Genomic DNA, 72,089 nt, shown 5'->3' on the forward strand with positions numbered 1-72,089 from the left:
ACAGAGACTATAAATATGTGGTGGCAGAACATGTAAAGGGTGGGTTATTTGCCACCTTTCAGGACATGGTGAATTTCACTGTACGCAATGCTGTTCGGTATAGTGTGGTGTCTCAGCTTGTTGATGTCTGCGCAACATTTCAAGCATCTAGTGCAGATTGTGAATGAGGACTCAGCACCATGAATACTATCAAGAGTAAATTGAGGAATAGACTAGAGCAGAAGCATTTGGATATGCTGATGAGGACAAAGGCCTACCTCCTGAATGGGAAAGTTGACCTAGATAGAGTTTATCAGCACTGGAGAAATGGAAAGGATCGCCGTGAGAAGCAACCCTGTAACCCATCTAGTGATGCCACTTGACATGTCTGAATGGCCCTCTCCCTTATTGTGAACATGTGATATTGTATAGGCTCTCAACATTTCCCCACCCAATGAACAGTGCTCCAATTAAGAATATTTATTAAAACCTTATGATGGTACCACCGTTGAAGTCTTGTGCTTTTCTAAACCTGAAGTGTACTTGCCTGTGTAACCAATTAATGTCATGGCGTGTTTATCCAATTTGCAAACTGGCCTTAAGACCCTTAACGTGGCGCTGTATGTGTGAAAATGCACCATCTTTTCACTTTTTTAAGTTAACTTTCGGAGTGACCTTTGGCACTGCACACACGCGCGGTCTGGTTCCTGGCGCACATAGCCATGGTTGCAGCACACAGAAACCCTCCACTGCCGCACACAGAGGAAAAACATTAGAGGGATCATTGCTAGTGAGTGCAGACCATTACGCAACCACATACATTTTCGTAGAGTTTTTCCTTGGAATTTTTTACCTCTTGAGAACTGCCAATTTTTCCATGAGCAAACAAGGATCCCTTGCATCTGTTGATATTGAATTTGAAGAAGAGAGGGTTGATACCTACACTGTGTCACAGCTTAAAACCATCTGCAAAAAATTTAAAGTCTCCATGAGAGGCCTCACCAAGAAGGAGGAGTTCCAAAAGGCGCTGAGGGCCTGGTTGGAAAAAAGGAATGCCAGTGGGCAGACCGAGGATCCTATGGTGGAGGGGGAGAATTTAGAAGGGCAGCAGGATGGGTTAGTTGTGATGTACCAATAAAAATAAACTATAGGACTATACCTACCAATAGTCCCAATACCATTACCAAATAATCAGTCAGTTGGCAGTGAAGAAGGTTCAATCGTTTATTAAACAGAATACTCTATAGAGGAGCCTCTCCAAACCTCACCCATCAGGTGCGCCGACTGTTGGCTCGTATTCAAATATAAGGTTATATACTTTTTGGTTCAACACATACAATCACGGTAAAAGGAAAAATACCAGTTGGCCCTCAAGCTCCAAGGAAGGACCATATATGGCACACATCAGATCAGTACAAAGGCTTGACTATCTATTACAGAGGAGGTCAGGAAGGGTGACTCCCTTTCGTCTTGGTGCCTGGGAGTGTAGGTACGGCGCCTCCAGGAATGCGCTTATCGCCCCCAAAGCCAGATGCGACCTTGAGTCTTAGAACAGTCGAATAAAACAGCCTACCTTCAACTGCTACCAGTAACTCAGATGAGCTGGGGCCTGACAGCTGCACGTGATCAACACGTGATCTCAGCCCGAGCTCGAGCATATGATCAGAAGATGGCGTCTGTATGGTTCTCAGCCTACTCTTTTAGCAATAGATATACGGGGAGGAAAAAACGAATTTCCTCCAAGCAAAAGCATATATATATCAAACAGGGAGTATACGTATAGATGCATCATGCTAACATAATATAGGTCCGATACCCCTTTTATACGGGAGATCTACTTTTTTATCCCTCAGAACGGCCCTTTTAGCATGATGTAGCTAATAAAAACAGTTCAATCTTCAAATATTCCCTCATCAATCTGTATTAAGTCTTTGAGCTCCTGCTGAACTAGTTGAGGCTTTACCGCTGTTGGGGATGGACAAGACACAGAAAAAGTGAGTTTTGTCGCGCAATAAGATCAACATGCAAGTCCACATTGTACACAAACACAACATGTGAATATGATACCGGCTATGCATGCCAGCACCATCGAAATTTTCCATCCCCAAGTAGACAGCAAACCCCAGAACCAACCAGAGAGAGACCACGTACCAGTTTCTACATGTATATCGGAAGCTAAACGATGTAGCTTCTGTATAGCCAAATGAACGGAAGGGGCGGAGTCAGGAACATAAACACAGCAAGAGCTGCCGATCACACGGCATGCTCCTCCTCGATCTGCCAAGATAACGTCCAAAACCATACGGTTTTGAAGCGAAACGAGTCTGGTCGCTTGTAGCTCTACTGTTATATTGGTCAGTATTCCTGCAGTAGGGTTAATTACCCCTTCAACTACTCTAGACAAGCGTCGTACTTCTCGGCTAGTAAGCATAGGCCCCCAAAAGGGTAACACTCCCTTGAAAATGTCAGCAAAATGCTGCAGTGGAGTATCGGTCTGATCTATATCGGTGGTATCTATCTCCCTTTTATGTCTCCTACTAAGCACACTACGTTTATCTAGTCGGTGATCCTTGTGATAATTAGAAGGGGCAATATAGACTGGAGGGTACAGGAAGGACAGGTAGCAATGTCCAGTCGAACCTCGCGGAAGCCAAGTATAGGCACTTTCTACACTCACAAAATATACATTAGGAGGGGTTAGCAACGGAGGACTGCTAAAGGTACGCAACCGATAAGTGTAATTACATCGGCTTTCTCCTACTGATATATACCCTGCTCCTTGAACGCAAAACGTAGAGGTACTATTTAATACAGGCACTGGAATAGCCCTATCTTCAGTAACATTACGGTCCTGAAAGTTTCGATAATATTGAGTGAAATTGAATTCAACAATGTCCATAATTTCATTTTTCAACCAAGTGGTATTTTCATACGTTATATACATATTCATACAAGCATTCGGATCTAAAGTTCCCTCTCCGTTCTTCCCTTCGGGGTTAAATCCTTGATGAACCTCAATATATGCTAAAATCATTTCATAATCCCTCTCTGAAAACCTTTGAGAGTCCAGAGTGTAATGCATGTACATCATAGAAAGCAATTTGAACCAAGCCTCCCAACTTCCCAGATGAGACAAAGGTAGGGATATAAATAAGTCGTGCTTGTGCATAACAGATGGTAAAAGACCACAAACCCAGCAATTTTTAGTATTGGTAGCACTGTGTGCTTCATGAAGCATTTCAATGAATGCATTTTTCACATAGGTCTGACAATGCCATTCCTTATGAGGGGCTAAAGTATGAAACACATGTTCCGGTGGTGGGGTAGTTGTTCCTAAAACAGTATGCATAGGGTGGCGAAATTCCAAATATATGAACACTCCCAGTAATATAATTAGCAATATTGCTAAAGTAGCTACAAATGCAATTTTAACACGATTGGTCCAACTAGAAAAAACAGGCATATATGCAGGAAAATAGTGTGGTACAAAAGGACGTTCCTCTTCAGGAACGAAATGAGCAAAGGGATACATGCTAACTAAAAGTCCAACAATAAACTGAGGCAATGCAGTCCAACCTGCCAGAGGGTGCTACTTTCCTGTGTCCGTTTAGAGCCTCACAGGCAGGCTCCTATCATTCATCTCAGATAATACCAATACAAACTTCTCACGTTGGAGTTATGTTCTCACACAACCCTTGAAGAAAACATAACCTGGGTCCCTTTGAACATAAAATTCAGTCTTTCTTTCTGAACAGAGCAAACAAATGTTCAAGGCTCTCAGCGCGTTCAGTCCAGTGTCTCGCTCAGTACACCAGAAGCGTATCTAACAGACATTCATAGTACAGGTCTGTACCCTATCACTCAAGTCTCTCCCTATCTCCTACCGTGTTCACCTGGTGTACCGTATTGTTTTCTGGGCCGCAGGTTGTACCGAGTATGGCCAGGCACTTCTTGATCAGAGAACAAAACAGGGGATGACGAATCCGGTGAAACAGGGGTACTGCGAGCCTCTGGGTTAGCTGCAGGAACAACAGAATCTGGGGCGATCAATTGTGCTGATGACAGAGCCCTTCCGAGCCCGGTGCACCTTCTCCTTGCCCTTCTCCAATTACCCGGGCGTCAGAAAAAAGGATGAATCAAGGAACTCGCTCACCTTCCTGAGTCAGAACCCCGTCCTGGATTCGCTGATCATATGGAAGCGGGAGGGTTAGTTTTTTTAGATGTGACACATGAATCCAGTGTCGCTTGCCATTCACCTTTACCGCCATCCGCGTAGCCAACAGGACTTGAAACGGTTCAGACCAACAAGGATCCAAGCTGGATTTTCGCTGATAGTTATGGACCAGAACCCACTGTCCTGGTTTCAAACGATGTCCAGGACCCTCCGGCAGGGGCTGCAAAACTGCTGAGACCTGTTGATGAATGGAACGAAGATCTTTAGTCAAAGCATACAAATAGTCTATCAGCATAGGGTACTCTATATCATGGAATGTTCTGGGTCTCGGGACGCCCCAAACATTAGTAGGGGGCCCAAAAATTACCTCATACGGAGACAAACCAGAACGAAAATGTGGGGTAACTCATATTGACATTAATGCCAGCGGCAGAGCATCTGGCCACCTCAATCCAGTACTTTCTTTAATTTTAACCAATTTGAGCTTTAATATCCCATTATACTTCTCGACCAACCCAGCGGACTGGGGGTGTCGAGCCGCATGGAATTTCTGTTTAATCTGTAGTCCATTACATATATGTGTAATGAGTTCTGCAATAAAATGTCTTCTGTTATCACTCCAGATCACACGAGGCAATCCGTAGTGAGGGAATTACTCCTTTACCAACACTTTTGCCGTTGCCAAAGCAGTACTTTCTTTTGTCGGGTAGGCTTCCACCCACTTACTGAAAGCGCATACCACGACCAAGACATACTTCAGATTGTTGACGCGCTCCAGCTGGATATAATCCATTTGAAGCACCTCAAAAGGCAAAGATGGGGGTGCAAAGTTTCCACTCAGAACAGGCTCCCTGCCCCCCGGATTATGTCGTAAGCAAACCATGCAATATTGTTCCAAATGAGCAGCGGTCCTAGAAATATTGGGATTGTACCATACAGGATCTAATAATGCACAAATACCTTTCACCCCAATATGAGCTGAACCATGTGCCATTGTCACCACCGCATTCACTAATGCATTAGGCAATAGCCACAGCTGCTTTTCGGTCAGATCAATCCAACAACCATCTGCATCTAATCTCCCAATTCGCTCCTTCCAGTGAGCCAGTTCAATAGGGGTACCTTCTTTCTGTATTTCTCGGACACTCTCCATGGTATTATCAAACATCTCTGTTTCAGCCACCCACCTAGCAGAACTAGTCACAAACATTGTGTTCAATTTGGATTTCGCAGTTTCCTTAGTGACTTGATCGGCAAAGGCATTACCCTCCCCCACTGCATCAACCACTGCCTTGTGTGCACTACATTTGACTACAGCCACTATTTCTGGTAACGTCAATGCTGTCAGTAATCGCAAAATCAAAGGGCCATGCTGTATTCGCTGACCATGAGAAGTAAGAAAACCTCTTTCTGCCCAAAGTCTACCAAAACTATGAGCCACGCCAAAGGTGTACTGGCTGTCAGTGTAAATATTGACTCGCAGTCCTTCGCCTAACTCACAAGCCCGAAACAATGCCACTAATTCAGCCGCCTGTGCTGATAGATAGGGTACTCGAGAAGCCTCAACTATAGTGGGAAGAGTAGTTATCGCATATGCAGCAGTTGTCGTGCCATCTGGTAACTTAAAACAAGAGCCATCGACGTACAACTCCCCTTGGGGGTCAGATAGAGGAGTGTCAGTCAAGTCTACTCGTCCCTTAGTTTCTTTCTCAGTCCGAAAAATACAATCATGAACATCATTGTTCTTTTCGTTCGAAGGGAGGGGTAGTAACGTAGCAGGGTTCAGAGTGGCACATCGTTTAATCGTAATATGTGGAGCAAACAAAGTCAATTTGTATCCAGTAAGACGCGCACTCGTAAGGTGCTGGGTCTTTGTTTTGTTCAATATTGTATCCACAGCGTGCGGTACCATCACTGTGAGGTCAGTGTTCAGAACGAGCCCTTCCGACTGTCGAATAGCCCCCGCAACCTCAGCAGTAGCTCTTAAGCAGCTTGGAAGTGCTCTGGCAATGTTATTCAACACCGCCGAGAAATAGGCACAAGGACTCTGCTTACCACCAAATCCTTGTGTTAACACAGAAAGCGAGCAACGTCCACCTCGTGTACGTAAAGCACAAAAGGTTTTCGGTAGTCAGGAGTTCCAAGAACAGGTGCAGAACAAAGCACAGATTTCAAAGAGTCAAAAGCATCTTGACAAGCATCAGTCCAGGGTAAAGGGTCATGCACATCTTTAGTGGTTAAATACAGAAGAGGTTTAGTAAGAAGGGAAAAATTAGGGATCCATTGGTGACAGTAAGAGGTTATGCCAAGAAATGCACGAACATCACGCTGAGTACGAGGTACAGTCATATTAAAAATAGTAGTTACACGCTCAGGGGTTAGTCTCCTCCCCTACTTCGACAGTAGATGACTGAGGTAGGTCACCTTCTGTCGATAATATTGAAATTTAGAAAGGGAGACTTTATTGCCGTTAGCAGGCAAATGAGACAATAATAATACGGTGGCCTTCTTACAATCTTACTCGATATCAGAAGCCACTAACAAATCATCTACGTATTGCAAAAGCACATTACCAGGGGGCAAGACCAAATCATCCAAAAATGTTTTCAAAGCTTGACTATAAATACTAGGACTCTCTGTGTACCCCTGGGGAGCGCGGCAGAACCGGAAGCTGCGACCAGACAATGAGAAGTCGAAAATATGATGGCTATCAGGATGAATCGGAATGCTAAAGAAAGCATTCTTTAAATCAATCACAGAGAAATATTTAGCAGTAGGAGGAATCATAGTGAGAATAGAAGTGATGTCTGAAACCACAGGGTATTGGGGCACCACTATTTTATTAATTTCTTACAAATCAATTACAAAACGATAGGTATCAGCATAATCATGATCGCTTCCAACAGGGGCTCTCTTTAAGATAGGTAAAATGGGGCTGTTACACACATTAGCAGCTGTCTCTTCCACCACACCCTTTTTTACCAAATCTTGTATGATGGAGAGCAAAGCCTTCTCGCCTGCCGGAGCAATTTTGTACTGAGGTATACGAGGAAGCCGACCATTTTGCTTCAAAGTAATAGAGACGGGCGGAATCTTTAATAATCCTACATCTGTGTCACCAATGGCCCACAATGTTGCTGGAATAGCAGCAAACTCAGGAGGCAGGGGTTCATTTTTAGAGAAACACTGCAAAGTATGCTTCCCAAGGGAATTAATAGTCAAGTAAACACCATCAGGTGAACAATGAATCCTAGCATGCAATTTATTCAACAAATCCAAGCCCAACAAATTTTCGCCACAAGGGGAAGTCAACAGAAACGGGGAGTCTATCGTAACAGGACCAATAGTGAAAGGAATAGGTTTGGAGATGGGGCTCACCACCGGAATTCCCGAGAATCCCCCCCGAAACATTATTGTGCCTGGTCAGAGCAGCCCCTGGGACCAGGGAATGAGAAATAGAACTATTCATTGCACCCTTATCAACTAAAAACTTTTCAGATGTCCCCATTAAATGCGCCTCTACATAAGGTCCTTGCTGATCAATGGGTACTGACACCTGGCCCTCACTCTGTCCATGGCTATCATATGTATAAGCATACCCTTTGGTCGCGTCCAGTTCACACTTCTCATTATAATACTGCCTACCTCTTGGATTATCAAAATAATTCTTGTCTTGTCCAACTTGCGTCGTCTCTTCTCGTCGCATATCATTGCGATCCACACTTCCCCGACCTCTTCCTCTACTTCTTATAGCCCCGTTCTGGGCCAGCAACAACGGACACTGAAATCGCCAATGCCCTTCCTCCTTACAATAAGCACACTGATTTACTCCCGAAACAACAGCCGACCCTCTGCCTCGTCCAGTTCCTGCCCCCCTCGGGACGAACCCTCTACCGCCTCTCTCTCTGCCTCGTCCTTGAGCAACTTGTTGCAACAACTCCCATGTTTTAAGATCCTTTGCTTTCTTTTCCGTCTTATCCTTACTCTCATTTTCTCTATGTTCGTAATATTGGGCCATACTCAATATTACCGAGGGCGTGGAAGTGGTCCAGGTACTTTCAGCGGCTTGTAGCCGAGCAGAGACTTCTGGTAACAAATTGGTACCAAAACGATTAACAAATAATCGTATACCGCCTTCCAACGATAAATCCTGTCCAATAAAATCGATAAATACGCCCTCAAATCTAGTGAAAAAATCAGAAACACTTTCATCTTTCTTCTGTTTACATGCGGTCAATTTGTCCCAATCCACCTTACGAGGCGGAATTAAGGAATGCATTAAAGTGATAATACGGCCAGGTAATGCCAATAATTCAGGTCTCGGCTTATCCCCAGGCTTACGATCCTTGTCCCAATCTTTTATCTGATCCCATGTTCCGCCAAATTCTTGAGCATGGTCCTGATCGTGCACCTGACGCCATACGTCAACGGGAACTAACAACGCAAAAAATAGCTCTATGTCAGCTAAGGTCATGACGGCCGAGGAGGCTGCCTCTGTGAGTTCTTTATAATAAGCCGTGGGATTCTTACGGGGGTTGGGTAATTGTGATTTTAGCGAGAGGACTTCACTCCTCTTCCAGGGGGTATAAACCCATTGTTCCTGCACTCGGGCCTCTACACAAGGTCTAGTCACCACACCATGGTCATCCTTTAGTTACGGTATTTCAGGATGAAAGATAGTGTGAACTTCTCGCATAGGATGCTGAGAGTTCTACGAGGGACACTTTTGATGCATCCGTTCGCGATAATTTAATAAAATCTCCACATTTCTATACACTTCTTCCGGGCTAAATTCAGACTTATGAGCCCTGTCCCGGATGTCATACATCACTTGGGGGGCCATCCCTCCGGGAAAACACTGTTCCCTGAGAGTAATGATACATGCAGCCATCTGTTTCAAGGCATGTTGCTGCATAACAGGATCATAGTCTCGAAGCGTGTTCTATATGTCAGTTATAGTATAAATAGGGTGTCGCATCCACTGGGATGACTGATCCGCAATCATCTGTTTCTCAATCGGTCCTACAACTTCCGTGCGTCAAGATCTCCCAGGGCACGAAATGGAGTCGAAACAGCTGGAGATGGGGTCGCGCTCGCAGAAAGGGAAGTCCACACAGGGGTGGGGGGAGACAAAACAGCTGTGGCCGTAACAGAAGACGGCAGTGTAACAGGCCATAAAGTAGCCGTCTCAGATACTAAAGGAGACAAAACAGAGGACGTTCCCGGAGAGACAAGGGAAGAGGAATCAACAAGGGCGGAAGCTGAAGAGTCCTGTACTAGAGTTGGGGAAACAACAGGATATACACGCTGCGGAGCATAAGGCGAAGGTGGACGAGTATCCAATAAATCCTTTATCTCGTCTTCCGCTTCAGTCCTAGCCACATAGGTCTTATCCACTTGCAATCTAAATTGTCTGTCTGCACAATCAATCCCTTGTTCAGTTTGTGCTTTATCATAAGCTATAGCTTTCTGCGTTATCGTCTGATTTCCTTTCATCCTACATACTTTGTCCTCCCGCATACGTCTACGCTTTGCTTCCTTCTGCCACATGCTTAGGGAGTCAAACATTGACTGTCGACTACGTTTAGAAAATAATCGATCCTGCAGAAAATGTATCTTTTTCTCATCAAAAGACCCGGTTAAGGGCCATTGTAATTCCACATTATCTTTAGTATATTTGTGCCATAGTGTATTAAACAAGAGAGGTGTAATACCATGCTTTACATACATATCATAACTCGGGCTGCCCTCAGGCGGGGCAGGTTGACTGTCAGCCAAACGCGTATCATTAGGGTGACAGCAACATCCAAAACAACTCAATCTGCTAAAACACGGCATGGCTATTGTCGTCACGCGTTCCTCATTTAATCGTAAAAATAAACTTCCAAACATGGCCATGTTCAAACATTCGCAAAACATACAACATTACGCTCATTCAAACATACACAAGACAATAATATACATGTACATATAAAGATATTCAAAATGACGTCTTTTCGAAGAAAGAACAGAGCCCGTCGACTCCTGTTCGTGGAGAATCAATCAAATTCAGATTCCAAGACCGACAGATACCAAAATCACGCAGTCCAAAGACTACCAAGAGACCGTCAGACAGGTTTAACCACAGACTGACCTACAGACCATCCTGCAGCCTTCCTGGTTCACTCTTGGGACTATTCTGACTAAGCCCGCTTCATTAGCACCGCTTCAGATGTGTTCCCAAGGCTACCCAGAAACAGCTACAGGCTTTTCTGAGAGCAGTCCGGCTGGGCGCGCACCACACGTGCCACACCAGGCATCCGATCGGCGTCTCTATTATTCACAAAAGGTCCGTGGAGCATCTACACGTGCAGCCACCACAATGCTTCCCCGTCAGACCCCCAAGAATCTCCGTGGTACACTGACCACCAAATACTTACACAGTTAACTGCTTCAAAAGCACTGCTCAACAGTGCATGCCAAAATCATCAAATCAATTCCACTCACCTGGTGCACACAGGTACAATCGTGTGTTCTCCACTGCCAACTCCTGAAGATCAACACGGTCAGCTCCTGGGTTACGCCCGTAGGACTCCGGTGAAGGGTCACTAGCAGCATGGTATACTCTGATCGTGAGAGCGGAGTAAGTTCATACCAAAGAGGGCTACATTTTAAAGGATCCTTTTTCCGTCCACCCGCTCGACCAGAATTACCCATTGTCCTTACCACCCGTTTACGGGTAGGACGACCCAGTCACGGAGTCCCGGCGGAGTCGCCAAACTGATGTACCAATAAAAATAAACTATAGGACTATACCTACCAATAGTCCCAATACCATTACCAAATAATTAGTCAGTTTGCAGTGAAGAAGGTCCAATCGTTTATTAAACAGAATACTCTATAGAGGAGCCTCTCTGAACCTCACCCATCAGGTGCGCCGAGGAGACTGTTGGCTCGTATTCAAACATAAGGTTATATACTTTTCGGTTCAACACATACAATCACGGTAAAAGGAAAAATACCAGTTGGCCCTTGAGCTCCAAGGAAGGACCATATATGGCACACATCAGATCAGTACAAAGGCTTGACTATCTATTACACAGGAGGTCAGGAAGGGTGACTCCCTTTTGTCTTGGTGCCTGGGAGTGTAGGCACGGCGCCTCCAGGAATGGGCTTATCGCCCCCAAAGCCAGATGCGACCTTGAGTCTTAGAACAGCCGAGTAAAATAGCCTACCTTCAACTGCTACCAGTAACTCAGATGAGCTGGGGCCTGACAGCTGCACATGATCAACACGTGATCTCGGCCCGTGCTCGAGCATATGATCAGAAGATGGCGTCTGTATGGTTCTCGGCCTACTCTTTTAGCAATAGATATACGGGGAGGAAAAAGCGAATTTCCTCCAAGCAAAAGCATATATATATCAAACAGGGAGTATACGTATAGATGCATCATGCTAACATAATATAGGTCCGATACCCATTTTATACGGGAGATATACTTTTTTATCCCTCAGTTGACCTAACTAGTGGGGGAGTGCCTCCCAGGGAGGGCAGCAGTGTGTCTTCAAAGGGTCTGTCTCCAGAAGAGTTGGAGAACAGGGAGAAAAGCAGAGTGCATGAGATGGAGCTTGCTAAGCTCAAACTGGGGAGCCAGGGTGACATAGAGAAGAAGAAATTAGAGTTGGACAGCAAGAGATTGGCCATGGAGGAAAAGAAGATGCATTTAGAGCATGAGAGAGTGTTGAGGGAGCTGGAGCTGGAGGCGAAGAGCTTAGAGATCACTCCCTCTGGTGGCAGCACACCGTCAGTGCCTGTAGAGGGAAAAGTATATATTCCCAAGGATGTGATTAAGGATTTCAAGAAGCATGAGGACATTGGGCAGTGGTTTAAGGCTTATGAGGTAGCCATGATGTCCCATAGAATCCCTGACAAAGATTGGGGAGCGGGGTTGTGGGGCTGCTTCATGGGTGAAGGAAGGGAAACCTTGCTAGCATTGCCCACTGAGGATTAGATGTCCTATGCCCCCATTAGGGAAGCCTTAGTAGCAAGGTATGGGTTGACCCCAGAGCTTTATAGGCAGAAATTTAGAAACTGCAAGAAGCTGGAGTTTAGCACCTGGGTGAAATATGTCTTTTTGTCTTTGCAGAGCATTGGATGGTTGGGTTAAGGGTAGCAAGGCAAATGATTTTCAGGCGCTCTATGATTTGATTGCATGGAAGCACTTGTCCAGTAGTTGTTTTCCAGAGCTATGCCAGCACCTGATTGATAGTAAGCTGACTGATCCCAGGAAGCTTGCTGTGGAGGCGGACCGCTGGGCCAGTACCAGGGTCCACAAGGGTCTTGTGGGAGACTCTGCCAAAGGTGGGCAGGGTCCCCAGCAGAAGAGTGGGGGGGACAAGGGTAAACAAAAGGAATTCCAAAAAGGGCCCCAAAGTAATCCCCAAGGGAACCAAGGTAAGGGTTCTCAGCCTCCCACTGACAAAAGACCATGTGTCCCGCCAGGTAAGACTGAGCACAAGGGTCCCAAGACCTGTTTTAGCTGTGGACAGGTGGGTCACTTCAGAGGAAGTCCCAAGTGTTCCAACACAGTGACCCCTGCACCCACTGGTGCACCGCCCCGGGAAATGGCTAGTGTTGCCTTGGTGAGGAGATGGGTGCCAAAGGTGGGTGGGACCCACAGAGATATCCCTGGTCTCTTTAGGAGACAGTGAGATGGTCCCAAGGACTCATCTGCCTGATAACACTAAAAAATACAGGCAGCGGGTGACCATCAATGGCCATAGTGTGGAGGCTCTGAGAGACACCGAAGCCAGTGGGACAGCTGTCAGTTGTCGGCTGGTGTCTGAAGAGCTGGTGGTCCCCAACACATTCTACCCTGCAGTTGCCACTGACAACTCAGAGTGCCTCTGCAAAGTGGCACAGGTTCCCTTTGAGTAGGGGGGTGGGGTCTCAGGTACCTTGAAAGTAGCTGTGAGGCAAGCCATGCCTGTTGACTGTCTGCTAGGCAATGATCTGGAGAGCTCCCCTTGGGGTAAGGTGGAGAGAAGGTCTCATTTGGAGATGTTGGGTCTGCCTGAGTGGGCATGTGTGACCACTCGGACAATGGCAGTCGGTAAGGGCATTCGAGAGGACCTGGAGCCTGAAATCGTGGCCCAGGTGCCTGCCTTAAAGAAAAGAGGCACAGAGCGTGGGAAACCGGCCCCCGAAGTTCCCACGGTCCAGGAGGAGGCAAACCGTGAGGGGGGTGCCCTGGAGCCTACTGGAGCACAAATGGCTGAACTGGGGGACCTGCCTGAACTGACCCACAGGGAAGAGTTCTGCGAGGAGCTGAAAAAGTGCCCTTCTCTTGTGGGTTTGCAGCAACAGGCTGCAAACTAGGCAGGGTCTGGCTCATGATGTGCCTTTAGCAGGTCATTTGAGGCAAGACAAGACCTTTGAAAGGCTTGTCACCCACTTTTACTGGCCCCAAATGTGCAAGAGCTCAGATAATCGTTGTAGGACCTGTCAGACTTGGCAGGCAAGTGGTTCAAGTGGGAGGAAGCACAAGGCTCCTCTCCAACCTTTTCCTGTGTTCAACACCCCCTTTGAAAGGGTGGGCATTGACATTGTTGGGCCTCCTGATTCCAAGACAGCCATGGGCAACAGATTCATCCTGGTCTTGGTGGACCATGCCACCCAGTACCCGGAAGCCATCCTCTCCAGACTGTGACGGCCCCCGGTGTGGGTCGTGCGTTGATGGGGTTTTCCCCCCATTTTGGGCTCCCCAGAGAGGTGGTGTCAGACCGTGAGCCAGCTTCATATCTAAGTATATGAAGTCCCTGTGGCAGGAGTGTGGTGTAACCAATAGTTTCACCACTCCTTACCACCCGCAAGGTAATGGGCTGGTTGAGGGATTCAACCGGACCCTGAAGGGCATGATTATGGGTCTTGAGGAACCCATGAGGGATAAGTGGGATGTCCTCTTGCCATGCCTTCTGTTTGCTTACAGAGAGGTGCCACAGAAGTCCTTAGGGTTCCGTCCCTTTGAACTGCTGTACGGCCATCCTGTGAAAGGACCTCTGAGTTTGGTGGAAGAAGGCTAGGAGAAAGCTCCCAGCAAACCTCATGCTGGCCTTCAGAAACCAGACTAGGCGTCTCAGACAACTCACTCAGGCGAATCTGGAAGCCAGCCAGGAGGAGATGAAACGTGGGTATGATCAGAATTCCACTATGATCGAGTTTCAGCCTGGACAAAAAGTTTGGGTCATGGCCCCAGTAGCACCTTGTGTGCTCCAGGATAAGTGGTCCGGACCATTTGAGGTGGTGGAGTGCAAGAGTAATGTCACCTACTTGGTGAACTCGCAGTCTTCTAGGAACCCTTTGCGGGTCCTGCATGTGAACCGCCTGAAGCCCCACTTGGAGAAGTCCGAAGTGGGCATGCTCTTAGCAACTGATGCTGGGATGGAAGAGGAGACTGCGCCTCTTCCGGTCCTCCTGTCTGCAAAGGAGCAAGATGGGTCAGTGGACACTGTGAACCTGTCTACCGCCCTGACCCCTGAGCAGCAGGATGACTGTCACCAACTGTTGGGACAGTTTTCTGACCTGTTCTCCCTGACCCCCAGTGTCACTCAGTGGTGCGTCCATGATGTGGACAGTCCTCCAGTAAAACACAAGATTTACAGAGTGACTGACAGGGTCAGAGCTTGCATCAAGGAGGAGGTCTTCAATATGTTAGTGCTAGGGGTGATGGAGTCCTCCAACAGCCCTTGGGCAAGCCCAGTGGTTTTGGTCCGAAAGGCTGCCGCACCCTGTGCCACCCCAGAACTCCGGTTCTGTGTGGACTACCGAGGGCTCAATTCAGTCACTAGGACTGACGTGCACCCCATCCCCAGAGCTGATGAGCTCATCGATCGGTTGGGGGCTGCCCGGTACCTCAGTACGTTTGACTTAACGTCTGGGTACTGACAGATCGCCTTAACTGATGGGGCAAGAGAGAGGTGAGCATTCTGCACACCAGATGGGCACGACCAATTCCGGGTGATGCCCTTTGGGATGAAGAATGCCCCTGCCACCTTTCAGAGGTTGGTCAACCAGGTGTTGGCTGGACTGGAGGATTTCAGTGCCACCTACCTGGATGACATTGCATTGTTCAGTGCCACTTGGGAGGAACATCTGCACCACCTCTGGGATGTGCTGAAGGTGCTGCGTAGAGCAGGCCTCATGATCAAGGCCAGTAAGTGCCAGATCGGGCAGGATTCTGTGGTGTACTTGGGACACCAGGGTTGAGAGCGGACAGGTGGTGCCCATACAGCCCAAGATTTATACCTACCTGGCTTGGGAACCCCCCCCCCCAAGACCCACATAGAGGTGAGGGCCTTTTTAGGACTCACAGCGTATTACAGGAGGTTTGTCAAGGGGTATGGCAGCATTGTTGCACCCTTGACAGAGCTAACAGGGGCTCTGCTCTCACAGTTGAATGAAGAGGGCCTAGACCAACCTGTAGTCTTCATTGGTAGGAGGTTACTTCCCCGGGAACAGTGGTGGAGTGCGATTGAGCGTGAGGCATTTGCTGTGGTCTGGGTACTTAAGAAGTTGAGACCATACTTGTTTGGGACTCACTTCCGGGTTCAGACAGACCGCAATCCCCTCAGATGGTTGATGCAGATGAGGGGTGAGAATCCAAAGCTGTTGAGGTGCTCCATTTTCCTACAGGGGATGGACTTCACAGTGGAACACCGCCCTGGTGCAGAACATGCCAATGCTGATGGTCTGTCCAGATTTTTCCGCCTTAGTGAAGAGAACTCCCAAGTGGGTGGTTAGTTCTCCCCACATTTCAGCTGGAGGGGACACGTGTTAGACCTGGCACCATTGGCATGGGTCTCCCTTCCATTTTTTGCTGTTGCCTCCTGTGTTTTTACTATGTTTTTGCTGGTCTAGATGCTTTGGGCACTTTGCCACTGCTGTTCAGTGCCAAAGTGCAAGTGCTCCCTTTGTAAATTGATGTAATGGATTAGTGATTTCATGATTAGCTGATTTGATTTACTTGTCAGAATCTAGTACAGTGCACCATGTGTGCCCAGGGACTGTAGATCAAATGCTGCTGGTGGGCTTGCGGCACTGATTGTGCCACCCACAGAAGCAGCTGTAAAATGTGGCTCAGGCCTGCCATTACAGAGCCTGTGTGCACTCTGGGACTGCCATGTCGACTTGGCAAGTGCACGCTCTTGCCAGTCCCTAAACCTTCCATTTACTGCATGTTAGTCACTCCTTAGGTAGGCCCAAGGTACCCCTGTGGGCAGGGTGCATTGTATGTGAAAGGCAGGACAAGCCCTGATGTGTGTGGCATGTCCTGATAGTGAAATACTACCAATTTTGTTTTTCACTATTGCAAGCCTATCTGTTCCCATGGGCCAGAATGGGCAGTTAATTTATAACATCTTATAAACATAACTGGCCCTAGGAACAAGATAGGCAAATAAAGTTTAGTATGCCTGAACTCAGAATGTTAAAGTGCATCTTTCAGTGAGGGTGATTTTTACATTCTGTGTTTGAAAATACCACTTTTAGAAAGTGGGTATTTTCTTGCCTAACCATCTAGTATGCCTCTGCTAGGTCTGTGTATTGCATGACTGGCTTGTGAGTGACAGGAGCTGGGGAGAGGGCTGCGGCCTCGGCAGTCTGATGAGTCAGGCCTGGGCTGAATGGGACCTGGGTTGAATTTAGAGTAGGGAGAGGAGGTTTTCTTTCACCTGCCTGGACCTGGTCTGCCTTCAACAATGCTGTTTCCACCTCCTGCCAGGAAGCTGCACCAGTGAGGACAGAACTGGTTTTGGCTGGGTACGGACACTCTCTGCCTTAAGAGAACAAAGAATTTGTGTGTATAAAAAGGGGGGCCCAGACCCCAGAATTTTAGATCACTTCTGGGAAATCAAGGGGAACCTTTGCAAGGAGAAGAGCCGGATAAGCTGAGGAGGAATATTGCCCATGTGCTGTTTGCTGTCTGGGGTTGGCCTGCAGTGGCTGCTTGCTGCCAAGGAAAGGTGAAGAAGGACTTTGCTGTTTGCTTTGTCACCTGCTCTCCAAGGGCTTGAAACTGAGCTTGCCTCCTGTTCTGAAGTCTCAGGGACACAAAGACTTCACCACCAGCTCCCCTGAATTTCCTTGCTGGGAATTCTAACCTGCAAAGAGGTGCCTGCTGATATTTAGGACCACTAGAGACTGTTTGTCGCTGGGAGCTGGAAGATTGACGCAACGAGAAGAAGCGTGTCGCATCCGCACCAATTCCCGGAGCATCACCGACTCACCTGGAAGAAGCTTGCCCCATCAGCACTTGGTTCCGGCACCACCACCCCAGTCTGACGCATCGCCCAAAAGACCATCTCAGCACCAGCAGTGCGGCTGCAAACGTGCACGCATCGTAACAGACCATCGCATCGCATCGAGCCGCCATTTTGTCGCATCGCACCGGATCATCAAAACGCATCTAGGTGCCATCTTGCCGCATCATAACCGGAACGCAGTAAGCAACCGACGCATCCCCTCCTCTCCAGTCAGGAACCGATGCATCGCCTTCCCTGCACTGCAGTAAGGAACCGACGCATCACCTCCCCCGAAGCAAGGAACTGAAGCATCACCTTCCCTGCGACACTTTTGTTTGTTTTGAGTGACGCATCTAAGGTACTTTGTGGATAAGTGTCACATTTACAACTTGCATTGACCTGAACTATTCCTACCATTTGAAAGTCTTATTTTTAATACTGTATTGTGGATTTTTGTCATTTGGTCTTGTTTAGATAAAGGTTACTTATTTTTCTAAACTGATGTGCTGTCCATTTGTAGTGTTTTCACTGTGTTACTGTATGTGCTCACAAATACTTTACACACTGCCTCTGAGATAAGCCTGTCTGCTCATGCCAAGCTACCAAGGGGGTGAGCAGGGTTTATTTAAGGAGTGTTTCCCCCTTTCCCTGACTAGAAGCAAGGGTCCCTATTTGGACAAAGGTGCAAACCATTGCCAACTAGAGACCCCCATTTCTAACAGTGTACATATGCCAGGATCTCAGCAAAGAAAAAAAGGAGAGGTGCCGAGGAGTACTGTTGTAGAACTACTAAACATACTACAAAGTGCTGTTTGTGAATAGGCCCCACTGCGAAGCATCTGGGATCCTGCCCTTTATGCACAAAGTCAAACATACTGTACGGCATCTGGAACCATTCGGGTCAGCCATTTAATCAAAGCCGACTCACTGCAAGGAATGGAAGGAGGGGCTGGGAAGATGGGAGAAAATTAACTTTTGTGCTGCCAGGAAACAATAGATGACAGCGTGGGGCAGGTTATACATAAATTAAATGCAGACACAGGTTAAGGAAGGGAGAGTTAGATGAAAAGAAACCAGGAATTGTGGGGCTCATAAAATGCTGTGTGTCTGTTCCTTTGGAGGGAGCATACGCGCACTTTATGGATGTTCTACTGATAAGCACAATATCCCTTGATACAATACAAAACACATTTGCAAAAATAGTTATAGAACACAGAACGGCCAATCATTGATATTTGAAAGCAAACATTAACACAAATTAAAATCTAGCACAAAAGCTGTGCACGTGAGCTATTTGCCTCAAATTATTATTTTGATGTAATACATGAAAGTATGCTGAAACTATTGCAGAAACTGGTGAAAGATGTAATTGAGGAGTATTGTGATACCATATAGAGGACCTTTATATGGTCAAGGTATACTGAGATGGAGGCAGGTGGAGCTGTGCGACCACCCAGATGAGACATGACCAGGGCTTGGATGGTGATTCTGATAGTGGTATCTGGGAGTTATGAACTGATTTATTCAAAAGTACTGTTGGGAAAGAGGATGACTTTTATTTTGTAGCTGCTAGGTTTAAGGTAGTTGCTCGACATCCATGCATGGATGAGGTGAGTCAGGGCTTTCTGTCGTGAAGTATGATGAGATGTAGTGTTCTAAGGCTACACATGAAGCTATGGAATTATGACTATAAGGTTTGGCAGATTCATAAGTCTGGAACTCTTCTCACTTTATAGATAAGCCACCATCCTGTGCTTTACCCTAGCACACAATGTGCAATCTCGTTTCTTAAAATTCCATCTCTCACCACATCAATGCCACCAGCCAATAATATTTTGTAACCTCTGTTAGTCTAAGATCACTTAGCTGTTTAGAATGCATCTGACATTGGTGGAAATATCAGTACAGAAACATTCAGACATTTTTCATACCACATACATGGTTCCTTCCTCACATTCATTCTGTAAAACATAAGCTACAGCACACACACATACACACACACATACCATGTTTACTGCACATATTTATACAAGAAAGTTGGAGGCCACAATGACATCAATAGGTTTTGTGAACTTGCAGAGTTCAAGAACCATGCAACCTCTCCTCCGTGGGACTACTTGCCTGCCACTTCTCTATGCTCACCCCTCAAACTATTAGGTTCAACTTCATCTACAGACCTCCTAGAAAAAGCAATCCCTTACTCATCTCCAGTGCATTTACCAATCACTCCAACAACATTATGTGGATTTCAATCTATCAGGACACCCCACCACCAAAAAGGCAAGCCCCATTCCTCGATCTTCTACACTCCCACATCAATACTTTGAAGATCCAAGACCTTCTCACAAGATAGGCAATACCATTCACACCATGCCACCATCAACTAATGCCATACATCTAGAGGGACTGGACAGATTTCTAGGCCATTGGTTTTTTATTCAACATGAACGAGCACTGCCAACCAAAACCATTCAAGCAATAAGGTGCACTACAGCTGTTTTAAGGACCTTCTTCATCTACACATTAGTGCAAGATCTGATCATGTTCACCACCAGCTCTCAAACAACATACACTCACTCCTGGACTCAATTAACAGCATTACTAAGATCAATGTCAACTGTGCCCCGCTGAAATGTTTTACCAGAAAAGCCAAACTGCCTGCCCCATGCTATAGCCAAGAACTCTGCTATAAAATGTATGGTGAAGGACACATTATGACATTTTCCTGACTCAAATTACACATAAAAAAACAGAGCAAGAAGACAATTCATCTATATAGCGAAATCCACTTCCTAAACAACCATTATCACAGGTACATCCAAAAAAAGCAAAGACATGTTAAATACTATGAAATGCAGCCTAACCCTCCTGTTAGATCTAACCACACACTATTCAAAGAACAGATGCAAAGGCATCAACAGGTCTCACAGACAAAACCAATCCGACTCGAGATAGCATCCCTGTCAATATCACAGGCATCATTTCTAGTCTCAAAACAACATTCAGCGAAGACAAGATTCTCTCCTTATTCATCTTAAAATCCATCCCATAAAGCACTCACACATCTCCTCAACATGATAAATACTTCAGTTGTGGAAAGGCATCTTTTCATATCCCCTCAAGAAATGACAAATCTACACAAAGATACCCTTACAATCTAGGCAACTATGGATCCATCTTCACTTCATCAGACACATTTGAGAAAAGGGAGCAGTCGTTCACTTATAAAACCACCCGCAGTCCTCCTACAAAGATAACTTTTAATCCAGCTTCAGACATCACAGCAGTACAGAGATTGCACCCATTGAAGTGTTAGATGACAATCTCCTCATTGCAGATAAAGCTGGCTCGTACATTCATAGCAGGCTCAACCTAGAAGCCTCCATCAACATACTCTCAACCAGGAAAGTATTAATTGAAAGCATAATCCAATGATTCTATTCACTCCCAACACTGGTCAGTTACCTATGAATTTGCCATGGAGTCCTAAAGAGTCTTCTCATCAACCATGAGATCAAGGTTTTGCACACTTATGATCCTCAACTATATCCACTCCTCAAATAAAGCCAAAGTCATCTCAGGAACTGTTTTTCCTTCATCTAAACATGAATGTCAAACAGCCATATGAAGTTAATCCCTACCAGGGCAGAATTCTTCCTCACCACTGATGTAACCACACAGGCCGACATACTTTAATGGCACTCACTGGATGGATTGTCATTTCAGCAACTTGGCACAATTCTTTGGCTTCATTGTTATGTTGGGCAATGCGGGCCATGAAATTGAACCCCAGACCAACATTGATGCATGCCTGATGCTTCTATCTAGGTGAACTGATAAGTAAATGGGGGCACATCACAGCTTGAAATGTGTCATGCCCCGTGGCCCTGCCCCCAAGACGTTCCTAGTATTTAAGGAACATAGGTGCGCTCAAACGCCGCTTAGCGTTCTTGCTCCAAGCCCCGTTTCCGTCCTTATTGCTGTTGCCTGACTTCCGCTTTGTTGGTTCCTGTTTCCGGTGATGTTTGTTCCGTAGTTGACGGGTGCTGTTGGCTGAGGTGTTCCCTGTTTGACGTGTCTTCGCCGCGGTTACTCCTGGTTGTTGAATCGACTGCCTTTGTCTTCCTGTATACCTCATTCCGTGTTGTGCAAACTTCCTTGAGCACGTTGGAGTCTGATTTGAGTTCCCCTGCTATATTCCCTGACCTGGCGCTCCGCCTCACAGCCAGTCTAATTTCCCGTAGTTTGGCCACGAGCTGAGGTTCCCCTGCTGTATTCCCTACTTGGTTACGCAGCTACGTGGACAGACTAGTTCCCGTTTCTTGTTCCGGGCACTGCTACTAATCCTTACCCTCTGACGAGAGAGGTTAGCTCGTCTCCCCAGTGCAGACCCTGTTCTCTTATTTTAATTTGGGGTACTAGCGCGGACCACTGTGCAACCTTCATGTGACGGCGCATTACGCCAGAATCACGGTAACAGCGCATAGCGCTGCCTTATTATACATATTGTTGTTTGTAGTTAATGTGGAAATAATTAGCCTGATTGAATTCCTTGGCAGATGATTACAATACCCTCTAGATGAACAAGCACGCTCCTCTATTTTGAGAAACATAGGTAGGATTACAATCCTGCAATATTCATGGTCCTCCTGGAGAACTACGGGGTGAGCCTTGTGCATTCCTAGTGTATGTTTTGTTACATCGTTGAGTTACTTACCTAACCCTTATTCTTCTATCGTAGGGGAACCTAGGGATTAATACAAAACCGCCATTCTCCTATACTACTAGCTGTGACCAATAGCCGTGGTAGGTGCCATAGAGGAGTGTGGTTCTCACATTGAGGTTGTATGGTAAAGACAGTGTATAATACATTCTTTTATTTTGCAGCTGGGTATTCCCGCCACTATCCCTGACGTGGTTCATCAACACAACCTGCTTTTCTCCCCGCCTATCCTTGTTTTGTTTCCCTGTTTTCCCCTGACGTGTCATCTGCTACTCTAGAGTCTGATAGAGTCGGAAGGCCGTAGGGGAAGACTGAGGACTCTTCTTCAAGTTCCTGACGCTCCTGTGGAATGTAACTGGCATTCATAACAGAACGCTAAGCCCAAGCGATTTGTTCCGCCCGAGCGTCATGGAACTGGGAGCAGTTTTGCTTGCAGACGTTGCCGGTATGTTAGGCAACTTGCAGGTCGAGACTCAGGCCTTAGCAGCTAGAGTGGACACGCTCCAACGTCAACAAAGTATAGCTGCAGCGGGAGGGAGGACTGATGCTATACCACCAGTATACAGGTCACTACGCCTCCTTCCATCCCTCTAGCCCCTCCGGAGAGGTTTGCTGGGGATGCGGCTAGGTGTGCAGCATTCCTTAGTCACTGTCAACTGCATTTTTCCTGTAAGGCTACCTGCTTTCCGTCTGATCAGTCCCGGGTTGCCTTTATGATTTCATACCTTAGTGGTTCAGCGGTTGACTGGGCCATTCCTTTGGTAGGTAGAGATGACCCCCTGTTATACAATTACTCAGCCTTCAAGAGGGAGTTCCGTAAGCTGTTTGATAGGCATATGTACACTCATTCTGCTGATACCGAGTTGTTGGCTCTGAAACAGGGCAACCAAGACCTTGTTACGTACATTACATTGTTCCGTAGATTAGTGGTAGAGTCCAATTGGCCTGAAGAAAAGCGTAGTACACTGTTTTATAGGGGGCTGCGGGATGACTTAAAGGATGCCCTATCACAGATAGTAGAATTACCCGAGTCATGTACGGACCTCATAGATTTGGTAGTTAAGATAGAACACCGGATACAGGAGAGGAAGCAAGAGAAGGGGAAAGGTGAACCTCGGTATGTAGCCGCCAGAGAAACAAGCATTTGCAATGCAATAGGTCTCGCATTATAAAAGTGTGAGCAGTTGGCATTGCTAATAATAATGCAACATTAGCTATTGGCATTGTAAATGATAATGACATTTATTTATGTGTTTGTTTTATAAAATAGATAAAAAGGCATTGTCATGAACAATGCTAATAGCTTAAACTTTTGCAAATGCAAGACCTATTGCACTTGTTTCAGTACTGAAGGTTTTTTTAAAGTTTTAGTCACTACTCAAAATGAAATCCAGTTTATCAGCATTGCCAGTGCTCCTTTATGTTTAATGCCATAAATGAAACACAGTGTTCTAAGCAGATTGCTAAATAGCATCTCCAGCCCCGATCACAATGTCTCACTTCATGCTGGACAGTGGGCACCCTGTTTACATGCAGCGCCAAGTCGGGGTGAACTAATGCACAGGCTGAAGTCTGTCAGCCTCCGAGGCTCAAAGCATTCCTTGCAACAGTCCGCTGTGTCAAGGTATTGCCATGTGTACAGCACACACTCTGCAACAGCAAGTGGTTTCAAAGTTGAGGGTGACTTCCTAAACTTTCCCGAGGTGTTCATCATGTTTGGTGACAGCCTATTTATGCTGACAGCCCAAAAAACTGTTTGTGGTTGTGTGTTGTGTGTGTGTGTGGTTGTGTGTGTGTGTGGTTTTGTGCATGTGTGGTTGTGTGTATGGTTTTGGTTGTGTGTGGTTGTTTGTGTGGTTATGTGGTTGTGTGTGTATGGTTGTGTGTGTGTGTGTGGTTGTGTGTGGTTGTGAGTGTGTGTGTGGTTGTGTGCGTGTGTGGTTGTGTGCATGTGTGGTTGTGTGTGGCTGTGGTTGTGTGTGTGTGGTTGTGGGTGTGGTTGTGTGTGTGTGGTTGTGTGTGTGTGGTTGTGTGTGTGTGGTTGTGTGTGAGTGTGGTTGTGTGTGGTTTGGTGTGGTTGTGTGTGGTTGGGGTGTGGTTGTGGTTGTGTTGTTGTGGTTGTGTGTGTGTGTGATTGGTTGTGTATGGTTGTGTGTGTGTGGTTGTGTGGTTGGTTATGTGTGTGGTTGTGTGTGTGGTTGTGTGTGTGGTTGTGTGGTTGGTTGTGGTTGGTTGTGTGTGTGTGGTTGTGTGTGTGGTTGTGTGTGTGGTTGTGTATGTGTGGTTGTGTGAGTGTGTGTGGTTGAGTGTGTGTGTTTGTGTGTGTGTTTGTGTGTGTGGTTGTATGTGTGGTTGTATGTATGGTTGTGTGCATGGTTGTGTGCATGGTTGTGTGTGTGGTTGTGTGCTTGGTTGTGTGTGTGTTGTTGTGTGTTAGTTTGTGTGTTGTGTGGTTGTTTGTGTGATTGTGTGTGTGTTGTTGTGTGTGGTTGTGTGTGTGGTTGTGTGTGTGTTTGAGGTTGTGTTTAAGATTGGGTGTGTGGTTGTGTGTGTGTGTGTGTGGTTGTGTGTGTGTTTGGTTGTGTGTGTGATTGTGGTTGTGTGTGTGTGTGGTTGGGTGTGTGTGTGTGGTTGGGTGTGGGTGTGTGGTTGGGTGTGGGTGTGTGTGTGGTTGTGTGTGGTTGTCTGTGTGGTTGTGTGTGTGGTTGTGTGTGTGGTTGTATGTGTGGTTGTGTGTGTGTGTGGTTGGTTGTGGTTGGTTGTGGTTGGTTGTGTGTCTTGACCTTATTCTGGAGGACCATACTATGGTTAAGTGTTTCGTGGCAGCTAAAGATCTGGTAACTTACACAAACATTATGGGATGTAATACTTAACAAATTGCACTATTTTTACCAGACCTCTGCAGAATGGAAAGTAAATAGGACTGGGAACTTGGTGTGGTGAGATGATAGCACCAGCCAAAAGGACATAATTAGAAATTATGCCTATTTCACTTGTCACTTATGCAGATTTTTGGGACTGGTGATATTTCAAGAGTATTTAAAGTGCCACATGATCTTTTTCCATAGTTAATAGCAAAAATGATCAATAGGTGAGGTGTCACAGTAGATTTTAACCGCAGATGCACCCCAAATGGTGACATGCATGTTTAGCCTAGATGTACCTAAAAGACTTTATAACACTAGAAAAGAGCTTTTAAGAGCTCAGACCTATCTAGAGGGTGTGGTAAAGCCAAGTGTACTCTTCATTGCATTGGATTCTAGGTGGCGTAGGCATTTGTATTTGTTTGCCGTTTGTTGGAGTAAGGTGTTGAGGTGTAGTGTCTGCAAGCCAAGTGGATGTGTGTATGAGCTAGTTGCCACAATATGCTATGCATTGCTTTCTATACGGATTTAAAGTGTGCCAGTGTATGAATGACTTGCAGAAGTATATTAAGTATGCAGAATTAGGATTCAGTGCGGGGTGCAGTGAGTGTGTGTGTGTGTCAGTGTGCTATGGATAGTGCTTCAGATGTGTCAGTCTGGTGGTTCAAGAGAACGAACAGTGGGGCTCTTGGTGTGTTGGTTTCACAACGGTAGTTTCTTAGAAATCTGATTTGGGTGCTACACAAATGTGTATCTGTTTATTTTGTTAATAAATAACAGAAATTAGTGCTACTCCGGAGCACTATTTGTAGAGCTTCCTTGCGGCCATTTCAGACATCTTAACACATGGATACATTTTCTAAAGTAACGGGGAGAGCACGCATATAATGTGCTTATTCACAAGCAGTGAAGGCTACAGAATTCGCACAGGCCTCCTTTATTGCCATAATCACTCTTCCTTATCAGCCCTATCAGTGCCCACATGCAACAGTCAGACGTTTAGGCTCATGTTTCAGGGAAATTCCTGCAGCTGAAAACAGAGTACACATCTAGCATTTGATTGAAATGGCTCCGGTGAAACATCCATGGAGAGGGCTACAACAATAAAACCTGGTAGAGAGCTTTATCTAATGACCAGACTGGACTTGCATTTATTTTATTTTCAGCTATGAGGCATGTCTGTGGCCTGTTATCTTGGTGCCAAGTCTGATTCCGGGGCGAAGTGCACGCAATTTCTGTGGAAAAACGGCGCCCCCTTTAAATCGGCTGCTCTGTGCTGTGGACTGAGAGAAGAGTTGGATGTGCTGAGCTGGGAGTGAGCAGAGAGTGTTTCCAAGGGTCAGTGATCGGGACTGGCCAGAAACAGAACCGTTCTTGTAATTTGAAGTGCGCCGAGTTTTTATTTATAAAGCTTTATATAGCGCTGGCGAGACCCGTGGGTATCAGAGCGCTTTGCAAACAAATACAAGCATTGGCATAGCCAATAGGTCTCGCTTTTGGGACATAATAAGTATTTAGTTATGCAGCACAATTTCCTTGGTGCAACACCATCAACTGTTGCATTGCTAAACACTTATAAGGTCCCAAAAGCGAGACCTATTGGCTATGCCAATGTTTGTTTAGGGCTTGTGCCCTGGTTTGCACGTTTCAAGGTATCTGTTATCTGAATATAGAGTCATGCTTGTAGACCAGCAGTTCTTAAACAGGGTCCCTGGACCCCTGAGTATCGGCAACGCCTACTGAGGGGGTCTATAACTGTTGACAAATCCTTAAATTAATCCAGTATATAGACATAGAAGAAAGAAACGTACAATTGGATTTGTAAAAATGCCCTGCATAAGTGCAGGCATTTGAAATTGGAGGCCAAAAATGAAGCTGGTATTATTAGCTTGATTTGTGAGAGCTGCGCAAATGCAGCATACACCACCTGTGATATGAAAACAATAATTCATGGGAAAGATATAATTTCCTTTAATTGGAGAAAATTCGTCGGTATGATATTTCCAAATATAAGGTATATATGTATAATAATTTGGTCATCTTTTCATTACAGGAATTGGTTCAGTAATTAATATTACCTTAGCTGTATCAATTTTTCCTCGAACCAACAGGGTGTGAAACTCTTTTCTACACAGTTTCAACGTACTGACCAACAGAGTACCTAAATGCTCTTTAGAAGTGACCTACAAAAGATAGTGTTCCTTGATGAAGCATCAGTCGTTCAGAGCCGCACTGTGAAGAGCTGTGATTCGTTGCATGTGTCACACCAAGTGATAGCGACGATTAAATGGTTGTCTTAGGGTTTTATTCTATTATATTATTTTTATAGCGCTTGGAACCCATGTTTGGGGCACTGGGGTGCTTGCCGAGATGCACCACTTTATCGTCATCCTTTTATCATTCTGGTAGAGCAGCCCTCCGAGTCTGTGCCTGTTTGTTACCTGCAAGGTGTGCCCTCAGAGTATGTGCCTGTTTGGGACCTGCAGGGTGTGCCCTCAGAGTATGTGCCTGTTTGGGACCTGCAGGGTGTGCCCTCAGAGTATGTGCCTGTTTGGGGTGTGCCACCCTCAGTGTGTGCCTGTTTGGGACCCGTTTGCCTGTTTGGGACCTGCAGGGTGTGCCGCCCTCAGAGCGTGTGCCTGTTTGGGACCTGCAGCCCCAGGGTGTGCTTCCTGCAGTGGCAAACGGAGGCCCCACGCTTGGTGTAAGCGCTGCTGCAGCCAAGGAAGTGCTGGATTTAGTGCGCTTCAGGGTCCGTTGGCTGCAGCCATGACTGCAGGAGTCAAGAATGCACGTTGACTTCATTCCTTCCTTTGCCAGCACTCTCGCGCGCACACACAGCAGCCCTCTCCAGCTCCGCAAGGCTCGGGCTGGGAGGGATTCTAGGCGCTGCGCCAGGCAGGCTGAAAGTCAGTTGTCTCTGTAAACACCAGCAAAATATCAGCTTTTTGGTAGAACTCGTACTTGTTGACAGTGCGTGTGGGAATTGGTAAAGTAGTATTTTGGAACTATATGCCAAAAAGTATTTGCCTGACAGACATTTGCGTGTTGGGTGAATTCAATATATAACTTTACCTACTATTTTCTTGTTGACTGAGAGCAACAACTTCAAGTCTCAGAACGCGTTACGCTGTTACACGAGCGAGCAGGCCAGGATTACACATGCGGCGGGCGCTCTCTTAAGGACGGCCTTACCCCAAGCTGTGCCCGTCTCGAGCTTTGAGCGGGCTCCAGGTTTGCTAAGCTCCCTGAGGTCCTTGGATGAACGCATGGCTAAGCCGCAGCAGGGCGCTCGAGCACGTCACTGCCTCTTGAAGGTATTCATTATCGCTGAACAGGAAGGGGGCGGGCTCATGAATTGAAAAGAATACGAGATCAAAGCGGCCGTGCGGCCGCGAAAGTGAAAGTAAGCGCGGCGCGCGCGCCCGCGCACATGCACTGTACCTCTAGGCTGGCCTGGTAGCACTTTTTGGAGCCCACATATAAAATGTCTCTTCGAGCCTTTGGCTCGCGAGACCTAAAAAGGGAAGACTCAGCTAAGACTTCTGAAGAGAGCGAGCCCATGCAGATAGGCATAGTAAGGGGTCCGTTGACGCCTGAAGAAAGGCAAAGAAGAAGAACCAATAGGCTATGCCTATACTGTGGAAAGGCTGGTCACTTCCTACGGTCCTGTCCGATTAAACCGACTCAGACAAAGAGCTCGGGAAACTAGAGAGCCCGGGGTCCTGTGAGACAAGAATCCCGGGTAGTTCTGGACTGACAGTCTCCTCCTCTAAGTACGACAGAAACCCTACTAATCACCTTTATGTGTCAGCCTATATCTCATTTGAACAACACGGTCTTCATGTGGCTGTAATGATAGTTTCCGGTGCCTCCGGGAACTTTATGGATTCTGATTGGGCAAGAGAAAACCTGATACCGTGCACAAAGAAAGAGGTAGCGAACAAGGTCACCACTATAGACGGCAGTTCTCTTATTTCAGGGCCAGTAACCCACAGAACCGTTCTGCTTCACATGGAAATAGACCCTTACCATCACGAAGACATAGAATTCGATTTGATCTGTTCTCCACAAATTCCAGTGCTTTTAGGCATCCCATGGTTGCAGACCTATAACCCTATTATACATTGGGAGAAGTCTACTCTAACGTTTCGCCCTGCTACGGGACAGGAGTCCAGGATAGCGGTCGCACAGGTGATGACCGATCCCGACAAGAAGGAATCTGTTCCTGAGTTGCCTTCCTGCTACCAGGATTTACAAACAGTTTTTGATCCCAGAGAAGCTGAGGTCCTTCCCCCGCACAGGGTATACCATTGTCGGATCGACCTTGAGACAGGAGCCAGAATCCCATGTTGCAGGGTTTATGCACTCACAGAAAAGGAGAATCTATACCTCAGACAATACTTAGACACCATTTTTGAAAAAGGCTTCATCCGGCCCTCAAGATCTCCTGCCTCTTCGTCTTTATCTTTTATACCTAAGCGAGAAGGAGGTCTTCGCTGTTGTATCAATTATAGGAGATTAAATAACGTCACTATCAAGAACCGGTATCCTTTGCCTCTTATCAACTCTCTCCTTGACAGAGTGCGCAGGGCTCAGTTCTTCACTAAGCTGGACCTGCGTGGCGCCTACCATGTAGTGCGTGTCAAGGAGGGAGACGAGTGGAAAACAGCCTTCTGCACGAAATACGGGTTGTTTGAATATCTAGTGATGCCCTTTGGGCTTTGCAATGCCCCTGCTGCATTTCAGTTTTTCATAAACGAAGTGCTCTGGGACATGCTTGATTTGTACGTTATCGCCTATTTTGACGATCTGTTGATCTTCTCTCCCTCCATGTCGGAACATGTAATCCATGTGCGAAGGGTGTTGGAGCGCCTACGCGATAACCACCTTTATTGCAAACTGGAGAAGTGTACCTTCCATACACAAGAAGTGCCTTTTTTGGGTTTTGTTGTTTCTCCTCGGGGAATTGGTATGGATCCTGTTAAGGTTGAGGCCGTTCTCTCGTGGCCAGCGCCTCGTACTGTCAAGGAACTTCAGAGCTTTCTGGGCTTTGCCAATTTCTATAGGCGGTTGATTCGGAAGTATTCGGAATTGGCAAATCCCATCACTACCCTATTGAGAAAGGGAGTTCCGTTTGTACGGTCGAGAGAAGCGGAGAGTTCCTTTCAGAGGTTGAAATTGGCCTTCACACATGCTCCTGTCTTATGCCATCCGGATCCCGCCTTGCCCTTTGTGGTGGAGTCTGATAGAGTCGTAAGGCCGTAGGGGAAGACTGAGGACTCTTCTTCAAGTTCCTGACGCTCCTGTGGAATGTAACTGGCATTCATAACAAAATGCTAAACATGGCAGTGATATCAAATTAACATCTTAACTCACTAAGAACTCTAACTTCTTTGAATGACTACGAAGCTTAGGTCTACCTAATAATTAGTCTCTTAATGCAACAACAATGAAAACTGGAAACCCTCACAAAGTAGAGAATCCAACCATAAACAGACAGATTTTCTAAGGAGGAACAGTCCTCTTTTTCGACTCATTCCTTGTGTGGGTAGTCAGTTCAACCACCAGGTACTCCCACCCACTTGGTCATCCCCTGTGGCTCAGCGTATCTCTCTGAAGGCTCTGAAGATAAGAGGGATAGGATATCGGTCACATTTGTGACAGAGTACCCATCTGCCAAACTCTAAATCATGCCCTTGCCTTTTGCTTATGGATGCCAAATATAGAGCATTGGGTCACTTAGGCCCAGTCTTTTAGTAGATTTCACATAATTTGCTTTTCAAAGTTCCATCAAAGAAACCAGCCTTGCCAGAGGAATGAGAGTGGTATGTACAATGCAAATGCTACTTCATCCCTAAAGCTTTACATAGGTCGTGAACTAGAGAGGAAAAAAGTAGGCTACATTGTCACTTCAATCTGGACAGGGATGCCGAATATCAGGATGAAGATTTAGAGCAGTTTCTTAGCAACAGTGCTAGAATCACCTCCAGCTTCAATTCCTCCAGGAACATGCACACTAAAACTAGAATGTAAACATAAGATAACATTGAGGCATCGGAATAAAATCTTTTGTACATGGATGCAGGGTCCCCAGGGACTTGGGAGGCCAACAGAGGTGGTCTTGATATGTTTTCTTATTTTGAAGCTAGGCAAGAGGCACAGGTGGGATAGTACTGTTGGGCAACATAAAGGAATTAAGAAGCAAACCAGTGGGTACGTCCAACATAGATTTACACCACCATTATAAACAGGGGCAACACCACTGTATAAAAAACCTAGGTTTGGGAGCAATACTCTAGGAGTGAGTCCCTCCACTGTTTGTCCCACCATACCCCATTAAGGCCGCTTATACAATTGTATTTTTGGCACACATTTCTTTCATTGTTAGGAGCACATTCTTGTAACTCAGAAAGATCCTTTAAGGTGGCGTTATGGGTTCAACAACTTGGGACTTATATAGGATATCTCAGATTTAGGGGACAACACAACCCTTTGGCACTTTGATCAGAAAATGTATTATCTTTGGAAATTCATCTTAGGGTGGTTGATGTGCAGCAAATGTTAATTTGGAAAGTAACTGAAGAGCATCAAACAAGCTTTTCACGTAAGACGCATTCATAACAGGATGAGAGGAATCCTCCTTGCATTCAGATGAGAGTGAAATTATCGGTCAACCCAAAGGCATATTTATAATCAGTGAAAATAGTTGGGTTTCCTGCAGCTAAAATACGAGCACAAGTTTGGGCTACCAGTTTGGCTACTTGAGCATCATGAACACACATTAAACATTAAAGAGTAAACATTGACTCTCAACAACTTTGTGTGTATTACAAACAGCATAAACAATAAGCAAAATCCCTTTGTCATTCCTGAGTCATGAACCATCAACATAATGTACAAAATGACAATTTGAACAGGACATCAGTGAGGTCAATAAGAGGTTTGGTCAAGTGGTTGCCCATCAAAGACTGCGGGGGGAAGAGAGGCATGGTTCAACACACGGCATTGTCTCAATGTTATATGGGAAGCATAGGGCAACAATAGTTAATACCTTGACAGTCTTGACCTACATGGAAAAGTGCAGAGTTATGGTTGTCAAAAATAATGCAGGGATGTATAATGGAACAATGCATGCCTTTACCATGCATGCCTTTAAAAAGCAGTCTTTATCACCCATCTACCACTACCACACACATCTTTACCATGCATCTCACTACCAAGAACATAGATAGTAATACATTAAAAGTAGCATTACCACAGATACCTTTACCATGTATACCACTATCACACTAGTGTTTACCACACAATTTATTAATCTGTATGAAACTGTAGTTAAATGGCAAAATAAATATTAAATGGTAGTAAATATAATTAAAAAATGCTATCCATATATATGGTTGAAATTAAATAATTGTGAAGATACATAGTATGATAGGAAGATGAGTCTATATTAAAAAACGATTTTGCGCCTCTTCAAGCAATATGGCAGAATGCCAAACACTATGCTTAAAGTCCACGCAATATATTACTGTGCGAAGCAAAAAACTCCCTATTCAAAAGTACCATGCGACCCATGCCTAAGAAACGCAACACTGTGCAAACAATAAAACATTTTTAGAAAACGATGCAATACAAAGAAGCACTGTAATTTTATTTACCAAATTTTCTAAACATAAATAAAGAGAAAAAACACACATCTAACCATAGTGCAGAGTTTAAGAAACAGGTTAAGATTTTAGACATAATTGTTAGTCCTTCTTTCATTTTCACATAATGTATGTCCTTTGTCCCCAACCAAGATGGCTATTGTACACTGTGAAGAAGGTAAAAAATGTGTTCTTTTCCTCAAACAAATTAACTATATATTTAGTCAGATTTTAAACCCTGATAAAAAATACTTTTCAGCACTTATTTTACTGTGAATTATCGAATACCCCATAAAAACATATTAAAGCAGTCACCCACCATTTTGTCTTCAGTAGTACTTTCACTTATATTGTGACCACACGCACCACATAGAGGCGAAGAGAGCATCAGAATCATTTTTAAATACTGCCATCTATCCACACAAGTAAGTCCAACATTAACATTAAACATGCTAATAATTTACTAGTGATATGCCAAAAACAATTGTTAATGAGAAGTATTTTACATTTACAGAGATTATCAAGGTTATCGGTAATTCACAATGTGGGTCATTTTCTGGAGTTGTAACAATGTATGTCAACAAACAATTTTATTTATTTTTACAAAAATTGTAAATATTATAATGTATTTAAACCTATATTCTACTCTGGGAAGGTGCAGGACAGTGGCAGGGAGACACAATTACTATTCTAACTCTACCAAGTAATTACCCCAGGGAAGGTGCTGGACAGTGACTGGAGGGTAACATTACTATTCTAACTTCGCTGAGTACTAACCGCAGGGAAGGTGCAGGACAGCGACTGGGGCAAAATTTATATTGAACTCTGCTGAGTGATTACCTCAGGGAAAGTGATGGACAGTGATGGGGGGCAGAAATATTTTTCTAACTCTGCCAAGTACTTACCTCAGGGAAGGTGCTGGACAGTGATCGGGAGCAAAATTTCTATTCTAACTGCCATGTACGTACCTCAGGGAAGATGCTGGACTGTGGCTGGGGAAAAAATTACCATTCTAACTCCACCAGGCACTTACCTCAGGGAAGGTGCTGGATAGTGACTGGGGCCAAAATTACTATTCTAACTCTGCTAGGTACTTACTTCAGGCATGGTGCTTAACTGTGTTGAGGGGGGGAAATTACTATTCTAACTCCACCAGGTACACACCTTAGGAAAGGTGCTGGACTGTGACTGGGGGGGGGGCAAACTTACTATTCTAGCTCCGCCAAGTACTTACCTCAGGGAGGATGCTGGACAGTGACTAGGGGGAAAACTACTATTTTATCTCTGCCAAGTACTTACCTCAGGGAATGTGCTGGACTATGACTGGGGGGTGAAAAATTACTATGCTATCTATACCGAGGACTTACCTCTTTTACTTTCCAACAGACCTTAAAGCAAGAAGACATTGAAGGAGAGAAGAAAACTGAAACAGTGCAAAATCACAGTCCATTTTTGGAAAAAAATTCCACAGTACACAGGTACGTTATCCTTTAAAAAACACATAATGCAAAGAAAGCGGTAACAAAAAAAGCAATTATTTCAGCAGTTTTTCTCTTCTAAATTAAAATAGAAAACCAAGAAAGAAGCACTCTAACACACTGGAAAACCAATACAATTTACACATCGGAGTTTGCAACACCACATTGGAAAAGAGCATTGGAACAGAGAAAAAACATACCAGATAACACTTTTTTGAAACACTATAAACTGCCAAACCTAACAACTTTCTCCCTACAGATTACAAACAATAGCACTTAGCTTTCTCTTTTTATACAGAAAAATAACATGTTTTTCTCCTCCAACAGATTGTATCAAATAACTAGGCAAATTATTATCAATGAAAATAAATCACAGTTGTAGACCATTGCATTCACATTTTGTTTTCCAGTGGATCACTAGCACACAGAAAACCCAAAGCAGGCTAACTATGTTCAACCACGGTGAGTAAACAGAATGTTGAAGCATGGTGGCTATATTTACTGTATGAAAAGATTAACTGAGCCCAGGAGTCATTTGAGGTGCGTGCAGTATTTTTCATCCCATTGCAAAGAAGAGTGGTTGCTCTGGGTGACACTGTTGAAAGAATCCCAGAACATAACCACTCTGCCTCTGCAATGGTGATCGAAATGAGGGACAACATCCAAAAATTAAAAATACTAGCATCCACCTCCAATCAACCCTGTGGCTCAGTTTTGAGGAAGGTAGCACAAAACATCCCCATGCACATTACTAGTAGTATGCCCACAATACCGAATTTAAGAAGAATTGTTTATAGGCAAAAACAAACAAGTAATTCCCAAAGAATAACACCACAACCATACTATGACATTGACATTCTCCCTGAACTTACACATTTTTTATACTAATGAACCTTTCCTGCTAAATGACAATGTAAATCCTCTCAGACTAATTCTAATCTTTAGCAGAACCCATAACTTAGTAAACCTTGAGAATACTGAAATTTGGATAATGGATGCAACTTTGAAGTCAACACCCCACCCATTCACCAAAATGTACACTATTCATGTTAGCATAAAAAACACAACTGTCCAATTAGTGTACAGCCTACTCCTTGACAAGCAATCCTCAACTTACACTGAATTTTTATCAGTAATAAAAACCAGAACTGTGAATAAAAGTCCTAGGAAAATTACAATATATATATATATTTTTCATTTATAAAGTTTTGCATAACGCGAACAAGACCCAAGCGGGTATCTGAGTAGGATACAGTAGTAGGAAAAAAAGAAGAAACAAAAACATGTTACATATATGTGCATAGCATGCTAAAACTGGTATTCCCAGGTGTACAACTATGTAGTAGTCAATCAGAGCATCACAATAGAGGGCAGGTTGGTAAACAGTAGAGCTTAGGCCTTTTAGGGCAGAAACTTGTTCATTAGGTTTTTTTTCACTTCCTTTTTGATAGAATTGGTGGATAAGATTCGACGGGCTTCTGGTGGAAGAGAATTCCAGATCTTCAGGGCAGTGCCTGAGAAAGCTCTGTGACTCATTCTCTCTTTGTAGAAGATCTGTGGTTTCAGAAGCAGTGAACTTGCACTTTGTGAATTTCTGCAGATAAATGAAGGTCTTGAAATGTAGGGCTTTGTGAGTCATGCAGGCAATCTTTAGCTGTATTCTTGCTTCATATGGCAGCCAATTTAGGGTTTTTAGGGCTGGGGATATGTGATCATTTCATTTTGTACCAGTATTCAATCTGGATGCGGCCTTAATAGAAGCCCTTTGAGGGGCCAAGTTATGATTGAGAAGACCAAACAATGTGGAGCTACCGTTGTCAAGCCTTGGCAGAAGAAGAGCTTGTACTGCCAGCTTAAAGTTTTCATGTAGAAGGAATGGCTTGAGATTCCTTAGTGTTCTCATTTGATGTTTAGCTCCCTTGGTTGCATTGCTGATATGATTCTGCATGTTCAGGTGCATGGCTAGTGTAACTCCAAGAGATTTATCTGACTCGATAATGTGAGGAGAGCAGTTGAAGTTGAAGCCCAGAGGTCGATCTTATGAATGTGATTAGGGGGAGCGATGAGGAAGAATTCCGTTCTGGAGGTATTGAGCATGATGTGGTTCTCAGTGAGCCAGTTTCGAGTGTTTGTTAGAGTAGAGTTGAGTGGAATGAAGTCTTCTGGAGAGGTGATTTTCACATATAGTTGGGTGTCATCCGCATACATGTGAAAAAGAATGTTCACTGAGTACAGAGCATTAGCTCGTGGTTCCAAGAATTAATTGACATCATTCTTAAATTTCTTTGAGGATACTTGGATTGTCCATCTAAGCAGATCAGGTCCCAGGAGGAAGCCACGGTTTCCCATTCACTGATTGAACTCAAACCTGCTTAGAGGGAGGTGCAAAAACAAGAACTGCTATAGAATGATGGCATAATTAATTTAACAAATCTAATGGAAGATGTCACTCCAAATTTGATCATTTTCTAGAAATTTTGAAGAAAGAACACAGGGGTCTATTATGATGGCGGGCAGATCACCACCGCCCGCCTGGCGATGGCGATCCGCCCGCCATACCTCCCTGCCCGACCTCCATTTACCCCCCACTATATTAGCATGGCGGGGGATACCGCGGCAGACGAAAATACTGTCTGCTGCTTTTCCGCCAGCAGGCAATCGTTACGATTGCCTGCCGGGTGGAGAAGGCCCACAATATGGTGGCGGTGCCTTGCAGGCACCGCCATCCATATTATGATAAGTGTGGTGGGAATGCCTTTCCATGGCGGAGACTCCGCCACGGAAAGGCATGCGTAGAATGACTTTGGGGGCCTGTTGGGGGTCCCCGGTGGGGTGGGGGGTGGGTGGCTGCACTGGGGGGTACCTATGGTACCCCCCTTCATTGCCATACACAAGGTGGCAGGCACCGCGCAGTGCCTGTCTCATTGTGCATTGCAATGCACAACATGCACCTTTAAAATTGCGGCGGGTGCTGCGCACTGCACTGCCCGCCGCAATGTTAAAGGCAAGAATGCGCTTGCCAGGGTGACGGGCGCATCCTAATTGGCCCCGTGGGACCGCTGCACATCTGGCGGTCGGTCCCGTTTTCTGTTACGGTGCGTAATGGGGCCCAAAGTTTCCAGGAAATGAGAATGGTGCAATCTTTGTCAGGCACTCTGAATCCTCGTATTTCTAAAAATCAAAGGAAGGAAATGTCTGAGAGACTATTTGCAAAACTCCATCAATTTCCATTGATGGAAGCTTCAGGCTACCTAGACAATATTGCATTCATCTAACACTTCTAACCTTAACTAATAACCTGTAGAATTACTTGCCTATTAAATCAACATTTACAAATTCATTAGGTATTTTTGGAAAATACATTTTACTAAAATAAAACATAGTTTGTGTCTTCTTTCTTTGACTCTTTGTGATATTTTATAAAACCAGTTACCAAGCATCTTGAGTAATCCAATAATCCAAAAAGCAAAACCCAAATCCAAAGAAAAGGCCTAAATTTGAACTTTACATTTGTTTTAAATCCATCTCCTATGTTCCATTTATTGGAAATCCACAAAAATGTTTTAAAAAATTAATTCCTGATGAAAGCCAGTTATTAAAAAATCCCCAAATAACGTCCAACGTTCAAACCAAAATTCCCAAATAACGTCCAGCAGTAATCCATCCACAAATCCAGAGATTCTCCATCAAAGATGTGGTCTTCAAAAGTCACTAAACGGTAAGAAACCAAAATGCAAAAAAATTAAAATGTTGGTTTCTTTTCAAATAGGTTTCAAAATAAATGTTGTATTCATTTTTTGTTCAACTTTTTTTCACCCCTAAATGGAAAATAAATCAACAGCCCGATGCGATCATACAAACACAACCTGCATTGTGATTTCAGAGTGATTAAAACAACAATAAAATACAATTCTTTACTGTACAACAGCTATATACCTCCCCGTCTTTCTTTTCAATAAACTTAGCCATCAATATGTTTAAAAAAGTAAAGTACATTTTTCTTCCCTGAACGCAGCTCTTCCTTGCATCTGATCTTGACTGCAAAGCTCCACCGACAGTAGAAACGGATGCAAAGCCACGTACGTCAAGCCTGAAAGTAAAAAGTGAAAATTGTCCCCATTAAAGTCAATGGGAAACTTTGGAAAAATATATTAAAAATTAAGAAAAAATATGTTATAATCTATTTAAAAAATATGATGTCTTTTTGTAAAATAAGTTATGCTTTTTACTACTTAATAATACAAATTCAGATTTGTTAAAAAGTAGTTTCATGAACATTTTAATCAATAAACCTTGTGTGGTTACTTATCTTTGACAACATTATTCAAAATATTTCATTATTTCTAAAAAAAATATAGTTTTTTATTTTATTTTTATAAAACATTTTGCATATTTTCAAGTTAATTCTTCTCTTACTAAAATTAAGCATGATAACAAATGTGTAGTATTTTAATGTCCAAACATCAACACTCAGGTATTAAAATTAATGTATGAGTATTATTACAGGTCCCCACCCAATACCGCTGTATTCCTTGCAGCTCATCCCTAAAGGTTTGTGTTGCATTCTTAAAAATATATTTCATAAATAATTATAACAATAAATGCCCCATAATATAATGGTTAAACATTAATACTAAGGCATTGCAATTAATATCTGAGTGTTTATACACTTCCTCACCCAATACCCCTGTAGCCCTTGCATCCCACCCCTAAATGTTTGTTTGCAGTCTCAAACATATTTTTAATAAATGATTATAATATGAAATTCTGTATATTTTAATGCTTAAACATTAATAATCAGGTGCTAAAATTACCCGAGTGTTAATACACTTTCCCGCCCAATACCCCATGTCCCTTACATCCCATCCCTAAATTTTAAAATATTTTACTCAAGATATTATTCTATAAATAAATATAAAATATATACAAACCAGCATATTAAAAATTCACTTTATATGTACTTACCTATATACCCAATAATGCATATACCAACAATGTGTGGTAAAGGCATTCTTAGTAAATGCATATACCAATAATGTGCGGTAAATGCATGAGTGGTAAAGGCATTTGTAGTATAGGTATATGCGTGTTAACAACATGAGTGGTAATGGCATATGCATTGTAGTGACATGCAGGGTAAAGACTGCATGGTAATGGATGTTTCCCACAATGCAGTGACAGCATAAGGTTCATCAGCAGTGACAGTGATTCTCCTCAAGTAAATTGGCAGCTGAGGGCTACGCAAGCAGGCATCCCTGCCGATACAGCATTGAGAGCAAAGAAGTAATAATCTATATGTTTCTTTTTGTCACCATGATCTTGAACCAGACCACCTTAAGCAAAACCTTTCCTTTCATGGCAATAAAATGTGAAAGGTTTGGCAAAATCAAGCAATCCCAATGCAGATGCAGAGGATAATTTATTTTTCAAAGACACACATGCTTGTTCTGCCTCTTAGGACAAAGGTAAAGAATCAGGGCGGTTAATTATTTTATTTAAACTTGCAATGGTTGAACAAAGTTAGCATAGCCCAGTAACCCAGAAACCACTGCCTACAGTACCCCGACATACCCAAAAGGGCACATACAGGGGCCGTATTACACAAGACGTATTACAGAAGAGACACAGATGCTTGTACGTCACCTTCTATAATACTGATAGCGCTGGTGTACAAACTGCATCAGCGCTTTCTCAAGAGGGTGTTGCCTCATTTGTATGACCCCATGCAAATGAGAGAATCCCTTTTGCCCCTGTGCCCCTTGCCGTATTACAGATGCGGGCGCAGAGGCAAAGAAGCTCTCACGATGCGCACTTAGAGTGTGCCACATAAAAGGTGGTGTGATTGCAGCCCTCTGGCAGGGGGAAATGGGGTCCCATGGACTGCCGAGGCATCACCAGCAAGCAGGTGCAGTAACTCACTGCACCCTCCTGTAAGGGGATCTCTAACCCAATTTAAAAGTGCAGGCGGGTTGCCACCTGCACTGTGAAAACACGGAGCGGCTTCAAAGCAGCAGCTCTGTTTTTCACCTGGATGCGCTGCCCCAGGGCAGCGTGAGTTCACGGCTACTAATGGGGCAGTGCATTTACCATAATCCGTTTCATTTTCCTGTATTGCTCTGGGCGCACCTTCTGAAAGGGGCACCCAGCGCAATCCAGTAAAATGTGTTGCACCTGTAATATGGCCCCTGGAGAGACAGCAACAGGCCTGGGTAGATTAAGGATAGCTTCAATCAGCAGACACGTGTCTTTCCCCTGTCTAAATGTTGTTACCTCAATATTATATTAATTTAGTCAACTTAAACAGAAAATCAAACTTGCAATGTTCCAATGAGGCAGAAGTAACCTACAAATTACAACATATTGAACTATTATAGATCATTCTGGAAAACTAAGGATGTCCAATTTTTTCTTGAGAGCCTGGTAAAAGATAGAAGGTGACTCTGTATATCTCTGGGATAAATAAGATCACGTCAGTTGGCCCAGAGAAAAAGAGAAAGCAAAACGATATTGGCTGTAGGAATGGAATGGAATGGATAAGAAAGCACAGCACACATCTAGAACACTAAACTATGCATCAGTTGCTGGTATACGAGCCAGTAAAGCAGCAGGATGTGGTACAATAAAGAAACTGGGCAGTCCAACATTATTTATGGAAAGAAAAGTCTTGCATAAAATGATAAGTCTCTTCACCAGTTTCTGGATGTGTAAAATAGGTATTACAAACACTTACAGTGGTCAATTCAGTAGTACAGCAAAGCCTCTGCTTCAGGTTGTAACATGTATTGAGGTATGCAGGGAGGCTTTTTCATAGGCTTCATCCTGATCTTAACAGGTTCAGCGGTTAAACCAATACCTATATCATGAGCATGTTCAGATCATAGAGTGGAAGGGACTTGCTCAAGCACATCAGACATTAATTCAGCTGAAGGTTTTGCAGTACCATCAATTTCATCTAATTGTTACTCTCGCAGAGGACCACCAGGATTAAATTCTCTTTCTCTAAAGGGACATTCAAATAAACATCATCACTGGTATAATATGCATCAAAATTCAAATAGCACAAGAAATCCCTCAATAGGAAGTGTGTGGCGGAGGTAGGGCTTAAGAGAAAGGCATGTCAATCAGTATGGTACTCACACAGAATCAGTAATTTAATGAGGAAATATTTTTTAGAAAATCCAACTGCATCAATAATTTTGCCCAAGAGTAGTGAGGAAATTTCAGAGGTTTTCAAAGCAGACCTAAAAGCACCAGTATCAATAAAGCAACAGGAGGGTTTCCATTAATAACACATCATTCTCACGGCCCCTTCTGAGGTACAGGGATTAAAACATTGAAAGAGTAATCAGCTCCCATCAGGCTCTCGTAAGAGTTAGTGTATCAATTTTGTGGAAGAGAGGTAAATTCCAATTGTTCGGGGTGGTCATGGGAATTCATGATCAAATTTGCACACACTTGTTTCCAACACCCTAACTGACCACAATTGACCCCATAGGTCCACCAGTTGAGGTTGACTCTCACCTTCCCCACCCTTGAATTCTTCTCTGCCTTCTTGACAGGGTAATCAGCTCCCTTCAGGCTCTCTTAACAGGTTGTGCATCAATTTTGTGGAAGAGAAGTAAATTTCGATTGTTCAGGTTGGTCATGGGATTTTATGAGTACATTTCGACAATCTTGTTTCCAATGCCCTAACTGACCACAAGGTGAGGTTGACTCTTTTGCCACTCTTCTTCTTCTTAGCCACTTTCCTCCTTATATTGTGTGCCTCCTTTGATCATTTTTCTATCCACCTCTTTTCCGACCCCTCCCTTTGTCTGTTTGTTGGAAAGATTGTATTTGTAAAGACATTAGTTTAGATTCAGAATATTCTTTTTTCGTTTTTGTACAGCACTATGATGATTTGCAGCATAAATCAATTCAGAAAGATAATTTAGTTTGCCATCAAAATCAAATGGTGCATAGCTGCTCTTGCACTTTTCACAATAACCATTGAGCAAGTGCCACTCCATTAGCTTTGTGAGCAGTTTCGTAACATTAAAAAAGTGATCAAACACATCTTTCTAAGGATCAAGGTAATCAGCAGGAGTTTTCTGTTTGTTCTATTTTTAATTATTGATCTTGGCCCAATTAGTTGTAACAGAACATACATCAACAACAGTATTAAATGGTGCACCTCTAATAACAATAAGGCCAGTTTTAGCAATGAGTGCTTGTTGTGGTCAATTAACCTTGCCTAATATTTGATCCATTAGTTGAAAAGGCAAAAGAATACATAACAATTGACTGACATTAGCCCAGTTGGAGTTAAACAATGTAAATACAGGTTGCTATTCATAATGTTTGAGGTTATCACATATGCTATGCAACTGTATACTGGGTAGGCTTGGCACCAGGGGACATGGCCCATGACTTGGCATCCTACCCCAGGGCCTAGATAGTCTTTCAAGAGTAGAGGGCATGTGGTTGGATGTGGGCAATATCATTAGGGTTGGTACTGTCCTCCTGCGTTGGGGCAGTCTTACAAGCTTTATTCCCTTTCATCCTGCAGTCAGTCATAGACTATCCTGAGGAATAATAGGATTGTGAGCCCGAACACTCTGATGTGTCACTTTGGGGTCATAGGACATTGAACGAGATTGCATGGGGTGGCAAGTGAGATGTCTTTGTGACAGTCTCTCATCTTACGCTCATGCCAGTCGCACTGTTGCTTGCCTCAGTCTTCACACGTGCTGTACTCACTGAGCTTGTTTGCATGGAAGTAGCCTGAGCCCCTACTCTGGCCAATTCACGTAAGTGCTCTGTCTTGAATGCACCTTGCATCCCTAGCATCTCTTGATGTTATGGGACACTTCAGGACATCCTTTTCTTACGCTGCTTCTCATTAGAGAGTTGGGGAAATGTATACGGAAGAGGCATGGTCATGGAGGCACAAAGCCTAATTCTGTCCCTATTTCAGTTTCTTGCAGGTATCTTTCAATCCCGGCACCTGAGTTTCTTGCCTATGCTTCATGGATTTCTGGTATACATTTTGAAGTGGATGCCTATTGCTTCTCTATTGCACTTAACCCATTCTTCAGTATAACTGCATGTATTTTAGCATACTTGTGGACCATCCCATTGGCAGGAGTCCCTTTTGCTGGGGACTTCTGTGATTTTGATTTATCTGCCCCCATTTTCCTCATTGTACCCTCATTTTCAAACAGGTTTATAGTTGTCTCTCCCAGCCTATGCCACAGCTCATCCAGTGGAAGCTGTGGAATAGAAAGGAAAAACAGGGAAAGGTTTGTTCTCTGTATCTCGTAAAGGAAGATAGAAAATGCATTCACATCTGTACACTGCCCCCACCCCCTTGCACATACGGAAATCCCTATTAGGGTGTGCAGAGATAATAGGTTCTAGGTTGGACATATCAGTGCACCTCCTTCATTCTCAAATTCATCCTCTAGGGGTTCTGTACTAGGGCTTCTAGGCAAAGCTTGACTCCCTGTCCTTTAACTAGAGTCTCCTGTCCTTATTTAGGGGGTTTAATGCACACCTATACCGGGACTCCACTCATACCTACCTCAGACTGCTTTACCCCGTCATCGCATGACCAGGTGACAATATTTTAATTTTCATCATGGAATAAATGTGAACGTTTAATAAACACAATCAAACTTTAATATCAGAAATTTGAAAGCATGCTGTCACTGTCTCACTTTTTTGACAAGTTGAGAGCAAGGCCGATCTCTGCAAAAGCTCCCCATGGAGAATTCACCATTTTATCTTTGGCCAGGGGTGGCTGCTAAGGAACGGCGGTGGTGGGGCAGGGGGGTAGGAAAAAAAAACTTTTACAAACACTTACCTTATTATGGCCTCAATTTCTCCTCCGTCCTCTTCTCTTCCTGGCTTTTGGCAGCAAGGCTCCCCTAAGCCAATCATGATGCTGCTGTCATCAGCATGACAACAGCATCATGATTGGTCTAAGCGGCCTGCTTGGCTGCTCAGGCCATGCCTGATAGCCTTGGGACTGTTATCCACCTGGCTTTGAAACACAGCCAGGTGGAGAAATGCTAAGTGTGCAAGACTCTCTGGCCGGCCCAAGACAGCTAGCCAAACTGTCATGCGCACTTATGGAGCACAAACCACTCCTCCTCCTTTTGACCCCAGCCCTGCTCCACCCCTAACATAGCCCCACTCTTCTAAAGAACTGTTCACAGTGATCAATAAGCTCTCGACACCCACTAACTCAGGCAGGAGGGTTAACCAGGAATTCTGCAACGAGGTGGCCGAGGTTTTTAAATCTAAGGTTTTAAATATTTTTAATGCTTTTAGGGTGGCTTCTGACCCCAGCCTAGTTTTATACCCTAACAGCCCTAGCATTAACAAGCTTCCACCATTTGTGTTCTCGGCAATTTCGATAGACACAGTGAGAGACTTTATCCTTCAAGCTAAGTCGGGTTCACCTTTAGACCCCTGCCCCCCAAGGGTCTATCAAGAACTAGCACAGTCGGTGAGTTCCCCACTCACAGATATTTACAACCTGATGTTCTCTTCTGGTGTTTTCCCGTCTAGCTGGAAGCAGACGTCCGTTTTACCTTTACTAAAAAAAACGACTCTTGATGCAACTAACCCTACCAACTATCGGCCCATTGCCAGACTGCCGTTGCCAGCTAAGATAGTGGACAAAATAATGAATAACCAATTGTCCCTATTTATTAATGCCAACGGCCTTTTGGACCATACTCAATTTGGCTTCCGTAAGGACCACAGCACAGAGTTGGCATTGATCAAAGCCTCCGAGGAGATTAGGGCAGTTATGGATGGTGGAGGCGCAGCAGCTTTGGTGCTCCTCGACCTCTCTGCGGCCTTCGATACGGTGGATCATGGCCTTTTGCAGAGACGCTTGGAGAAGCTAGGACTAGGAGACTCAGCACGCGCACTTATAGCCTCCTTTCTTGCCGATCGAACATCCACTGTATCCATGGATGGTTTTCACTCTGACTCCTACACACTCCCCTGCGGTGTCCCACAAGGGAGCTCTCTAAGCCCAACATTATTTAACATATATGTCTCCGAATTAGCACCCCTTATCCGGAATTTTGGTTTCAGTCTGACCACCTATGCTGATGATACTCAGATTGTGGTGGCGGCCTCCAAATCTCAACATTCTCCGGCTCCTCAGTTCAGGAACTGCATGAGTGCCATCAATAAGTGGATGACAGCACACTGCCTGAGGCTCAACTCTAGTAAGACAGAAGTCTTAATTTTCGGGAGCATTCAGCCCCCGTGGAACGACCTGTGGTGGCCCGTTGAGCTGGGTTCCCCTCCCACTCCGGTGATTAAGGCAAAGAACCTGGGTGTGCTTATGGATGCCAAGCTCACTTTCCATCATCACACAAACGCGGTAATGTCGGCATCGCATTTTCTCATTAAGAAAATCAGGAAAATCTTTCCTTATATCCCCAACCACACTAGGAGAACAGTAGTCTCTTGCCTTATTTCATCTAGGCTCGACTACTGTAATGGCCTTCTTTTGAATGCACAGAAGCAACTTTTGCACAAATTACAGATGATCCAGAATGCAGCAGCTCGCCTCATACTGGATATTCCCAAATATCACTCCGTCTCCAACGGAATCCGCCATCTCCATTGGCTTCCCATACCCCAGCGTGTTGATTTTAAAGCCCTGTGCATCGTCTTTAAGGCCTTGCATGGTATTGGTCCGAGTTTCTTGCAGGATCATCTTTCTTGGTACTGTCCCACCAGACAGCTGCGGTCCGCTGGAGCTCGATTACTCGCTGTACCAAGAATTTTTAAAACTCACTGGGGTGGACGCAGCTTTTTTTACGGAGCATCTAAATTGTGGAACACCCTTCCGTTCTCCCTCAGGAATGCTAGCTCCCTGACGATTTTCAGGAAGCAACTGAAAACCTGGCTCTTCCAGCACTAGGGCCTAAGTATTCTTGTATCACTGTTATGTCCAGCGCCAAGACACCCTCGGGTATACGTGCGCTCTATAAATTTCTGTAAAAAAAAAAAAAAATAGCAAGTTTGATTTTTTTTTTAATAATTACGTTGTTATTATTATTTTAGTTTTCCTTTTTCCACTGCTCTGAGGAGCAGTGGGGAGACTCTCCTGCCGCTGTCTTTGGTGCCGGGGCTCTTTATTGAGTACGGTCTAATCTCAATGGCTGTATCTACCCAAATGTATGCACTTCTCTGCCAAATGTGCTGGGAACTGTTATAGAAAATCTTCTCACACACCATTCACAATTTGATAGAGCTTAGTAACAAAGAAAAATTAATAGTCTGTAAATCATTGTCTCTGGTAGCTCCGGGATCCCTTGCAAAACAGGGAGAGTAAAATAATTAATACGCGAAGGCAAGACCCACATTCATAGCACATTGCAGACAGTTCTACAATGGGGATCATATCACACAACTAAACAAAGGGGCATGCAAGTGTCCGGAGACTGAGATCTTGAGAAAGGAAGAAAACAACCTTTATTTATAACAAAAATGTAAACATTTTTGTCTAAACAAGCTAATCTACACTTCCTTGTCTCCAGACTCACAATGTGAAAGAGGAGCCCAAAACATCAGAGATGGACACTTCCTACAAGCATTTGTTAGCATGAGCAGAAAAGCATTATAATTTTGCTGATAGGATTATTATTTCACAACAGTTAGCAAAAGGGTTAGCAAGACAAAACGTTGAAAATGGAATTAAACCTGGTTGGGGGTGGGGAAGTCATCTACAGTTTGGTGCAATGGGAGCACTGCTCATTCACCAAGCCTGCAGTTACCCTGCTTCATCTTGAGCTGTGGGACTGAGAACTGGGTTTACACCCAGTGGCGGCTGCCACCGAGTAGTATGGGTAGGGCGGGGATAGAAAAATAAATAAAAGTGACTTACCAGGCTGCCGGACGCCACCTCGCCTCCGTCCTCTTCTGCTCCTGCTGGAAGCAGTGAGCACACACAGGCTTCTCTAAGCCAATCACGACCCTGCTATCGGCAGCATTACAGCAGCATCATGATTTGTCTCAGCGCCGTGATTCGGCGCTCAGTCAGGGAGCTGGAGCCTGTGCATGAGCTCCACCCAGACTGTGCATTACAGCCCTGTGGAGAACAATCTAAGCATGCATCCTGTTTGGCCGGCTCACGGCGGCCGGCCTAACTGGCATGCGCACTTAAGTGCCCCAACCACTCCTGCTATGCTGGCTGTGACAACTGCCCCGCCCCTTCCCATAAACCTGCTTTAGTACGGAAAAATAAAATGATAACATCGTGCTATTATCATTTTATTTGAACTTTTTCCACTGCCCATGGAGCTGCCGCTATTTACACGGTTGAAGTTAAAGTTCCAGGGGACTCTGCTGTCGTAAACCCTTTCCTTTGCTGATCCACTACAGGGCCTCCTGGATACAGTGGAGATCATCAGATGCTTTTCAGGGTGGGGTGACAATCTATTGTTTTCCCTGCAGAGGACCATCATGCAAGACACAGTGATACCAGGGAAAGAAAATGCACAAAGGCCTGCACAAGCAGGGAGAGAACACCAAGATCTTCTAGTCCCTTGTTTGTTTCTTTGTGTTTTTAAAAACAAACTTTCAGAAAACTGAAAACTTTGCGGAACAGGTGTATTAAAGTTGGTTCCAGACCATCAAAGCGCTATGTTGAGCCACAGCAGCACTGGTTCCGCGAAGGCACAGAGATCTGCTCCTTCTTGGCAGGGATCTGTAACTATGGCAGGTGGTCCTCTGTCAGAGGACTGGAGGCCATCACCTCTTGCCCTGACAGGCCGGCGGTCTACTGATGAGGCTCTAAATGAGCCCTTAAGTATGTGATAGCCCTTTTCACACATTGTTTCATCATGGCCTCATTTAGAAAACCTTGGGGCAGATTTACAAGCCCCTTGCGCCACGTTTGCGTCACTTTTAACATGTTTTTAGTTTAAGAAACGTAGCATTAGTATGTTAACCAAATGTGGCAAGAGCACATTGTGAGTGGAAAATACATCAGTTAGCAGGTGCGAAAGAGTGGAAAGTTAATGGTGGATGTGATTATTGTTAGTAGTTTCCCCATTCTTGTGTTTAAAATACTTAACGCAGGCTAGCACTGTATATCAAAGCTAAGGTAACATAACTACAGAAATGAGCGTGTTGCCACAGAATATTTCACTCACCTCTACATAAGGACCTCGGTGTTGATGTAAAGCAGAACCCCACATTCACATCAAAACGAACCACAAAAAGTGCCTCCAGGAGGGGAAAATCTTAAAATATTGGTGAGGTTTTCTCACACAAGACAAGAGTGAAAGCCATGAGACAGCGGGCCGGAGGGGCACCTACATCAATGGAGTCTAGAGGGTGAGTAAAGAATGAGAGCCGCCACCAAGTCTTCATAAACTGTTACCACCAATATTCCCAAATAACCTCAGCTTGTATTCAGTACAAGGCATAGTCCCGCTTAACGGTATCTGATCCCATAATTCCACCCAGGACTGGACTCAGGAACCAAATGCAGACCTGGCAAAAATGCTCAAACCAGCCGCTTCCTTCGCCTCCTTGCACAATCCCTCTCATTCCATCTACCCATTCTCTCTCTCCTTCTCACTGCCTTCCTCCTCCTTTCCTACCTCTCTTTCTCTCTTGAAGCCTCCCCATGCCTTTGGCAATTAACCTGTGGGAGCTGGAAAGAGGCAGAGGCACCAGGAGTGACCTCAGGCTTTTAAAATCAGCTTCCAAGGGTTCCAGGCCACCGGAGAAATGCCCTGTGGAATAAAAGGCCTGTCCAGCCCTGATTCCAACCCTTGTGACCCCCCACCACCCTCTTCACCAGTACCAAAACAGCATCTGAAGAAAGCAAAAAATTAGGGTTGGCCCAATAGCCAAAGAATCAATAAGTAGTTGACTCCTGAGGTATGGCCAAACTGTTAACTGTTCATGGCTGCATCCTGCTACTGCTAGTATCTCTGGACTCGGGGTATAGCTCTATGGTGACTGTTAACAACATCTGTTGCGACAAAGTTGCAACTCTGTAGCAAAAAGCTTTACATAAAAGAAATTTAGTATTACTGCAATGAATACTTATATGGGTATTTTGGGTGGACACCTTTTACTTTGTGTCTATTTCCATGGATTTCCTCTATGGGTCCATCCTTGAAAGCACCCCTGGAGTCCTAGCGACCCATCAGGTGAAGAATTCATGGTTCTGTTAATGCGCCACCTTCAAAGATCCTCGCATGAAACAGGCAAAGCACCTGGAAATCTACCAGACAACCCCCAACCTTCAATATTGCACACTCCCAGAAAGTAAATGAAGACCGTAAGTGCCTCCCTCCACACTGACAGTACTGTGCAGGCAGGAAGCTCTGTGCTGGATGGCAACTGAGGCAGGGCACAAGCTCCGTCTCTGCCTTAATGATCACAGTGTATTTGTCACTTTTAATACATTGTTAACTTATGTGGATACTTAGTAGGTAGATTGTAAGATCTGGAAAATGATTTACTACACTGTATCTTGTGTGCCTATGAGAAAGAATGGTGGTTGAGCGCTTGAGAAATATGACAAGGCCTTCTACTCAGCCCCCAAGGAGTATAACCCTATCTGCACCGCAACAGAATGCCTAATGCCAAAAGCCCGAACACAATCCAGCCTCCACTCTGCCATGCATAACTACAACTAAACATCAGCTACTGCAGGGTGCACCAGAGATTTGAGCAGCTCTAGTGACGTACTACCAGCAGATTATCAAGTTTCAAATTACCAACATCAGTCCGTTAGCACAGCAAGCGCTCTCATTTTAGAGTTTGTTCTAATGTGTTCACTGATGGATTTGCTCTTGATCTTTATAGATGATCCCTAATAATTGACACAATGAGCTCATTGGTTAAGTCAATTACTAGCCAGCATCTCATGAAGTTTGTATTCAATCAGCCCATATAAACAGTCTTACAGCTAAATGTGTATTGTTTGCAGTTGCTGTTTGTATGCTGGCACTTGCTCTTGTGCTGTTTTGGGTCTGCTTTGCGTGTGCTAGCTGTCTATCTAGTTTTAAATGATATGTTTTTGCGTCCTTAGACCCACAGGCTGATTTTCGCGGGGGTGCTGCGACGTGCCCCCTGCCCCCTGCCCCGCTGCTTTGTATGCAGTCCTTGCCTTCCTGAATGGCCTTTTCACTATCTCCTCTTTTGCGTGCCATCTAATGATGGGCTATTCCTGAACTACTGCTGTGTTTGGATCTGGCTCTAGGGTTGGGTCTTGGCATTCTAGAGTAAACTAGTGTGCTGCTTCTGTCACGATACTCCACTTGCTTCCTGTATACTAATTCTTTTTGCATTTCATCCCTGATTTTCCCCATGTGGTTTTCTTAGGGGTTGGGTCCCCATGCTTCACACCTGGATGTGGAGTTAGCTGTAATTTTTTATATGATATTCTACCTCACCTCCATCACAACCTCTCCTCTTTTTGTGCTTGCTGTTTTGAAAGTGGTCACGACTGGTGATCATCCTCATTTGTGGGCCACAGTGCAGCTTTTGAGTTTGCTTCAGTCTGACACTGATTTCTTAGTTTGCTGGGTGTCCTTGTGCCTTTATAGTCTATTGGGGATGTGCTCCATTGCTTCCTGTTGGACTTAAGGGTTTTTGTTGGCTTGCCCGGTGTTACTTGGTGCCTCTTCCTGCAGCTGTGGCATGGATTTTGTGCCTGGATTCTGAGTACTGAGTGCTATGCTGCCTACCCCTTTAATCAGATTCTTCAGGTGGGTTTCCAGGTTTTATTAGGTGGGCTTACCCCTTTCCATTTGTTTTATCATGTGGACTGAGAGTTGTCTTCATATTGGAGATGGACTTTTTCTGCCCATGAAACACATTTGTTATTTATGAAGGGTGTTCCCTAAACTCCCTGTTAGCCCTTTTAACCCTGTGCCCCCACCGCCAAATTCTTGCTCTAGGCTATTCTCAACCAGCTGTATCTGTAGGTAGTGTTGATATCCTTAGATTGACACAGTTGACTTCCCTTTTTCACCATCCTTCTGTTTGGCATCTGAAGCTTTGGGTTGTGGATCCTGTGTAAGCCTCTGACTACTTCCTTGACTTGGCCACCTTCTTTTACATCCCTTCTCTACTTTCCCTAAGTGGACCGACCAATTGTGCCCATTGTGTATCATATGTGTATGCCTCTTTTACTTAGTGTACTTACTTTGTCCTGACTGGCTTTGAGGGTCATGTCCTTCTATCATCTTGTTTAGTTCTCCCTTTGCCCTCTTTGTCTATTTAGCTCTGGGCACTTGTGGGTTTTGTGGTCTGACTCAGCATTGCCTTCTTGTTCCTGCGTTCTTGCCCCTCCAGGGACCTTTGACCTATTTTGTGTCGGGGATCCTTCGGATTCAGTGTGCAGGTCTGGATGTAGAATGCCTCATGAGTTCAGTGTAATTGTGACCCATGCAGTGGCCTCGATACTCCTGCTGTGTGTTGGGGTGTTGTTGCCTTCTGTGGTAGTCAAATTCTTCTGAGGAAGGAGAGTCTGGATGTGGATTCTACTCCTAGGAATGTATATATGAATATATATAGGTGACACAAGAACTAAAAACTCTTTATCAGAAACAAGCAAGAGTAATTAAACATTACACCAAGAAGGACAATATGTATTTCCAGTTAATGAAAAAACTGCGGGCTAATGACGATTGAATCATCCGTCAATCTGATAAAGGTGAGAACGTGGTGCTGTGGCCATGCAACCTTTATATGGAAGAGGCGTTGAAACAGCTCAATGATAAGGATTGCTACAGGCGCAGCATCATGCCAATTGTCAAGGCATCTTGGAACAACTTCTACACCAGTCTCTCGGCATGGAAAAGTGCAGAATTGTTTTTATTTTACGTGCAGAATTGTTGACCGCAGATGAGTTCAAATGTTTTGAAAAGTGACCACCCAGTGATGCCTGTGGTATATTTTATACCAAAAATCCATAAAGATGTGAACAAACCAACAGGAAGGCCTATAATATCTGCCTGCAACAGCATAATGGAGAATGTGTTTAAGTATGTGGACTACCATTTACAAGAACCTGTGAAGAAACTTCCTTCCTTTGTCCAAGACACCAGCGATTTGTTAAGAAAACTAACTGACATTCAGTGATACTCTGAATATCTTCTCATTTCGCTCGCTGCTTCGTCTCTATCTACGAGCATCAATCATAGAGATGAGATGAAGGCGATTGAGCATAATCTTGAAACTCAACCTATGTACTTTTACCAACAAAATAAGATGTTACTGGCTATGACTGCAGCTTGTTTAGAAACAACTACTTTCTCTTTCAGAACCAGGTGTTCCAACAGGTGAGAGGCGTGGCTATGGGGGCCTGTTTTTCCCCTAGCTACGCCTGCTTGCACATGGGACTGTGGGAAGAACAGATCCTCAGGGTGTCACAAGCTGAAGCAATGTCTAATCACTTTGTGTGCTGGTACAGATACATCGATGATTTGCTTATAATATGGAAGGGCACGGATGAGAGTGCCCTCCACTTTATTGAGCAAATCAATGACAATAACTTGAATTTACAATTTACTGGCCAACTAAGCAGGAATTCCATATTTTTCCCAGCTGTTGAGATTATGGTTGTTCATTACTAGCTAGAAACCAGACTGTTTAGAAAACCCGATAGCCGGAAATACTCTGCTACATGCGTCGAGTCACCATCCTGCGCATCTGGTCCGCAGCATTCCATATGGTGATATGCTGCAGATTCGCAGAATCTGTAGCACTGATTCTGAATGTGAAATTGCACAAATTGAAAGCCATAAGAGATTCTTGGCTAGGGGTTATTCAAGTGGTGAGATCAATAAAGCCATTGAGAAAATTAGAAAAATTGATAGATCTTTGGTCCTAATTTGTAAAGCTGATACTGCAACAGGACCACACATACCTTCTGAACAACCATCTAGACTGATCCTGACGTACAGTAACCAACACAAAGCCATACGCAGGATAATCAACAAAAATTGGGGCCTGGTAAAAAATGATCCAATATTGGGAGCCACTCTCACCAAATCACCCAACATAACATTCAGGAGGGCACGGTGAATGAGTAATTCATTGGTAACGAGTAGTCCAGAGATAAGAACAAATAGCTCCTGGCTAGAATCCAGCAAAGGGTTCCGCAAATGTGCCACCTGCAAGGCTTGTAAACATGCGATAAGCAAAACAGAATATGTTACACTGTTTAGGAAAGAGCCCGTACACATAAACAAGAAACTGACCTGCAAAACTGAGTTTGCAGTTTATGTGCAGGAGTGTCTGTGTGGCCTGCAGTACGAAGGGAGTACGAAGCTGCAGGTGCACAAGAGGATACTCCAGCACATAAGGGCCATCAATAATGGTGATCAGTCTTACCCAGTTGCAAGGCATTTTGCAGAGTACCATGAGAATGATGCTAGTGTCCTCAAGTACTTTGCTGTGGACACGGTCCCCCCTCCCCCTCAAGAAGGGGAGGTGACCGGGAGGCTCTCCTAAGGAAGTTAGAGACAAGGTATATACTAGAGTAAGACTGTAAAGCTCCACAGGGTCTTAACTCTAGCAAAGATTTGTATACTTGTCTATAGGTTCGTAGCTACATGGGCATACACATATATATATAGATATAGAAATTCACTGAAAAAACCATAGGTTTCAGGGGTGTTATAGTTAGCTGGACTTTTCACTTGTACAAAACCATTGAAATTCCCCCGTTATAGTTAGTTCAGCTAACTATAACTCGCGCGCCCGCAATGCACTGCTGATGACGTCACATATTACATCACTCATGACATGGTCAGTGACATCACTCATGACATCACTGATGACATCTCAAATGACATCACTGATGACATCACTGATGACATCATCCAGTGAATGTGTGTGTTTCTGAAAATTAAATATGTTTTATATATGTATATCTCAAGGTCGATGGAAGAATAAATGGGTATATAAGTGTCTAAATGGATGATTTGTTTTTGAAAAATTGATTGTGTAACTGACTGATTAAGTGTTTCATAGTGAATACATGGCTTAGTGAGTAATGTTTAAATATGTAAATATCTGTATCAGTCTCTCACTTTGTGTATAAGTGGCTGCATGGGTTGGTGAGTAGCTACATGGGTGTTTATATAGGTTATTAGTTGGTTTTATGAGTATCAGTCTGAGTGTCTGCATGGTTCGGTGGGGGTATTACGTAGTGCATAGGTGCATGAATGAATGACTCACTCTTTGTATGTGTTGAAGACAGCATGTGTGCAGGACTCTATGGGTGGATGAGTGAGTGTATGGGTGTGTTAGTGAGTGAATGACTGTCTCAATAGTGTCTTTATGAGTAACTACATATGTTTTAAACTAGTATATGTGACTATTGGTGTATATAAGCGAGTATATGTGACAGTGAGAGATTGAAAGAGTTCCTATATGAATAAGTATGTGTTTCTATAAGTGATTGTTTAAAAGACTAAGTATGTGTAAGTTTCCGTAGAAGTAAGTGTGGTGGTGTGTGTATAACTGTATATGCAAGTAAATGTATGTTTGATTCTTTATTAGCATGAGTGACTATGTGTGTGAGTACCTCTATGGATGAGTGGCATTGTGTAACAGGATGTATAGGTGTATGAGTACATATGATGAGTGAGTACATGTATGAGTGACTGTATAGGACTGTTGGTGAATGAGTGGATGTGTATGTGGATCTTAGAATTACTGTATAGGTTGTTGTAACTGGTATTGGTATGTCCATTGTTTTTAAAATTTTAATTTCTATTTTTGAATGTGTGTATCAAAGGTTATATTAGGGGAAGAGGAGGTCTGCCACTCTATCACAAGGATGATGTCATCAGTGATGTCATTTGAGATGTCATCAGTGATGTCATGAGTGATGTCACTGACCATGTCATGAGTGATGTAATATGTGACGTCATCAGCAGTGCATTGCGGGCGCGCGAGTTATAGTTAGCTGAACTAACTATAACGGGGGAATTTCAATGGTTTTGTACAAGTGAAAAGTCCAGCTAACTATAACACCCCTGAAACCTATGGTTTTTTCAGTGAATTTCTGAGGTTTTTTAAATGCTAATTCCTAACTATAACGTGCCTGAAACCTATGGTTTTTTCTGTGAATTTCAAAGGTTTTTTAAATGCTAATTTCTAACTATGCCTACAGAGATAGGACATGTGAAGAAAGAAGAAAAAATGCACAGAAAGAAACAAAAGAAGTGCAGAAAGAAGCAACAGAAGTCCTCAAATACGAAGATAAGTGCAGGAAGAAGGATAACGTGCAGAAAGAACAAAAAGAAGAGCAGAAAGAAGCCTTGTTGCAAAATCATCCTGTACCCTCAACTTTTTCAGACGGATACTGGTGGTAACTGAGTCTGACTAACCAGTCCTAGAGCCAGTGCTATGTTAAAAGACACTTAGAATACAGTGAAAACACCTACTAGGGAACATTATGCGTTGGGGTCCCCCTGTGATTAGCATGACCTCCTCTGTAAGCCCCTAGTGTATAATAGGGCATGGGGATTAAAACTACCTCTTAAAACAGGCCACAGGGCGTTTTTGCACACGTTAACTCAGGCCTCGTCCCCTCCCTTCACCACTGTGTAAACACGCCCTGTGTCCATTTTTAGTTGGGAGATTAAGTTCATTTGAATCCTGAGGGTCCCTAGGGTCCAACTAGCCCACTAGGTACCTCCAGTAAGTGCCACAGAGCTGCGTTGCAGAGAGGTGTAAAAAGTGGCACGGCCTGGACCACCTCTCTGCAATGCAGCTCAGTGGCGCTTACTGGAAGCACTTGGTGGGCTAGTTAGCCCCCAGGGGCCCTCAGTATTGAAGGGAAATTATATCCCCAATTTAAAACGTGCCATAGTGCGTGTTTGCACACGTCACCTCAGGCCCCGTCCCCTCCCTTCACCACTGTGTAAACGCGCCCTGTGGCTGTTCTAAGTTGAGAGATTAAGTCCCCCTGAATCCTAAGGGTCCCTAGGGTCAAACTAGACCACTAGGTACCTCCAGTAAGCGCCACAGAGCTGCGTTGCAGAGAGGTGTAAAAAGGGGCTTGGCCTCAGAACACCTGGCTGCAGCGCAGCTCCCTGGCGCATACTGGAGATGCCTGTTGGGGGCGCGTTTGCAGAGTGCTGCACGGAGGGGGCATGGCCTCCGGCACGATGCCAGTCTTTTATTTATTTTAGTTTTTTAAGAAGGGGGGCTGTTTGGTTCCCCTTCTTATTCTAATTTATTGGCCCTGATGACCCCATCCCCCAGGGCCAGTCTCCTAATTATATTTTTTTGACCCCAATCCCCAGGGCCGGCCACTGTTTTTTATTATTTTAAAAAAATATATATTTATAGACACACCTAGGACATGCTGGACAAACCGTACGTACCTATCACCATGACGATTTGCGTGATATTCATTAAAAGGCGACTATGCATGCAATGAATCCACGTGGAATGTATTTACACCACTAGTGAAGCTCTGACATGTCTGATGCCCTACCGTGCCTAATCCTGGTAGACACCCTTGTCGTTTATTTATACAAACATGGGTAGCTATTGACGGGCACATTTAATACACGTGCACACCAAGCCATTCAAAGGGGATTCAACAAAAATTCGACCAAAACTATGCAAGAAACCCCCCTCACGGTTAATAAAACACACATCCACTGCCGGATGTGTAATACTTTTTATTTTACTCTCTGGAAAGGGGACGAACATCACTTGAGAGTCACAGCGTGCTCCTGACAGAGCCCAATGCTGTGTTACACCCACCATTGCCTGCCGAGTGCCACACAGCTCTGTGTTGTATTCCACTAGCTAGTGCATATGCTATGACACTCTCTAGCCCATGTGCACTGTAACACCACCCCGTGAATATGTCATGCCACACTTGTCTTCGCACGGGTTATATTGCCCCATCTAACGTGCCTTTCTCGATGCCTATGTTATAACGCACAGTGCTATGCCATACATATTACAATCTGGGATCCATATCTTTGTCACAGTGCATATGCAACGTTACACTCCCCAGCACATATTTTATATTACAACTTTAGAGACTAGTTAGGTTACACAACACTGCCCTGTGCATATTACACTCCAAGGCGCATATCGCATAGCACGCGCTAGTGCCTGTGCTATCTCGCGCTCTCCCATGAATCTGTCATTGCGCACAATGTATTGCATATTATATTTCACGCCCGGTTCATCTTATATCACACTTTTTGGTGCATAGTTTATACCATACACTATATCTAGTTTTCATTTTCAATCGTGCTCTCAGGACTATGTTCTATATAACACTGTGTTCACCTACCCTTTTCACGGGCATTACATTTTGCGATAGGGGGTGGAGGGTCAGGGGGTGTTTCTGCCAAGTGAGCCCGGAGTCACAGTCACAAACGTCCTCTTCTTCCTGAATAAAAGTGAGATTATGCTGCATACTTGTTCATATTTTAAGTAGTTCGCACAGACACAATGTTTTAAAAAACAATAAAGTTCCTAATACCCGCCTTCTCTGAACAGTTAGCTTGCTGCCCCATCCCCTTCCTCCCTATCCTCTGTTGTGTGAATCCATGGACTAGCCTCCTCCCTCCTGCCATGCATGGTCTGATGTGCTGCCACTGCCCTCAATTTAGTATGATGTACCAGTCCACTCCTCCTGCCCTCCATTGCCCAATTCTATGCCCCATCATTGACCTCCTGCTTAAACTCTGTGCTTAGCTTGCTGCCCCTATTCTCCTTCCCCCTGCCCTCCGATGTCTTTGTGCATGCCCTTGCTCCATCCTTTTTGCCCACCATGTCCCATGGACCTGCCACTCCTATCTACTCTGAGTGTTCTGTTGAGCTGCCACTCCCCTCCCACCTGCCTAGCATTGTCAGATGACTGTAACCTGTCCCTGCCACCTCCACCCTGCGTGTCCACATGCCATGCCCCTATCCTCTTCCTCCTGTCCTACATGGTCCATTGTACTGCCACACCCTTCTGCCCTCCCTGGTCTGTTGTGCTGCAACTGCTCCTCCTGCCTGCCCCGTGTGGTCTGTTGTGAGGTCCCTTTCCCTGAACTTTCTTGTCTGTGCACAGGTCCTGACCCTTCCTTCTATCCTCCATCGTCCTTTGTGCATGGCCCTCCACCCTCCTTCTTGCCCATCATAGCCATTGTGCTGCCACTAACCCTCCCACTTGCCATGCATGGTCTTCTGTGCTGCCATGGCCCCTCCCACCTTCCCTGTGTGGTCAGTTAGCTGCCCCTGACCCCCTCCCACCTTCCCTCCATGGTCTGTGTGTATGCCATCACAGTCTCACTGTTGCTCTTCATGGTGTGTCTTGCTTCTAGTGCCCATCCTGCCTGACCTCCATGGCTATCTTGCTGCTCCTGCCCTGCCCCCTTGCCCCCAGCCCTACTCCCTCCCTCCTGGCTTGTCTGTTCCATTGTAATGCCCCTGATCCGTCCCTCCTGCCCTTTATGGTCTGTTATACTGCAGCTTTCTCTCCTGTCTGTCCATTATGGTCAGCTAGCTACCATTGCCTCTTGCCCCTCTGTTCTCTGTTGTCCATGTGCATGGTCCTGTCCCCTCCCTCTTGCTTTCTATGGATTGTTGTGCTGCACTCCCGTCCTGCATGCCCTGTGTGGTGTATTGTGCTGCTGCAAACCCTGATGCCTGCCCTGCAGGGTCAGTTTGGTGCACCTCTCCATGTCCCTCCTGTCCTCTGTTATCCAAGTCCATGTCCCTATCCCATTTCCTTCCATGATCCAATGTACCATACTTGCGAACATTTTGAACTTGGTAAGAGGGAGATTTTGAAAAAAAACTGGGGTATTGATTTTCCCCTTTGAGTTACATTGAAAAAGAGGATATTGTAGACAGGAGACAGATCAAATAAAGCCCATTTGAGCTTAAAAACATTGGACGTTTCCTGGCTGAATCGGGTCTGTTGGCATGCATGGTTGTACTACCATTGCCTCTTCCTTCTGCCCACAATGGTCTATTACATTGCCACAGCCTTGAAGGAGGGTAGATTTTGTATCACAGGGGGCCCCTGGCCCGTTCTGTCCACACCTGAAGTATGAGACCCTTGTCCTTGCCCTGCCAGCTGCATTTGTAGGCCGTATTAAATTGACCAGCGGGTCCTGTGTTGCTATATAATTATCATGAGACATCCTTACCACTCAGCCAGCATAAAACCCCTGTGTAGGCCCTTCTGTTCAATATGTAGGCCTCTTTGTTAAATTGACCATAGCTCTGCAATTTTAGTGTATAGCAGTCTGAAGGCAGGTCTGCGAGGCCTTCTGATCCAAACTAGTAGCCCCCACCCTACCCGAGTGCTCCGTGCTCGGTATCAAAGTTCAACATCCCCCTGAAGCTGTCGACATACAGTAGGCTGCATCCTGGACTGGTACTTGCTTCCTGGGCAGGTTTCCCGCTTTTAAGGAAGTGGCAACCGCAGAGCGTCAAGTTAGGAGAACTGAGGAGATTTTATACATGAATATATTGAATTCCCGTACAATACCCATTATTTTCTGCTTGCTCTATGGAACTTACGATAAGCGATTGGCCTGAGAGACTGACCTTTTCACCCAGTCCATTGTCAGCATTAAGTGGGTTAATGACGAAATGTCTGGTAAAATCTGCAGACGAAGCTTTTGGGTAGCATACGTAGGTAGATGTAGCGTGCAAAGGAGCCCACAAAATGATATAAAAAGGGAGCACCCACAGATATCGACGGACTACCTCGCCGTCTGTATGTAGGTTAACAGGCAGTGCAGGTTTTCCCCAAGAGCTGGGAGCTCTTGTCTTCCTTTGCTTAAAATGTCTTGCTCTGCTTTGCTTGAAGTATCTTATTCTATTTTACCTATATGAAATGTCATGTTATGTTTAACCATTGTTCTCTTTACTTTTGCATTTAAAAGATTTTGTATTGTAATTGCAGGAATGCTTGCTCTAAGAGTAAACGTGAGTGTTCCTAGGTAACATTTTCCTTGGTGTAACTTGTTTCTCATGATGCATTTATAGATGTGTTTTCTCTCTCTCTCTGTCAGTACATTAATTGAGATACAGAGAATATTATGACAGCTGTATGATTATCTGGATTCTGTATTTTGTACTTTATGTCTCTATTCTGCGGTTTCTTTGAAGTTGCATCTTCTCATTAAACTGCCATTGTATTCTGCCTCCAATTCCATGTCTCATATGTCTGTTTTCTTCATTTTTGGAGCAAGCGTTCCTAGGCACCCCGGCTCAAATTAAGGTGCCCCTTTTGTCCCTGACTCACTCTCCTGCTCAGTTCTGTGGTGGCTCCCGGGGATCTGGGGACCGCCCCTAGCTTCCTTGACCCGTAATAGATCTTCCCTCCAACAGCCTCTCTTGCAAGTCCTGTATTGTTGGTTTGTTGCCCCTGCCCCCCTTTCCACTGCCCTCCATAGTCTGTTGTGCTTCCACGGCCCTTCCTGCCTGCTCAGTGTGGTTAAATTGTTGCCTTTGCACCCTCCTACCTGCCTTCAATTTTTAGAGTCCGTGCCCCTGGCCTCTGCCTCTCAACAGTATCCTAATGAACAACTAGATTGCTAACATTCTATATTTATTACAAAAGTGTGGAACGCCTGACATCATCTTGATGTAATCAAAACTGTAATACCTAGAGCATTTCCTTTAGAAATTACATATATGAGAGGGTCTTATTGGCATCAAAATTATGGTTAGTGCTCTAAAAGACTAAAATAAGGACATATTTTCTGAGTTTTCAAATAGCGACAAAGCACTTTTAAATTATTTGTTATCTTTATGTTTTTTTATCCAGTTGACCACTTGATTAAATGTTGCACTTAGGGGAGAGGATGTGGTGTTACTTCCAGAACTGCAGACTTTGCAACTGGGGAACCAGGTTGAAGTTTCTGCTTCAGCTCGACATTCTGTGATTCTAGTCAAATCACTTAGTCTCCCCATGTCTACAACCAAAATGAATTTGTTCTTGTGTGATGTAACCAATGCTCATGTAAAGCACTCCAATACCTGACAAGTCTGCACTATATAACACTGCAAAAACACAAAATAATAAGTGTTTTGCACACTTCTGTCATTGGGCTATATTTGGGCTACATCTGGGTGATTTTGGGCTACATTTGGGCTCTTTTGTCTCCGGTGGCCATCTTGGGAGATTTATTTGTTATGAAGTTTCCTAATTTCCTCATGTACTGCAGTCTCCTCAGTAGGAAATGCTTTCAGTTTTTTACTTTGATTCCATCATGAAGGTATTCAGATATGTCACACATTTGCCATAAATTCTGAATGTTAGCACTCTAGTTGCTCATTAGATCACTGTAGTAAAACTACTGCACCATGGAAGTCTGCTCCTGGTATTAAAAGTGCATGTTTCAGTCTGCATGTCAGAATTTTTTAATGAAATAGAAGAGGATTTGAGAAGTCACTCAAAATGTGCCCTCATTTTCTTTCTTCAGCATTAATCATAATTTCTATGGCAAAATGAACCTCCTCATTGTGTTCCTTTTTAAATTAAATGTTTTAAGTGTTACCAGTTTATTCCAATCAAGATGGCTTCAGGTGTGCCTTACTTTTGTCATAATGAAGACAGTAAGCGCTCTAGTTGTTTTTAAGAACATTCTGGGACATTCTGTCATTGGGCTATACTTGGGCTACATCTGGGTGATATTTGGGCTACATTTGGGCTCTTTTGTCTCTGGTGGCCATCTTGGGAGACTTATTTGTTATGAAGTTTCCTAATTTCCTCATTTACTGCAGTCTCCTCAGTAGGAAATACTTTCAGTTTTTTACTTTGATTCCATCAAGAAGGCATTCAGATGTGTCACACATTTGCCATAAATTCAGAATGTTAGCACTCTTTTTGCTCATTAGATCACTGTAGTAAAGCTACTGCTCACCAGGGAAAACTGCTGCTGGTATTGAAAGTGCATGTTTCAGTCTGCATGTCAGAATTTTTTAATGAAATAGAAGAGGATTTGAGAAGTCACTCAAAATGTGCCCTAATTTTTCTTTCTGCAGCACTAATCATACTTTTTATGGAAAAATGAACCCCCTCATTTTGTTCCTTTTTAAATTAAATGTTTTAAGAGTTACCACTTTAATCCAAGCAAGATGGCTTAAGGTGTGCCATACGTTTATCATAAGTAGGACTGTTAGCGCTCTAGTAGTTCTTTGGAACACTCTGGGAAGCTGCAGTAGAACACAAAGGAATCAACTGACAGTCTCTGCCCTTGTTGGATGTACATGTTTTACTGAGAATGTCAGACTTCATTCTCACATGACTGAGAAAGATAATGTGAATTTACAGAAAATAAGCTCTCAGTTTAGCCTATAGATCACCTTCCAAACCTCTGTGGTAAAAGCATGAGAAAATATTTTTCTCTCAATCATGATATCCCAGCAGAAGGCTTTTTCACATGGTGAAATCACCTTAGAACATACCACAATTCCTAAAATGAGTATGGTACCATCAACAAATGATTTATAATGTAACTAAAGTCTTAAAACCTTCTATTAACTGCAATGCTTTTTAATGAGGTGCTATCATGTATATTGGTCCCAAGATGGCTGCCAACACTTCTTGGATGAAGTGCTGACAGCCAATCAGATCTCAGGATGAGATGTGTGGTTAGGCTCCGCCCACATATATATATGCTTTTAAATGGTATTTTCTCAGGAAATACTGAACAGATTTACACCAGACCTGCAAAAGGCACTTCCTTGACCTTATGGCTACCTCTCTGCCAAATTTCAAGTAATTCTGTTCAGCCGTTCGGGCTGTAGCTGTGTCTAAAGGTCCTATGGAAAAATGCATGGGGAAAACGCGTTTTGGGACCCCCCTTTTTTCTCGGCCCCTGCTTGACGAATCCCCCCGAGACTTTCAGGGTAGGAGCGGAGCGTAGCGCCCCACCTATTTTGAAAATTTCGCGAGGATTCGTCGACCGGCGCCAAAGTTATTCCAAATAGAATGTTGCGGATTTCCTATGGAAACAGGGTCCTAACTATATCTACCTACTGGCGACCGCCAGTAGGTAACTACTGGCGACCGCCAGTAGGTAATATATATATATATATATATATATATATATATATATATATATATATATATATTATCTACTGGCGGTCGCCAGTAGATAGTTATAGTTAGGACCGAGTTTCCATAGGAAATCTCAAAATTCTATTTTGAATAACTTTGGCGCCGATAGACGAATCCTCGCGAAATTTTCAAAACTAATGGGGCGCTCCCCTCCGCTCCTACCCTGAAAGTCTCGGGGTAATTCGTCAAGCGGGGGCCGAGAAAAAGGGGGGGTCCCAAAACGCATTTTCCCCATGGATTTTTCCATAGGGACTTTAGTCGCAGCTACAGCCCGAACGGCTGAACAGAATTACGTGAAATTGTGCAGAGAGGTAGCCATAAGGTCCATGAAGTGCCTTTTGCAGGTTTGGTGTAAATCTGCTCAGTATTTCCAGAGAAAATAGCATTTAAATCAATATATATATCTGTACGCGCGCAGCGTGCGCGCGCAGCATGCGCGCACCTTGCCGTGCGCGAGCGCAATTCTGATTGGTTGTTAGATCTTAGTAAACATTCGAATCGGTCGAAACCAGGAAGTGTCGGCCGCCATTTTGTCTCTCGCACTCTGAGGGGGTGAAAAACAAATGCGGAGAACGTGAAAAGGGGGCAGGGTGAACAGTTCCTGACCCCCTAGCCGTGGTCAGGGGGTCCCAGAAGGACCCCCAAGGGCAAAAACATTTTTAATTTTTTTTTCGAAAAATCGCCGACTGCGCGCACCTTGCGCGCACCACCCAAACGGAAAAAATTCTGCGAAGTTCACGCAACGTGCGCGCACTCCATGATTTTTCAAAAACAAAAAAAATGTATTTGGCCCTTGGGGGCGAAGCGCTCCGTGCCCACCGCGCGTGCACAGCACTAACTGCGAAAAGTGGGCGCACGGTGCGCGAAGCGCACCATGTGCCCACCGCGCGCAGAGAAAAAGTTTTGTTTAAAAAGATATATTAATAAATACATAACTTAGCAGTTAAAAAACCGTACAAATTCACTGAAAAAACCATGGGTTTCACACACGTTATAGTTAGGAATTAGCATTTAAAAAACCTTGCAAATTCACTTAAAAAACCATAGGTTTCACACATGTTATAGTTAGCTGGGCATTTCCCTCGTAAAAAACCAATGAAATTCCCCGTTATAGTTAGTGCAGGCAACTATAACTCACGCGACCACAATCCGCTGCTGATGACGTCAGATATTACATCACTGATGACATATGTGTCTTTCTGAAAAAAAAAAAAATGAAATATATGTATAGCTAAAGATGAATGGAAGAAGACATGGGTAAATAAGTGTCTAAATACAGTGATGTAATATCTGACGTCATCAGCAGCGGATTGCGGTCGCGTGAGTTATAGTTGCCTGCACTAACTATAACGGGGAATTTCATTGGTTTTTTACGAGGGAAATGCCCAGCTAACTATAACATGTGTGAAACCTATGGTTTTTTAAGTGAATATATATATACATATACATATATATATATATAAATATATATATATATATATAGATTGACACCAGACCTGCAAAAGGCACTTTCCTGAGCTGAGGACTACCTCTCTGCCAAATTTCAAGTAATTCTGTTCAACCGTTCGGGCTGTACCTTGGACTAAAGGTCCCTATGGAAAATTGCATGTGAAAAACGTGTTTTGGGACCCCCCTTTTTTCTCAGCCCCCGCTTGACGAATCCCCCCGAGACTTTCAGGGTAGGAGCGGAGCGGAGCGCTCCACCTATTTTGAAAATTTCGTGAGGATTCGTCAACCGGCGCCAAAGTTATTCCAAATAGAATGTTGCGGGTTTCCTATGGAAACACGGTCCTAACTATAACTATCTACTGGCGACCGCCAGTAGATAATATATATATATATATATATATATATTGAGTGCCACATTTCTTTTTAAACTAAATAATTTTAAAGGTGAGATATGAGTTTGAGAGGGGATGTATGTGGTGATTTTTGATATAAATATTAGAATTGTGATTCTTCTTTTGTATTCTAAAATGTATTATTAAATATTAATACTTTTTTCTTTTTTTTCAGATTGAGAAAGAAAATTTAGGAAAAAATAAACCTTATTTCTAGCAATTTAAATAAACCATTTATTAATAAATAAGTTATTTTGTTGGTCAGGTAAGTGTGAAATTTCTGTATTTATCACACATTTAGTTTTATACTCCCTTTTTTTCACTTCTCCTCTCTCTGCTTTTCTCATTTCCGTTGTACTCCCTCAAGGACCTTGTAGGGTGAATAATTTTTTTTTTGGGATTAAAAAAAAAAAAAAAAAATGCACGTACGGTAAAAAAAAAAATTAAAAAAATGTATTAAATTTTTTTTAAAAAAGTTGTGAGGTAAGGTTGGCTCTTAAAAGAGCCGTTGTGTTAATACAGGGACAGAGGAAAGAAAGAATGGGAATATTAACAAGGACCACAGATGTGCTGGTCTATCTTATTGTTTATTAGGGAAATACTGGTCTCCTCATGAACAATTAGACCATAACATCTGGAGCACCTCATTTGTACCCTCTGAAAACGAGGGTTCGTTTCCAGAGGAGCAGAAGAGGGTGATGCTCCCACCGCAGAGGAAGTGCTCGGCTGAGCTGCCGAAGATGTACTCGGCTGAGCTTCTGCGAGTGTGCTCGGGTGACTTACTGAAGGGTTTGCTTCAGTATGTCGAGCAAAAGTCCTTGGATGAACATCCCTAAGGTGTCTCAACATAGTGTGATTACCAAAGGAATACTTCTTCCTTGGATTACCTCTAGATAACACACGCTCACAAAGTGAGCAGGTAACTAAAGGAGCATTTACCTTTTTCTGCCCCTCAGGAAATGTAAAATACTCCCAAATAAAAGAACTCTTCTGTTTCCTCCTTCTCTGTCTGATGATGCTGCTGCCCTGCGCACTCTCAGAAGAGGACTGCTGCTCTGCCATTGTATCCCAAAGACAATTCAGCTCCTTCTCCTAAGAAATCACAATGGGTGTGGTGTAGGAAGATTCTGGAACTGAAAGTAGTTTAAACCAATCAAAAGTGTTGTTTCTTGATCACATGACCAACCGTACGCACAAATTAAGCTTACCGAGCGCGTACGGTAAAAGTACGCATGCGCGTACGAAAGACACACACACGCGCGCATGCGCATTACAGGCAAACTCGTACACTTCCGCGTAACGTGCGCGTATAAAGCATGCGCTTACGCGTCGCGTAAGAAGTACGGACGCCTCCACAAATTGCGTAAGCATGCGCACACGGAGTGTAAATATTACGTACGCTCACCGTACATAAAGCGAAGCGTGCGCTTACGGTAAGCTTACCGTACGCTCACGGTAAAATTTAAAAAAAAAATATATATAAAAGTTTGTTGAAGATATTAACTATATTATACAACTATATCTAACCATTTATTTAAAAAACGTGTATCTTTCTATTTTGAAGAATGCATTAAAACCATGAATATGTACATAGGTAGCATAGTGTTTAAAGGAAAAAAGAAAAAGAAAAAAAATGATGTAAAAAACCAAGCAAATTCAATGAAAAAACCATAGGTTTCACACACATTATAGTTAGGAAATAGAATTAAAAAAAACATGCAAAAACACAGAAAAAATCATAGGTTTCACACATGTTATATTTAGGAATTAGCTTTTAAAAAACCTTGCAAATTCACTGAAAAAACCATAGGTTTCACACACATTATAGTTAGGAATTAGCATTTAAAATACCTTGCAAATTCACTGAAAAAACCATAGGTTTCACACACGTTATAGTTAGCTGGACATTTCACTCGAAATAAACCATTGAAATTCCCCCGTTATAGTTAGTTCAGCTAACTATAACTCGCACACCCGCAATCCACTGCTGATGACGTCACATATTACATCACTCATGACATGGTCAGTGACATCACTCATGACATCACTGATGACATCTCAAATGACATCACTGATGACATCACTGATGACGTCATCAATGTGAAAAATTACCACATCTTCTCACACCCTTATAAAACCTTTGATATACCAACTCCAAATTACAGAGTTCCATTCTCATATCCATAAATAATGCAATACCAATAACTGCATACCCACATACTAACTTTTAGGTCTTCATACACCTCCACACACTCACCTGTAAAGTCACTCATAGTTACAGTCACTCCATAAAAAAGTATCATATGAATTTATACACACACCTATATAGACACTCACACACTACCAATCATCCATAGAGGTACTCTCACACCTAGTCATTCATACAAATAATCACAGTGCCATTTACTCACCTATGCAGTTATACACACTCAAGTTCACTTGCTCACAAAAATAGTATCGCATTTTTATGCTCTATTAGAATCATTGACAAAAGCACACACTCATCCATACAGTCACTGAAACAATCACACAATCTCACATCTAGCCAGTTATATACTCTTACACACATATATACTGCCTTTCACCTATGTAGTTAGTCACAAATGTACCACTGAGATATACATTCAATCCCTAACACACCCATACATACACTCGCTCAACCATACAGTCCATCACAGATGCACTCTTAAAACCATGCACCCATAGAATCACCCACTCACACATCTATGCACAGAGTCACACACAGCCTACCCACACTAACACTCAGGCACCCATACAGATACTCAGACAAGCAATCGATAACCCATATCGACACTCATATAGCTATTCACAAAACCATGCAGACACTTATACACCAACAGACAGAAACATACAGACATTCACACAGTTTAGTCACTAGTCTGCAGTAAGATACATTAAGGTGCCGATTACGATCCGGTAAAAACCGGGTACGAACCGTCAGTCGGAGAGTTTTCTCCGTCCGACTCGTACCCGGTCGGAAAACTTTACAAACATGGAATTACGATTCGCACGGAAACACCATTTCCGTACGAATCGTAAAAAACACCGACCGACGAAAATATACGTACGAATGTGATCCGGGAATGCTGCGACGTGACGTCGGCACGCTTTCAGGCAGCGTTTCACGACCCAGGAAGTACGATTCGAACCGACAGCAGTCCGGACGGCGATATTTTCACGGCACCCAAAAAGTGCCGGAAAAGCAAAGTACGGCGCAAAACGACCAGAGTAGGTGGCCCGGTACGCGCCGACACCCCCCCCAGCCCCTGTATGTACATGCCGACCCCCCCCCAGCCCCCGTATGTACGCGCCGACCCCCCCCAGCCCCCGTATGTACGCGCCGACCCCCCCCAACCCCCGTATGTACACGCCGACCCCCCCCCAGCCCCCGTATGTACGCGCCAACCCCCCCAGCCCCCGTATGTACGAGCCGACCCCCCCAGCCCCAGTATGTTCGTGTCGAACCCCCCGTGTATGTACACCCGTGTACGTGTCGTACCCCCCTGTGTATGTACACCCGTGTACGTGTCGTACCCCCCGTGTATGTACACCCATGTACGTGTCGTACCCCCCGTGTATGTACACCCGTGTACGTTCGAGTCGTAGCGCTGGGGGTACGCACGGTACATACACGGGTGGGGGTACGACTCGAACGTACACGGGTGTACATACACAGGGGGGTACGACACGTACACGGGTGTACATACACAGGGGGGTACGACACATACACGGGTGTACATACACGGGGGGTACGACACATACACGGGTGTACATACACGGGGGTATGACACGTACACGGGTGTACATACACGGGGGGGTACGACACGTACACGGGTGTACATACACGGGGGTACGACACGTACACGGGTGTACATACACGGGGGTACGACTCGAATGTACGGGGCTGGGGGGGGTCGGCGCATATGTACGGGGGCTGGGGGGGTCGGCGCGTACATACGGAGGCTGGGGGGGGTCGGCGCGTACATACGGGGGATGGGGGGGTCGGCGCGTACATACGGGGGCTGGTGGGGGTCGGCGCGTACATACGGGGGCTGGGGGGGTCGGCGTGTACATACGGGGACTGGGGGAGTCGGCGCATACATACGGGGGCTGGGGGGGGGTCGGCGCGTATGCGGGCACATGTCTCCATGGTTGCTATGGGAGTTCGGTGCGGACGGCGTTTTTTCCATACGGTTGTAACATCGGACGCACGGGATGGATCGTCATTCCGCGGTCGGACTTCACTTTTCACATTTGTACGGTACATCGTCCGGGGACGTGTCGGACACATTTTCCGACCCGAGGACGTGTGGGGAATGATTCCCAATGCGATTCGTATTGGTCTTTTTCCCATGCGAATCGTAATTGGCAGTTTGTACGGCACTTGTACGATTCGTACGGTAAAAAGACCGGATACGAGTCGTACGGGGAATTTTTTTACCGGATCGTAATCGGCACCTTAATGACTCACTTATAGAGTCAGTTACGCACCAAAGAAAAACATACATTTACACACTTGTACACCCACTCATTCTTCAACAGGCCTTTCCCTATATATATTAAACATATTAAAATTGTTCAGAAACACATACTCAATGGATGATGACATCAGTGATGTCATTTGAGATGTCATCAGTGATGTCATGAGTGATGTCACTGACCATGTCATGAGTGATGTAATATGTGACGTCATCAGCAGTGCATTGCGGGTGCGCGAGTTATAGTTAGCTGAACTAACTATAACGGGGGAATTTCAATGGTTTTTTTCGAGTGAAATGTCCAGCTAACTATAACGTGTGTGAAACCTATGGTTTTTTCAGTGAATTTGCAAGGTTTTTTAAATGCTAATTCCTAACTATAACGTGTGTGAAACCTATGGTTTTTTCAGTGAATATATATATATATTAGATTTTTACCGGCTGTCTCTGCATTGTTTTTATTTTTCACTTATTGTATATTTTCACATTTAGAATTGTTGGTGGCACTTCATGCAATTAGCACTTGCCCTTTTTGATGTTAGACATGAAGGGTAGCTAAGGCCCACTGGGGCTTAATTGTTCAACCATCTCGCATGATTCAATTTTAAGATTTCTTACTATGACTGGGAGATTTTATACATGAAAAGTTTTTATTTGATCAACTTTTTAGAATGTATTTTACTCAGCATCTTATTTTGGAATCTCGTTTTGCATTAAGGCATTCTTTACAAAAACCCAATATTATTTAACAGATATGTACCTATTTAAATATTAATTTTTTATAGTTGCATATATACTGATATTTATTGTCATCAAACTGTTGAAAATATTGATACATCAGGTAACTTATTATGAATGCATCGATTCATGTTGAGTATGTAACATACTCTTCTATGTCTATAGCAGTTTTGGGTCATCAGTTTTAGGCACTGTCACTTGCATATATGAAAACACTCAACCAGCACGTCAGGTGATCACGGCCTCTGGAAGGCCAAAACGCATTATGGCGGTTGCTGCAGGGCACAAAATAAATCAATAGCACCAGCATTTTGGGTCCCCATCGTCTTTTCCTGGTTTATGGGAGTGTGTATAAGACGAGTTACAAAATATATATATATATATATATATATATATATATATATATATATACACACACACATATATATATATTCACTGAAAAAACTATAGGTTTCAGGCACGTTATAGCTAGGAATTAGCATTTAAAAAACCTTAGAAATTCACTGAAAAAACCATAGGTTTCAGGGGCGTTATAGTTAGCTGGACTTTTCACTCGTACAAAACCATAGAAATTCCCCCGTTATAGTTAGTTCAGCTAACTATAACTCGCGCGCCCGCAATGCACTGCTGATGACGTTACATGTTACATCACTCATGACATGGTCAGTGACATCACTCATGACATCACTGATGACATCTCAAATGACATCACTGATGGACATCACTGATGTCATCATCCAGTGAATGTGTGTTTTTCTGAAAATTACATATGTTTTATATATGTATATCTCAAGGTCGATGGAAGAATTAATGGGTATATAAGTGTCTAAATGGATGATTTGTTTTTGAAAAATTGATTGTATAACTGACTGATTAAGAGTATATTATTGAATACATGGCTTAGTGAGTAATGTTTAAATATGTAAATATCTGTATCAGTCTCTCACTTTGTGTATAAGTGGCTGCATGGGTTGGTGAGTAGCTACATGAGTGTCTATATAGGTTATTAGTTGGTTTTTGAGTATCAGTATAAGTGTCTGATGTCTGTATGGTTCGGTGGGGGGTATTACGTAGTGCATAGGTGCATGAATGAGTGACTCACTGTTTGTATGTGTTGAAGACAGCATGTGTGCAGGACTGTATGGGTGGATGAGTGTGTGCATGGGTGTGTTAGTGAGTGAATGACTGTCTCAATAGTGTCTTTATGAGTAACTACATATGTTTCAAACTAGTATATGTGACTATTGGTGTATATAAGTGAGTATATGTGAGAGTGAGAGATTGAAAGAGTTCCTGTATGAATAAGTATGTTTTTCTATAAGTGATTGTTTAAAAGACTAAGTATGTGTAAGTTTCTGTAGAAGTAAGTGTGGTGGTGTGTGTATAACTGTATATGCAGGTAAACGGATGTTTGATTCTTTATTAGCATGAGTGACTATGTATGTGAGTAACTTTATGGATGAGTGGCGTTGTGTAACCGGGTGTATAGGTGTATGAGTACATATGATGAGTGAGTACATGTATGAGTGACTGTATAGGACTGTTGGTGAATGAGTGGATGTGGATGTGGATCTTACAATTACTGAGTAGGTTGTTGTAACTGGTATTGGTATGTCCATTGTTTGAAAATTTAAATTTCTATTTTTGAATGTGTGTATCAAAGGTTATATTAGGGGAGAGGAGTTCTGCCACTCTATCACAAGGATGATGTCATCAGTGATGTCATCGGTGATGTCATGAGTGATGTCACTGACCATGTCATGAGTGA

This window comes from Triturus cristatus, chromosome 2_2 (genome assembly GCF_964204655.1).
Source record: "Triturus cristatus chromosome 2_2, aTriCri1.1, whole genome shotgun sequence".
In the NCBI taxonomy this organism is placed as follows: Eukaryota; Metazoa; Chordata; class Amphibia; order Caudata; family Salamandridae; genus Triturus; species Triturus cristatus.